Source organism: Erinaceus europaeus, chromosome 19, assembly GCF_950295315.1.
Source record: "Erinaceus europaeus chromosome 19, mEriEur2.1, whole genome shotgun sequence".
Classification (NCBI taxonomy): Eukaryota; Metazoa; Chordata; class Mammalia; order Eulipotyphla; family Erinaceidae; genus Erinaceus; species Erinaceus europaeus.
This window is the reverse complement of record NC_080180.1, coordinates 63368596-63440684: the sequence shown is the minus strand read 5'-3', so window position 1 is coordinate 63440684 and position 72089 is coordinate 63368596. Positions and strand designations below refer to the sequence as shown.

Here is a 72089-nt window from a genome sequence, read left to right as displayed (position 1 = left end):
GTGTGTGTGTGTGTGTTTTGCTTAGTCTGTTGAATTAAAAAAATTAAGTAAAGGAAATATAAAAGTGGGAAGTCTTCATACTCTTCTGTTGAAGTATTTAGAATTCATTTACAATTTAGGATTCACTTATAATTTACTTAGAATTCACTTATAATTTTCAAAATAAAGAATGACTGTATTGAATTGCTTTAAACTCATACACTATATTTTATATATTTACATCTGATCTGAATTATTGTTATATAAATTCAAACAGAATATGATAAGTCATTTAGAGCATCTTAGTAATTCAAATTGGGAAATGTAAGGGAAATGTTATGTGATAGATCAAGAATCATGATGTAGTAAAAGTGCTTTAATTAATTAGTTAATTAATTAAAGGAGACATTAACAAAACCGTAGGATATGAGGGGTACAACTCCACACAATTCCCACCACCCAGCAGAAGTAAAAGTGTTTTTTTTTTTACTTTAAGAAACTAGAAACTATAGTATGAGGAGAAGTCAGAATAATTCTTTGAGAAGAAGAGAATTAGGAAAATTAAAAAAAAACATTTTAGAAGTAAAATTGCTTCAGCTATGTACAATTAAAATCATGTGACTGCAGTCAATATAAGCTATAATTAGTCCTTCCTAGTAGATGTGTTTCATCACAGAAATCCTATGACCTACTTTTCGCAAATTAAAAATGTAAGCATGTCTAAGAGGACATATAATCAGCTATTAATGATTTTAATATTATAAAACATTTCTTAATGGCAGATGAAATTCCTGTGTTCATAAAGCTTACATATTACCCTGGGTAATGTATTCACTGTTATCAAGCTGTAGCTATTTCTACTAACACATGTATAATGTTTTCAAAGACCTGCATAAATCAATAGAATGCCTTCTGCCATCCTAAGCCTTTCACATTGCAGAACGGGAGAATGCAGTGTTTCTTATTTATTTATAGCATTAGAAATTGAAAGATCTAAAATGTTCATTTTATGTGCACACACACACACACACACACACACACACACACACACTTCACTATCTTCAGGGAAATTGAATAATATCACTTACAGTTTTTTTCTAACCCCCCCATATAAATTTCCTAAAGAAAAAGTACAAGGAAAATTCAGTAACAGAAAGCTGTGATTTAGCTATAGTAAGAGCTTCTTGTGTGTTAGAGAGGATGAATAAGTATCATATAAATTGTTAGATTTCAGACGGCTACTTAGTGGTCTGTATTAAAAGCAAATATTCCTGGGAGGAAAAAAGCTTTGGTACTGTTAATTTATTATGTACTTGGTACCACAGAAGATTTGCAAGGTGACTTTATTTTAAAAATTAAATGCAGAACTGAATTTTATGCTATATGTATCGGATATAAAATTCTGATCATTAAAGAAGTGTAAAAAAGACACCAAAGCTTCTTTAAAATCTATACCAGTGAAGCCAATGGTCAAAATTAATATCAACCTCTTCTGATTTTGCATTCTTATTTTCCATTTAGTCTTTATATAGATTAGTCATATTTTAGTCAGGGAATTAAATTGTTGATAGATACAAGGGCATACTTTGATTGCTTGGAAAGCTTCTAAACTTGAATGCCTTTATGTTTTGAACATTATTTTCTGCCACATAAGCTATAAAATGTGAATCAGTCTGCCACATTTGTGTAAACAATACAATGATCTGATCATCAGAGTGAGAAGTGAATTAATATAATTTGTAAAGTTAATTAATGCCATTTTTCCCCCACAAATACCATGCTGTTGTCAATATAGTTTCCTTTGCAATAAAGGCTCTTGTGTTCTATGAGCAATTTCAGGATACATTTTTAATAAGAAACCATCTTCAATTCATGTCTTGTTTACTCAGACAGGTTAGGGTAAAAACTATTGGCTTACTTTAGCCTACTTATATTGGCTAAACTCTTATTTTTTTCCAAATCCCATTACTGGAAGTGGGGAATGATAAAGTATTTTTACACTCAAAGAAATATATTTTTTGTAGTACACATTGATTAAACCAAATCTTTTACCTAACATTTAAAATGATAAATGAGACGCTAATAGAACCATTCTTTCTTTAATTGTTTATTGAGCTTCTAGTTGTAAAAGATGAGAATGAGAAATGTTGACTTATGATAGATGAAGCTAAATGTTTATAAACAAGAGAATCACAGATAAGGAAAGGAGAAGATTCATAAAATGTTACTAGAATGTTTGAAAAACGGGGACATGGAAAAAAGTTCTGAGCAGAGTGTGACTGTCTTTGTTTCTTCTGTGGGACTTGCTGAAAATAGTGGGAGGAGAAAAGTCAGGAAATCTGTAAGAGGACTCCAAGTGTTTAACTTTAAGCTGATTCTATTTATTTATTTATTTATTGCCTTTTGTTGCCCCCTTTTTTTACTGTTTTAGTAATTATTGTTGATGTCGTTGTTGTTGGTTGGATAGGACAGAGAGAAATGGAGAGAGGAGGGGAAGACAGAGAGGGGGAGAGAAAGACAGACACCTGCAGACCTGCTTCACCACCCGTGAAGTAACTCCCCTGCAGGTGGGGAGCCAGATGCTCAAACAGGGATCCTTATGCCGGTCCTTGTGCTTTGCGCCATGTGTGCTTAACCTACTGTGCTACCACCTGACCCCATTAAGCTGATTCTTAATATAAAAGTAAGAGTTTGTTCCACTATCAGTGTGTGTGTGTGTGTGTGTGTGTGTGGTGTAGATGACATAGCCTTTCTTTAAAAACAGGTAATATATTTTTGATGAAAAAATAAGTATGAGGGCCGGGTGGTGGTGCACTTGGTTGAGCGTACATAGTATAATGCACAAGGACCCAGGTTCGAGACCCTGTTCCCCACCTGCCAGGGAAAAGCTTTGCAAGTGGTGAAGCAGTGCTGCAGGTATCTTTCTGTCTCTCTTTCAATCTTCCCTTTCTCTCTTTATTTCTTCTTGGTATGCTTCTAATTTTGCTTCTAAAACCCCTTCTGTTTCATTGGTTTAATCCCCCTGCTTTTACATAAACCACTGTTAACTAAGCACTGCCCTGCCTCCAGGGCATTGGTTTAATCCTGCTGGTTCATACTCTCTTTTTGCTCCGCCCCCTCTCCTTGTCACACCCTGATTTTCACCAATCTCTTTTGGCTCCACCCTCTCTACATCACATCCTGTTTCCACCCTACTTGGTGAGTGTATATATATATATATGGACAGGATTGTGATTGTAATTAGAGATGGCTTAGATTGCGCTGCCTTCCACATGAATAAAGAGATACTGCGTACAGCTCAGCCATGAGTCCCTGGTCATCTGTCTCCAGCCCATGAAGCTAGCCCGGCAATTTCTGCCTCTATCCAATAAATAAAGATAATAAATTTTTAAAAAATACATATGAGTAATGTAGAGGTAATTATTGGGAACTGTGTTCAGAACAGGATGCTAGAATTTAGCCAACCTTAGACACAGTGAAATAATTTATAACCGACAAGTAGAATAAGACAGTGAATTACACATTGAATATCTTAAGTGTTCCTGAGTCCTGAACTTGGGTTGAAACTGTGGCTCAGGGTAAAATTGAGGCTGCACATGAAATTGAGTCTTTTGCTCTCCAGACTGCATGGACAGACAAGGAAATATTCAGACAGCTTTATATTCTAAATATCTGAGTAAACACTGCATTTGATTTAAGTTTTTTTTTTTTTTCATTGTCAGTACTTCCATGCTCCAGGCTGATTTTTTTTTTCCAGTTAGGAAAAGAATGGCATAAACAGAAAGAGGGAAAGACACCAGTGAATCCACCAATGCAGTGGGGGTCATGCTCTAATTTCAGCACCCCCCAAATAATTTTGGTCTGTACTTCCAGAGAGGGAGAAATGTTAGGGGAAAATGACCAGAGGGCTCTGAACTCCAATTCCATCAGGACCCAGACAGAGAAGTATAAAGGAAGGACATTCAGAAGTAGTTGTGACTTAGAAAGGAAGAGAAGGCAGCACAAGGGGGGGGATGGGCAAATATATATGAATATAGGTAGTTATAGAAATAATAGTTGGCCCCTATCTGTGACGTTGGGAGACCTACTGCAATTTCCAGTGGAGGGGATGGGGTCACAGGATCTGGTGGTGGGGACAGTGCAGAATTATACCCCTGTTATCTCATAATTTTCTAAATCAATATTAAATCACTGCAAAGCAAACAAAAAACCAGAGAAAGTACGCATACATCCTTAGGAATTCTAAGGACGATGGTGTATCACTGAGCCCATGTTTAGGAGGTGCTTTGGTAGCGACTATTGATAATCAAAAATATTACTTTCCAAGGTATTAAAGATTTTAATATAAATTCCATGACTGGTAGAAGAAAGAACAGGGAAGCTGTGGTCTATATCCACAATGGAATATTACCTAGCTGTAAGAAAAGGTAAGAACTTGTTCTTGGCTTCCCCATGGATAGAATTTAATGAGATCTTGCTAAATAAATAAGTCAGGAAGAGAAAGACAAACACTTTCAATATGGCAAATGATTTGTTTTATGTTTATAATTACTATTTATTTATCAAATGAGAATTTTGTATGTGTTGGTGTGTAGGGCAAAAACCCTGAATTTACACTGAAAAGATTTGTAGTTGATAAAGTGAAGCAAAGATCTATCCAAGATGTGGAAATCAGTAGTAACTCTCAGCAAAACATCCATCTGAGACATAGAACTATGAATAATTTTCATGTAAATCCTCTTTAAAACATGCTTTAGGCTGCAAATGATGGTTGAACGAACATAAAAGACAGTTTAGAGACAGATCTTGTTATGGACATATATTGTCATCAAACAAGACACTGGAGTCCGTATAGATTACAGATGCCAAATCATAACCTAAATTACACCTCTTCTTGTTAGAAACTACGCTCTCTCTTCCTGAAAGCATTGCTTCTACTGCTCTTTTACATGAAACCAATGTGAATAAAACACATTGTGCTTAACTGAGCAGCTAATTACATGAAAACGGCTGTCAGTCAAATGATAGCAAATGGTTATTTTCAAAATAAACAGTGGCTTAGTGAATTTGATTTTTTTCTTGCTACAGCTTGTGTGTAGACAATTCCATAATTGTTACTTTGATATATGTTCAAAATACAATCCCTGCATGCCATGAATGTTAAAAATAAAAGCCTACTTTCCCTGTTACTGAGATTATGTCAATGGATAGTAAATTACTTTACATATAACACATTTAGCTGAAAAAAAGAACAAGATTGCTTCTGTGCAAAATATTTAATACTGACATTTTACTTCTTTTGAGGGCTGCAGATTAATTAAAACTCCAGGCGACACCCATTTCACTTTAAGAATGAAAAAGTAAGGGATAAAGAATAGGAAAGCTATCAGGGGATGGGATGGGATATGGAGTTCTGGTGGTGGGAATTGTGTGGACTTGTACCCCTCTTATCCTATGGTTTTTGTCCGTGTTTTCTTTTTATAAATAAAAATAAAAAATAATAATTAAAAAGTAAAGGGACACATGTGTCTTGAATCTCAGAAAATAGTAAATTTAGAGATTATACACACGAGAATGTAGTAAATTGTATTTCTTCTCTTCCACCTAACACATCTTCTCTGTGGCTAAGAGCCTATTCTCTCCATTGCCTTCTGCCCAGGAATTAATTAATCATTTAATTATCTGTTTGTTTGTTTGTTATATTTCTGACACACCCCTACATTAGCTATCAAGCTCAAGCAAAGATTATTAAGACACAGGCTCCTAGGAACATTCCTAAAATAGATTTCCTAGCCTCCTTCTACCTTAAGGTCCCTATGCTCATCTGCTCTATTTCTACTTTATAGTTCCTGTTTATTAAGCATTTTTGTCCTGTTTTTTTTTTCAGTTTACTCCTTTACAGCCACCAATTTCCAGATGCTTCTATGATTCCATCCTGATTTCCCTGGGCAGATGATCTCACCAATGTGTCCTGGGACCTCACCTCTCCAGAGCCCTGCCCCATGAAGGGAAGATAGAAACAGTCTGGGGTATGGATCAACCTGTCAGTATCCATGTCCAGTGGAGAAGCAACTACAGAAGTTAGAAATCCTACCTTCTGCACCTCAAAGAATTCCGGTCCATACTCCCAAAGGGATAAACAATAAAACTCTGATAGTGGGAACTATATGGAACTGCACTCCTAGTGCAATTATGCCTCTTCTAATCTTGTAAACCAATATGAAATCACTAATAAAAAAAACAACATTAAAAAAATGTGCTCAGCCAGGTACTCCACCTCCTAGCCCCTTCTTCTCTATCCTCTGAGCTCACATTCATCTTCCTTTGATGTTGCCCCACAGAAATGTTTTAGTACAAAAGAATAAAACTATTTTTCTCGCATGCAATATTTAGTTGACGAAATAACATAATAGTTATGCAAAAAGACTTTCATGGAGATTGGAGAAACCTTGTTTCAACCCTGACAACATCAACTAAGCAGCACTTCAGAAAAAAAGGTCACAAGAAATAATAATCATATTATTTCTTTTATTAATGCTTTATACATGTATACTCAGTCACAAATATCTCCCTATGACACAGCCATTCAAATGACTGTATAGGCAGAATAATAGTCCATGTACTATGAGAAGAAATCTCATATACACCCCACAATTCTTAAATAAGTACACTAGACCACATGAGACATGACAAATAAAATATTGTATACATGGTCAGCCAAACAGCTTTTGTGGGGCAGGGAAATTCAATGATCAAGTTCTCATAATTCAACAGCATGTATCTAGCTACAACTGGTCTTCTTCCTAAATTTTAGTCTGTTACCATTTTCGAATTTCTTAGGTTATCTTGATGGCAGAACAAAAAGTGAGGGCCAGGCTACAGGTGAATTTAAATAGGTCGGTCTGACCTGAGTGTGAACAGTATTCCAACATCATTCAAGAAAAGATCAGAAAGTCTTCAGGGAAAGGAAATCCTACTGATAGACATGGCTCTGTAAGTTGCACCCAGCGGTCTCTTTTGTCTGAAAGGAAGATAGCTAGAGGTGCCGATGGGTCACTGATTCATGAGAAGTGGTCAAAAGTTTGTCCAGAGGTTGAGGAAAGAAATACAACTGTAAAATGTATACTAAAGAGGCCCAGGTTACAATAAAAAATATCCTTGGAGAATTTACTAAAAGAAGGAGAACAGCTATGGAAAGATGATGTTCATGTTACTGATTGATTGATTGATTGACTGAATGATTGATTTACTTTTACCTGAGCACTACTCAGCTATAGCTTATTGTGGTGCAAGGGACTGAACATGGGACTTTGGAGCCTTAGGCGTGAGAATCTGTTTGCATAACTATTATGCTATCTACCCCTGCCCTCACGTTCATGTTTTGACACCAAGGACAACCACAACAATGGGGATTGTCACAAGATTGTCACCATCAACAAGGCACCACACTTTGTAAATGTCACCATCCCCTCTATTACTTTTTACCTAGCTGTTACTCAGTACATCCAGTGGATGAAACTGGCCCATTGCACTCCAAAAAGCCTTTTACCCACCAAAAACAAAGATTTACACTAACCTCAGATATGGTTGTTTTCCCTGGGAACATGCCAGCCACGTGAGGACAACTCAATTCACTTGCCATCATGGAAGAGGTAGCAGCTGATTCTAACTGGACTTAACATTTTATCTGGATTTTCATTTCTGGCCCAAAGGATGCAACTACTAGCAACATCATCTACAATTTATAGGACAATTTAGGCAACTCCTAGCTTCTAAATGTATATATTCTTGTATATGTGTTGACATCTTAACATTATACAAACCTATGTCAACCTATGTAGACTAAGGGTATTTCTATCTACTTTATACACTTGATTATTATATAGAAAATATACAATAGTACTTTATTCCTATTGATACACTGTAGTTTATAATATATACATGTGCTTTAACAAGAAATCATCTGTATAAAAGTTCTTATAGTATCTGTACTTCCCAAGGCTGGTGTAGACCATAGCAGCTGATCAGTGGGAGACAAGGAGTAGTCTCTTATTTTGAATCATGAATAAATTCGTATATAAACATCAGATTTACACATAATAAATGAAAGAGGAGAGGTCATAACAGCTCATAAATCAAGAGCATCAAACATGGATTTTAGAAAAACTGATGTGCCATCAAATTAGAGAACTTGACAGAAATGAATGAGTTCCCAGAAGCATACAACCTCCTACAACTGAACCAGGAAGTCCTAGAAAACAAGAATAGACTAATTTGCAACCAAGAAGTTGAAACTGTTGTTAAAAACCCTTTTCAACATCAAAATTTCAGACTCAGATGGCTTCACAAATGAATTTTACAAAACTTTCAAGGAAGAGCTAACACCTTTACTTTTCAAACTCTGCCAAAATATTGAAGACACAGGAATATTCCCTTCCATCTTCTATGAAGTCAACATCATCCTGATAGCAAAAGCAAACACACAAATAAATAAGAAAACTATAGATCAATGCCCCTGATGAACATAGATTTTAACATACTGAACAAAATCCTAGCAGTATATTTGAAAAGTTGCACACTGTTTTATTGCTGTCATTGTTGTTGGATAGGACCGAGTGAAATGGAGAGAGGAGGGGGAAGACAGACCTTTACTAAACAGATGACTGGCATCTCCATACAAGCCCCTAGAATTTTACATACCACAAAAAAGAAAACAGGCTTTCTAGCCAAGCATCTTTTTGTTTTATTGACCCATTATTGCTGCCCCAGCAATAGGCATAATATCTACAGAAAACACCATCACCAGCTACTGTTGCTAGAACACATTTGTAAAGGAGGAACATGCAGACTGCATTAGTGGTATTGCTAAGCAATGATCTGAGAACAGAAAACACCAAAGCAAGTCCATTATGCAATCACCTCGCCATTCAGGGCTGAGATGTATTGAGAAGTGACATCAGATCCTCCATAAGGAAATGAAGAAAGGGAGGGAGTTGTGGATTGACAAATTATCATCGTGCTGCGGTGCAATTCTATTTAATAATAATGGGATCTCTCACTAACTCTCATTAAAAATTAAAACCGTTGGGCAAATGTTGAATAGCTTTGTCTGCGTGAATGATGGGGTTACCATAGAAGAAATTATCTGTTGGTTGCTGTTATAAATGAGAAAGGAAAAATTCTTCTGCTGTGTCATTGGAGATATTGCATACAGAAAGACTGGGAGATCATGTTTCTGAAAAGGGGAAAATGAAACGAAACAGAGCTGAGTCTCATATATCAAGGATGTCCTCAATGTGGGCAAAAGAGCTCAGGGCCAGTAAACACCCAGAGCCCAGCCCGCATTTGCTTGGACTCCCTTTTTGAAATATATATATAATTTATTTTTATTTATTAGATAGAAATGCAGAGAAATTGAGAGAGAGAGAGAGAGAGAGATAGAAACAGAGAGACAGGGAGAGAGAGAGACAGAGAGTCCTCTTGTGGACCTTTCCTCCTACAGGTGGGGAATGGTGGCTCGAACCAGGGTCCTTGGGCATTGTAACTTGTGCTCAACCAGATGAGCTACCACCTGGCCACTGAACAGCACATTTCAAAACAGATGCTAGGTGTACAGCTCTACCACTGGCTATGCAAAAATGTCTCTGTGCAATAAATGCATGTATTAACTTGATGAGAATGAATACATCAGGATAGGGATGAATTCGCTCTCATATATTTTTTTTATTTTATTGTATTTATTTATTTGATAAAGACAGCTAGAAATCTAGAAGGAAGTGGATGATAAAGAAAGAGAGAGTGACAGAGAGATGCCTGGAACACTGCTTTACCATTTGCAAAGCTTACCCCCTGCAGGTGGGGACCTGGAGCGGGAACCCTGGTCCTTGTGCACTGTGACATGTGCACTCAACCAGGTGCGCCACCACCTGGCTCCCGCTCTCTGGTATTAACTACACCAGTGTCTGTAATTTTTCAGAAATATCTTTTATGTCTTAAAAAGAAGTAGATGAAAGAAAACTAGTAGTTGGGAAAATGCCATTTGAGTTTAGCCAAAACTACCTTTGCATAGAATGACACGGATAAGCTTAGGGCTATCCTAATAGCAATGGCATTTACTGATTCTCCTGGGTTTTGAACTCGTTCACGTTTACTTTTTCTGGAACTTTTAAGTATATACCAAAAACTTGTCCACTTTTCAGTGAACTTGCACACTTCTTATCGGACAATATGTTTGCTGTTTACTTTTGCTCCTCCTTCCAGGGCTGGTCCTAGATTTACAGCAATTTGCACACTATGCCCCTCTGTGTTGTTTCAGTTCTACAACAGAAAAGGTTTTATATGAACACAGTGGATCCATCAAATGTAAGCTAGTAGTGAATTTCACCAAGCTGAAAGTAGATATAAAGAAAAAAAGTTCAGAAAGACCTAGCACTTGCTTCTTAAACATTCATTACCATTAACTATTCCTCTTTGCATTAAAAATAATTCAATAGAAAGCCAATATGATGTTTTCAATATTTTATTACTCTTTCCTTTTCTCTGATTTCTTCTCCCTTTGAAGATAAAAGAGGCATTTTAATTAGGATGCAATGGGAATAAATTCAGAATTAGCATACGTTGGTGTTCAATAAATGCAGTTTTAATTATAACCTTTTCCTGTTTGTTTCAAGGATTCAGAAAAAGAATACATCCGAGGCAAAACAAATATTTCTTAACATTTTATATTTAATGATATATTGCCTGGGACTTCATTTTGATGTGTCTCTTTCTTTCTTTCTTTCTTTCTTTCTTTTTAATTAAAAAAGATTGGATATTCTTCAGTGGGGAAGAAAAACCAAAGAATATATATACAAACACCCTCACTACTTTCCAAAGATTCAGGGGTTATTTTCTTTAAGTGACCATTGGCAAACAGCTCTGGAAAGTCTTTTTTTCATGGAAAAGATCTTGAATCAGGCAGTCAGAATCCTAGGCACACTCCCCGGAGGAGAAATTCAGTCTGAACTCAAAGTTCTACAAAATCCCAAAATAAGCACTGATCATATTTACCTAATGTCTTAGAGTTGTCTCTGAAGGATAGCTAACGTTATTAGGATTTAAAAAGCCCTTCTCTGGGGCACTACACGGAGGAAAAGAAAGTTCAAACATTTCTAGAAATTTTAGAATTGCTCAAAAAAAAAAAGAATTTGTTTTATAATCTTGAATGACAGAACTGAGATTTACAACTACAGAGACATGTCTGTTAGATTTCATTACTTCATATTCTATGAAATTAGGATTTCAGATCAATAATCTTTGCATATATATGGAGAAAGCTATGCAACATGGGATGCATTTTCTGTTTCAAGATATATGCAGATTTCTATCATTTTATCTTTCATTTTCAACTTAACTTAATGAGTTCACACAGTTAAGCCTTCAAATATCTTTATGATGGCTACATTTTATTGATTATGAATGGGAACTGCAGACCATCGAAGGAATTTTAGTAAATTAGCCATCACAGTTGAAACCAAAGTTTTGGTCTCAACAAAACAAGTTATATTGTTCTTGTAACCCCATTTCTCTATCTGTAGACATACAGGAAGTAAGATGGAGCCCCCCTGGAGATGGACTCAAATTCTCATCATATGAGTCAACTAATGTATCAATCATTTTTCACTGAGTGATTGTATCTTAGGATATTTTTTATAGAGAGACAACAATACACAGCTTTCCAGATTTCCCAGGTTGGCAATTTATCAACAAGCTGGTGACAATGTCATATATATATGCAAATCAAATTGGAGAAGAAAATAGATAACACTAATAAAAAGGGGGAAAAAGAGTGAACTGCCTGCAGGGGGCTCAGTGGGTATGTGTATAAGGCTTTGAGTTTGATTCTGGCATAGTACATGTGAGCAAGACACACTCTGACTCTGATCTCTCTCTTGTTCTTAAAAGTATAAATTAAAATAAGAATAAATTCATTTAAGAAGATAAATGTTTATTAGATGCAAGTAAACAAATGCTAGTTTGTAGAGAGTTGTTAAAAGGAAAACTGTTTCTTAAAACTTCAGAAATTTGGGAGTCGGGCTGTAGCGCAGCGGGTTAAGCACAGGTGGCGCAAAGCACAAGGACCCGCGTAAAGATCCCGGTTCGAACCACGGCTCCCCACCTGCAGAGGAGTCGCTTCACAGGCGGTGAAGCAGGTCTGCAGGTGTCTATCTCTCTCTCCTCCTCTCTGTCTTCCCCTCCTCTCTCCATTTCTCTCTGTCCTATCCAACAACGACAACAACAATAATAACAACAATAAAAAACAACAAGGGCAACAAAAGGGAATAAATAAATAAAATAAACAAAAAAAATTCAGAAATTTATTAGAAAATTAAATTGAAATTCAGATTTTCTAGTTTTTCTTTATATATATATATATATCTTTAGAACTACCCCACTAGGGTTATTGCTAACTCTCAGTGCCTTCATGAATCCACAGTTCCTGGTGGTCACATTTTCTTTGCCTCCATAAAGGGGGACAGACAGAGATAGAGAGAGCGAGTTAGAAAGTGAGAGAGACAGATGAAAGAGAAACATTTGCAATGCTGCTCAACCTCTTAGGAAGCTTCCCCTTGTAGGTGGGGACTGGAGACTTGAATCCAGGTCCTTGAATGTGGTGACCTGTAGAGGAAGAGAGACAGAGAGACAACGGCAGCCCTGCTTCACTGTTCTCAAAGCTTTTCCCTCCTACAGCTGGGGATCTAGGGCTTGAACCTGGGTCCTGTGTCACATGTCCGCTCAAACAGGTGTGCCACTACACAGCCCCATTTACAATTTACTGTCTTTGGTCATGTGAGCACTTTTGGTCTTCTGTTGTTCTTTCTGAAATCCTCTTGTCAATCCCACCTGGCTATTTTATCATCTTCTTTCACTGATCTTTATATTAGAAAAGTGTTTTAATTAAGTAGCCTGTATCATCCAGTGACACAGAATTACCTTCTTTAAGTCAAAATATGCTTCTCATTCTTTTTTATTTATATTCAGTAAAGGGATGTCACTTTCTTTGTAATGGACTGCACACACAACTACCAAGTTGTTTTCATCTGTTTCGGTTGAGCTCTTCCTTGAAGTGCCCAATAATGTCCCTTCAACTTATGGTTTAAAGATAACATATCCATTTTCTATCAGTGTTCTGTTGCCTAAGTAATGACAAAGCAGAAAAGAAGACTTGGGGGCAGAACTATCCTTTGTTTTTTAGTTCTGCTCTCTTCTGAGATTTTGTTGAAAACTTTGTATGAATCAATATTCACTTTAATTACTCCCTTGGGCGTAAAGTTATCACTCCGCTGTAGAACTCCAGAAGCATCTCCTTTCTTCACATTCTCCGTATTTTTCTTCACAATTTGCTCCCTGGAGGTTTCTGAACCATCCCAACATTAAAAGAAAAAAAAAATACATATAAACACTCAGACTTCAGATTTACCATTGTAGGGTTAGACCTGAGAATTCTGAGTTGTGCGTTACTTATTTAGTGTAGACTCCTATGTCTAGAAATGGACTAACGTTCTTCTCTTTGTTTCAGATGTATAATCTTGCAGTTTTGCATAATAAGCTGGAGTGAGTTTTGCTTTTCTTATAAAACCATTATTAACTAGTTATTGAGAAAAAGGAATTTTTGTAGGAATTTTAACTCAGTCTTTTATTCCAGAAACAACCTTCTGCATTTCAGTTGAACTGTAGGGACCCCTTATCATGCTAGTATTGCACTGGATAAGTCTAGTCTGTAGCTGGCCTACTTAGCACAGTCAAACCAACCAGATCCTCTTGTCCACCTGCCCTGCATGGCATTTCCTATGATTGTCTACATAGCTTCGGGAGGTAGGAGACTGTCTGTCTTTGCTTCCCACTGCCTTTGACAACACTGGAATTTTAATGTGTCAGTCTCTCTCAACATGTCTCTGTATCCAAGCATGCATGTATGGGTGCATGTGTGTTTGTGTCTATCCATTATCTACCTATCACTTGCCTGTCCTCATCACCATCATCATCATCCTCATCCATCTAGCATTAATCTCTCTCTGTGTCACTGGGGTAACCACAGGATGGCTGACAGCAAGTAATGTTCAATTCTGTCCCATTGCTCTGTCTCTGAGGTCTTTCCTTGAATTTAAATCATGGCCCATATATCATTTTCCGAACATGAGGATTCTCCATGGAACTGACAAGATTTCCTCACAGACAGAAAAGCCTCTGGCTAAACCTTCTGACCAATTTTTAGGTTTACAATAAAATATACAAACCCCCAAATGAATGCAAGTATTTTTTGTTCAAGCCAGAATTCAGTAATTTACTTATCCCCAAAGAGTAGACAAAGAATTTAAATCAAGGGGCTGGGGATAGTGTACAGCTGTAGTGCATCAGACTTTCCCATCTGAGTCCCCATAAGTCTCAGACTCAGTCCCCAGCATCACCGTATTCCAGACATAAGCAGTACTCAGGTCTTACTTTCTCTCATTAAAATGGACAAATTCTTTTAAAAAGAATTTAAACTAAGTACTGTCCTTAACATAAGCTTCAACACACTGCAAGGGATTATGATGGAAATCACCTCAGCCTTCCAGCAGATGAGTAGGTGGTAGCAGACAGAAAGAAAGTGGTAATAGGTAACAGCATCTCCTGTGTTCTTTATCAGATTCTAAACATTCCATCTGTGAACCAGCTCTGATATGAATCATGGCTCTGTTTGTCGGTTTTCACCTATCAGGAAAGACCTATTTTCAGCCTTTCTCACTCCACCCCCGGGTAGATCTTTCTTCTTAATCAGAAATTCAGCCTAGATTTTTCCCTCTTCCTTCCTATCACAGATCCATGGGCAGAAAACATCTAGTGTAGTAGCTACTGCTCTTTTCAGCCAGAATAGTTGCACATTTAGGAGAAGAGAGAGTGTTTTCAAATATGGAAATGCAGCCACTAAACTACTAATCTCTGCTCTGATGACTGGGAAAAAAAAAGACAAAAAGCTTTTTTTTTTTTTTTTTTTTTTCAATTTTAGAGCTCAGGCTATAATTACACGTGTAGAGTTGTCAGACAAAATAACCCTTGTAAGTAACAATAAATGAGTCTGAATATTTTATTAACCTTTTTTTTTTTCATTTGCCATTTATTGGGAAAGTGACCTTTCCAAAGCTGATTAATTCACTTAAGTTATTATAACTTTGAACAATACTTAGGGAAGAGGCATCTTATTACTATAAGATAATTCTGTTAGCAATCATTGCCATCTTCAGGGGAAATTGTGTCTGGGTAAATGTTATAGCTGAAAGTTGTCTTGTTTCCTTATCTGTTGTAACAGAAGGTGATGCTTAATGTTTTCTTTTTTTTAATATCATATTCTCAAAGTAATAAAATCAGAAGTGACTCTAGAGGTCATCTGATCTAAATGTATAATTTTATCACTAAAGGGACTCATAGCCAAATATGTTAACTAGATCAAGCTCTTTGACCTTACAAGATCATGAAACTGCTTCATAAAGTCTGAAGATGAAGGGACCAGGCAGTGATGGCAGGATCTTTATTTAGAAGTTTGGTGATGTTTTTGTGTCTAAAAATAGGCTGCGAGAACTTACTTCTCATATCAATGAGCCTGTGGACATGGTGGTTTCATTACAGGTATTTTGATTGATGTTGTAAAACTGCAGTTTCTTAATACTGACAAGGACTTGAAAAGGCCTAGCTAGGGACCTTGAAGGGGGAGTGAGATGGGATGACTGATCTCACGAGCATATGTTATCCCTTCTCCTCACACAGAGCTGCTTCCTGTCAGTGAAGGAGTCTGTCCACCACCTCTTTGATCAAGAGGCTACATCATCTTGACCATCCTTGAAGATGGCCTATGGAAGAGCTGTGCGTGCCTCTTTGTCTCTGTTTGAGGAATGCTCTGAAATGGAAAACATCAGGCCACATTTTGCAGAGAGAGCCCAGGGGCTCAGACAAGTGAATGCAGAGCCCTCAGATTTTGTTGGCAAGATCCCTGGGCAATGCCCTGAGGTTATGGAGCAGGGACTACAAGTCATTGCAGATTCATCTGTGCTCCTGACACACAGGAACAAAAGAAATGACAAGATGCCCCCCAAACCCACCCCTGCTTTAATCACTGTGCCTCGAAGTCGATAATGTAGTAACGGACTGTAGAGTAGTTTTCTTAGTCAAAATGCTCTTTAAAAATAAAAGCAGCAAGTGGACTTTTTCATGACCAAGGAAATAGCACTGAGTATTCCTGGCTGGGTCCAGGGTAGAAGAGCCCCAGGGTGTTCGGGCCCTGGACGGAGGGCTCAGAGTGGAGACACATTGGGTTCCCGGCTTTCAGAACATGACCCAGTATCAGAGGAACTGGGAACAGAGTCTACCACTTAGTCCGTTACCTGAGCAGATCAATAGAAGACTGTCTGAAGTGACGGCAGTGTGCCATGAGGCTTATACAGACTCACAAATGGTTAAGCTTCTACTTTGAATTTACCTGCAATACATCAAAGAAAGAAAAAAGAAAAAAAGACTGAAATGAGATGTGTCCCAACTCTAATAAAGATTCTCTAGGATGAGAAAATTGGGTAAGGTCTGCAGGCTGCTGAACTACTTCCTGTGGCTGGGCTGTGCTACTGCTGCTGAGGGCCCCCACACGGGCAGGAGGACACAGAGTGCCTCTGAGGTCTGGTGAGTGCCCAGAGCCCAGAGCCCTGGGGACTGGGGACAGGGGAAGCCCCCCCACCTGCACACACAGTCTCACTGGCCTGCTGTCTCCTATGCAGGTGGCAGGTGGGAGCAGAGTGATGGGCCTCTGAGGGACAGGTGAGTGCCCAGAGCCCAGACCCTTTGGGATAAAGGAAGGTCCAGACCTCTGGGGTTTGGGGTATCAGCCACCACTCCCCCCCCCACAGTCTCAATGGCCTGTTGTCTCCTCTGCAGGTGGTGGCTGACAGACCTCCTCCCAGCCAGGACACTGGACACAGAGCCTCATACATCTACGTCTACGTCTACGTCTATCTATGTGTATGTGTATGTGTATGTGTATGTCTATATATGTCTATGTCTGAAAAATGAGAAAAGGAATAAGAAGAAAGGCAATTTGATATGAATACTCTCATATGAATGTCTATGAATAAAAGCAGAAGCTTAACCATTTGTGAGTCTGTATAAGCCTCATGGCACACTGCCGTCACTTCAGACAGTCTTCTATTGACCTGCTCAGGTAACGGACTAAGTGGTAGACTCCATTCGCAGTTCCTCTGATACTGGTCACGTTCTGAAAGCCGGGAGCCCAATGTGTCTCCACTCTGAGTCCTCCGTCCAGGGCCCGAACACCCTGGGGCTCTTCTCCCCGGGACCCAGCCAGGGATACACACTGCTTTCCAAAATGCCTGAGTTCCTTTTTAACTTCTATTTTTAATTATATTTTATTTATTTATTGGATAGAAACAGTCAGAAATTGAGAGAAAGGGGAAGGCAAAGGGGGAGAGAGACAGAGAGACACCTGCAGCCCTGCTTCACCGCTTGTGAAGTTGTCCCCCTGCAGGTGGGACCAGGGGCTTGAACTCCACTCCTTGTGCCCTGTGACCCGTGCACTGACCCAGATGTGCCACCACCTGGCCTCACTCCTTGAGTCCTTTATCTAGCACAGTGCGTGTACCAGCCTGGAAATGCCTTTCCCAGTGCCGTCCTGCAGATGGCTGAGACTAGGGCCAGGTGTGTGAAGGATTTTTTTAAATTATCCTTATTTATTAGATAGAGACATTCAGAGAGGGAAGGGGGTGATAGACAGAGAGAGACAGACAGACACCTGCAGCCCTGCTTCACCTCTAATGAAGCTTTCCCCCTGCAGGTGGGTAACAGGGGCTAGAACCCAGATCCTTGCACACTATAATGTGTGAGTTTAATCAGGTGCGCCACCACCTGGCCCCAAGTCTAAGAAATTTTTTTTTTTAATTTAAGAAAGGATTAATGAACAAAACCATAGGGTAGGAGGGGTACAACTCCACACAATTCCCACCGCCCAATCTCCATATCCCACCCCCTCCCCCGATAGCTTTCCCATTCTCTATCCCTCTGGGAGCATGGACCCAGGGTCGTTGAGGGTTGCAGAAGGTAGAAGGTCTGGCTTCTGTAATTGCTTCCCCGCTGAACATGGACGTTGACTGGTCGGTCCATACTCCCAGTCTGCCTCTCTCTTTCCCTAGTAGGGTGGGGCTCTGGGGAAGCTGAGCTCCAGGACACATTGGTGGGGTTTTCAATCCAGGGAAGCCTGGCCGGCATCCTGATGACACCTGGAACCTGGTGACTGAAAAGAGAGTTAACATACAAAGCCAAACAAATTGTTGAGCAATCATGGACCCAAAGCTTGGAAAAGTGGAGAGGAAGTATTAGGGAGGTACTCACTGCAAACTCTAGTGTACTTCTGCTTTCTTACTTTGGTGCCATACTCCAAACTCAGTCAACTCCCTATTTCTTTTCTTTCATTTTCCTGGTTTTTGTTTGTGGTAACCCAGAGCACTGATCACCTCTGGCTTATGGTGGCGCGGGGCCCCTTTCGTGTGATTCAGCTTTGCCGTCAGGGTTATCGCTCAGGTTCTGTGTCTGCACAACCCCACAGCTGCTGGTCGCTCTTTTCTTTTCTGTTTTTGATGGAAGCTGAGACTCAGAGACAGAGAGAAGGAGGAGCGGGCGGGGAGAGACACCTGCAGCACGACTCTGCTGCTCAGGAAGCCTCCCCCAGAGATGGGACCAGCGGCTTGGACCCAGGTCACTGCTCGTGGTCAAGGGGCTCCTCTGGGTGCAGCACCACCGGCCCCGCTTCCCACTGTTTAGGCCGGGAGGGTGAGCCAGGTCAACCAGCCCTGCCCAGCCGGCACGGAGACATCACCTCCCAGCCCTGGATTGTCTCTGGGTCTCTAACCTGAGTCAGAGACTGCCAGCAGAGACACTACTTTGTAGGAGACACAGCAGTTCCATAGAAATCATGGAAAACTTTTCTCCAATTACTGAGTTCTTTTCTGAATTAAATCACGCTCCTGCAGCCATCACCAAAACACGGAATCAGATTTTTCACATTTTTATAGAGATTTCCCCTGATTACACCAGGAGAAACACAAGTTGGTTTTCATGTAATGTCACTAGAGGCAAACACGCAATTCTGGAAGTCTGTTTACTCAACATGAATGAGTGGGGTGAATGATTCGGTGAAGTGCTTGAGATGTTCCTTTCATATATTTTTATTGTGCCTTTCAGACACCAAGTTACAGATGCTACTCTGAGTTTATCCTGAATTTCATGGGCAGACAGCTTCATAAATTTTCCAGGAACCTCACCTCTCCAGAGCCCTACCACATTCGGGAAGGATAGAGACAGGCTTGGGGTATTGGTTGACCTTTCAACACCCATGTCCAGTGGAGAAGCAATCACAGAAGCCACACCTCTGACCTTCTGCAACCCATAAAAATCTTTGGTCTATACTCCCAGAGGGATAAAGACGAGGGACCCCTCAATGGAGGGGAGGGGAGGTTATGTGGAACCATGATGATGGGATTTGTATGGAATTGTAACCCCTCTTATCCCACAATCTTGTTGATCAAGCTCAAAGACTTCAGATTCTCTTAATAGCCCCAACTCTGGCTGACCCAGGCATTCTTAGTGTATTTCATACCCTTTTGGACTGTAACAGGGACATACAAAGCTATTTAACTTTGAGGTGGCTTCCAATGTCCTGTCTCCGACAACAGTTAGTGTTTATTGATTTTTCAAGGAGTGCTTATGACTTAACAGTGATACGGTTCAATGGTGACCCTTCTGAGGTCCTGTCCTGAGTCTTCTCACTGTGTTTCTATACACAAGGTAGACTTCCTCTCTGAACGCAGCCCTCTGCTATTCACCAAAAACTATCCATTCAAATAGTCTTTACTGATAACTATTTCTCATGAAAACACTACATTATATATTTTATCATAAAGAACAGTATCTTTGGGAATGTGTATAGTTCACACAGAATATTTTTTTATTTGTGATTTCACATTGATTTACAAAATTACAAGACATAGGTGTATAATTCCCCACCTTTTCTGCCACCAAAGTTCTACGTCCAGACTCCCTCCACTGGAAACTGCGGTAGTTCTCGTAAGATCACAGCTATGGTTGGCTATTATTTCTGTAACTCTATATATACTTGCACACTTTCCTATGGTCCAAATTTCCATTCCTTTCTAAGTCATACATACACCCATTATGACATCTGAGTGTCCTTTTTTCTTCTTCTCTCTCTGGGCCCTGATGACATTGGAGTTGAGAGCCCTCCGGTCATCTTCCCCTAACATTTCTCCATCTCTGGGACTATGGACCAAAATACTTTATGGGGTGCATATGGTGGAAGGTCTTGTTTCTGTAATTGTTTCTCTGCTGGACATGCATGCTGGAAGGTACATCCATATGCCCTTATGTCTTTTCTTAGTAGGGAGGGCTCTAGAGAGGTGAGACTCTGGGACTCAATGGGAAGGTCGTCTGCCCAGGAAAGTCAAGATAGAATGACAGTAGCATCTGCCGCTTGGTGGTTGAAAGATAAGATATACTTCATCCAAAAATGGCAGAGGATATGGAGAGAATATTCACCAAAGAAAAGATCCCAAAAGACAGTAGGCATATGATAATCTGTTCCCCAACTTACTAGGGAAAGATAGAAACAGGCTGGGGGCAAGGATCGACATACTATTGCCCGTATCTATACTCATATTCAGGGGAGAAACAATTACAGAAGCCAGAACTCCCAACTTCTGCATCCCACAAAGAATTGTGGTCCATACTCCAAGAAAGGAAAAAAATGTTAGGAAAAGATGACCAGAGGGCTCTAAACTCCAATTCCATATCGACTTGGAGAGAGGAGAGGTAAAAGGAAGGACACTCAGGTGTAGTAATAGGTGTAGGTGTGACTTAGCAAAGAAGAGAAGGCAGGACCATATAAAAATGGGCAAATATATATATAAATACAGACAGTTATGGAAGTAATACCCGACCCATATCTGTGACTTTAGGAGAACTACTACAATTTTCATTGAAGAAAAAGGGGATACAGAACTCTGGTGGTAGGAATGGTGTGGACAGTCCTATTATCCTGTAATTTTGTACATCAATATTAAATCACCAATAATAATAAAAACAGTCTGGTGTTGTGGATTGACATGCCAACACTCATGTCCAGCAGAGAAGCAATTGCAGAAGTCAGAATTCCCACCTTCTGCACCCCAGAAAGAATTTTGGTCCACAGTTCCAGAGGGGTAAATAATAGGGAAGTTTTCAGTGGAAGGGATGGGACACAGACCTCTGGTAGTGGGAAATGTATGGAATTGTACCCATATTATTTTACTACCTAGTAAATCACTAATAAAAATTAATAAAAAAGATACACTCCTGCTAGAATTGCAATAATGTTTCTATGTTTTGAAAAAAATGATTCAAGTCATTCTCAAAGAAATATAAATAAAGACGGGAGTCGGGCTGTAGCGCAGCGGGTTAAGCGCAGGTGGCGCTAAGCACAAGGACCTGGATAAGGATCCTGGTTCAAGCCCTGGCTCCCCACCTGCAGGGGAGTTGCTTCACAAGCGGTGAAACAGGTCTGCAGGTGTCTATCTTTCTCTCCCTCTCTCTGTCTTCCCCCTCCCCTCTCCATTCCTCTCTGTCCTATCCAACAACAATGACAACAATAATAACTACAACAATAAAACAACAAGGGCAGCAAAAGGGAATAAATAATAATAAATATAAAAAAAAGAAAAAAAGAAATATAAATAAAGACAATAATGAGATACCACCTCACCCCTGTGCGAAAGTTATACATTAGAAATTCCAGCAACAATAAATGTCGGAGAGGTTGTGGGTTCAAAGGAACGCTCCTGCACTGCTGGTGGAAATGTCATCTGGTCCAGCCTCTGTGGAGAGCAGTCGGGAGAACTCTCACAAGGCTAGAAAAGGGCCTATGACCCAGCAACTCTACTCCTGGGATATATCCTAAGGAACCCATTCTAAAAGCTGTGTGTTTACCTTTGTTCTTTTCAGCACAATTGGTAACAGAATATTTGTATTAATTGTATCCATATGAACAAGCAAACTGTCAACAATATCACTGATACTATGCAAAACATGATTTTATCCCTTTGAGTGAGCTAGTATTTGTACTTCTTTTTCTGTTCACTTAAAAGGCACTGGTCATTGTGTGTGTGTGCTTACGCCAAGCCCATGATTTGTGTACCTGAGGACTTGTGCTAATATTGATATTAACTGACAACAGAAACTATGGGGTAGAGAACTTTAATGACAGAAAAGGAAGCTCAGGGTGGCAACCATGATTTCCCTAAACCAGCAGCTCAGACTCATTTGGGAGAGAGAAGCAAAGTAATGTTACATTCACAGCGCTGAGATACAGGCTCTGGAAATAAAAGCCACCATGTTCAGTGTTAAGAGCTATGAGGAAAGAAACGTGATTTCCAATTAGATAACGCTCATGTACTTTTTTTTTGCACCCACATGCGTGCGCACACACACACATCACCACAACATATATATTTGTGTTACATTAAACATACTTTTGAGCTACGAAGATTGAGTACTCCTATGACTTAATGGTCTGGCTTTATAAAATGCATAAAGATATTTAGTATTGATATTGGTTCTTGGAACTTCGCCAATATCTGGTAGCATTGTTAAAAATACAGCAATTTCTAAGTGTATAATTAAGGGTGAATTGAGAAATAGATACTTCTCTTTAGTTTAAAACCCACTTATAGAGTAGTGGATAATAGATCAGTCCTGAAGGACTCGGGATTATATGTTTAAGAATTTATTAATCCATCTAAGATTCTCTTTCATTTTTGCTCAATAAAAATAAACCTCATTACTCCAAATAAAGTTCAAGCAAGGGAAATAACAAAGGTCTGAAGCTGGGAACATAGATACTCTTTATATTTGGTAGGATATAGCAAGTTCTCTCTCTCTCTCTCTCTCTCTCTCTCTCTCTCGATTAGAATATACTACCCTTAGTCCACAACCTGTATTACTATTATCTGAGAAATACTGTGTAGCAGCACATTACAACCAGACACATGATGATTTCAGACTTGATGCATACTTAATATTTAACGTGATATCTGAAGAACTTTGTGCTTAGTCAAGTTATTGCCAACTCCTGTCAGAATATATGTATATATCTACATTCATAGCAGCACAGTTTGTAACTGCCAGAACCTGGAAGCAACCCAGATGTCCAACACCAGGTGAGTAGCTAAAAAAGAAATATATATATATATATATATATATATATATATATATATATATACACATATATGGAATGGAGTCGGGTGGTAGTGCAACGGGTTAAGTGCAAGTGGTGCAAGGACTGCCATAACGATCCCAGTTCGTTCGAGCCTCAGACTCCTCACCTGCAGGGGAGTCACTTCACAAGTGGTGAAGCACGTCTGTAGGTGTCTGTCTTTCTCCCCACCCCCTCTGTCTTCCCCTTCTCATTCTGTTTCTCTCTGTCCTATCTAACAATGACAGCAATAACAATAACAATAATACAACAAGGATAGCACGAGGAAATAAATGAATACCTTTTTAACTTGCTGTTAAAAATGATGAGGTTGTCTCCTTTGGGTCCTCTTGATTGAAACTTGAGGACATCATGTTGAGTGAGATAAGCCAGTAAGAAAAGGATGAATATCAAATGATCTCACTAGTGGGACATTGTAAAGTAGGGAACAGGGAGGGAGGGCATCAAATGAAACATAGATTGGGCATGGTGTATTATTACACCAAAGCAAAGGACTCTGGGGAGGAGGAGGGAGAGAGGCTAAAAAGAAAATGTTGGGGGCTATTGCATAATTAAATTGTTTGCGTATGTCAGTGATCACACTGTAGAGCTTAATCCCATCAATAAAAAAGAGAAAAAAATGACTTGCTATAATGTGACCCTGGGCCCTGTTACTCCTACCCCCTCTTGTGGCAGTGCACATTCAACAGAGGGTCTCAGTCAGACACATAACATAGGTCTCTCGGAGTTAATCTTTTGGGATCCTGCATCACCTGCCCTGTAGGTGGGAAACAGGACAATGCTAGTCAACCTCTGTATGCAGCAGTATTCTCCACTGTGAAGAGCAGCCCAGGAGATTCATGACAACTGTGTACTTTCCTTTTTTTTGTAATTTATTTATTGGGAGATTAATGGTATACAGTTGACAGTGAAACACAATGGCTTGTACTTGCATAACATCTCCCAGTTTTCCACATAACAATTCAACTCCCCCACTAGGTCCTCCTCTGTCATCATGTTCCAAGACCAGAATCCTCTCCTCCACTCCAGAGTCTATGACTTTGGTGCAGGACACCTAACGTTGTGCAGTTTTATTATGCTTCTCATACACTGAGAGTCAGTTTCCTTGTAACTCTGAGATCTGAATGCAAACTCTACCTTTGCTGCTATAATGCCATCTGCTGTTAAGTCAATTCTCTTGATTTTTTTTTAGCTGCTATTTTTTCCTTCCTATTAAAATAAATAGGATTCTCACAATTTATCCCTAATAACTTCAAACTAGAATATTTTTCATTAATCTTCTGAGACTCAGTGAAACAAAGGAAGATTATTCATGTCACTTGAAATCTTTTCCAACTTCATTGCAGCTCCAAAAACCATAATCAACATCACCAGCTCTGCTCCAATGATAAGTGTTGCCAAGACATTTGCAATAAGATGTAAGAACTATTTCTTTCAATTTGTTCACGAGTGAATATAGTTGAATAATCAGTGGTTGTTCAGGGTCTAGCTCAGCTCTCCTTATGCTACCCTTCAAAACCATTATTCTCCCTGACAGGATCTCTACGGTAGCACAGGATTCTATCAATATTACAGATTCTGGTAAGACAGGCAAGAGAAAAAAATATTTCATCTAAAGTAGAAAACTTAGGTCCAAAGAGACATCAGCTCTTTGCTTTTGGTTATTTTCAATCTTGCTGGATCTTCTTTTCCCCATCTCTAAGGTTATATTGAAATTCATATTTATAATAATTGTGAGAGATATGCAAAAGAATGTATTTTAAAATATGGAGTGAAGTATCTTAACATTATATATTCATCCATTCTCATACACATCATATTTAGGCTCTGCATTTATAATATGTGAGGCATGAAATCGGGTGACATTTTCTACCCAGTAATAAATGTAGTGCATTCCAGTATTTAATGGAGGGGATTGGATATGGAGTTCTGGTGGTGGGAATTCTGTGAAGTTGTAACCCTTTTATCCTATATTTTTTTCTTTTTTGCAGTGTTTCCTTTTTGTAAATAAAAATTAAAAAAAAAAAAGAAAAAGAAATTGGGAGTCAGGCGGTAGCACAGCAGGTTAAGTACACGTGGCACAAAGCACAAGGACCGGCGTAAGGATCCCGGTTTGAGCCCCCGGCTCCCCAACTGCCGGGGAGTTGCTTCACAGGTGGTGAAGCAGGTCTGCAGGTGTCTGTCTTTCTCTCCCCCCTCTGTCTTCCCTCCTCTCTCCATTTCTGTCTGCTCACTCAAATAACAACAGCAATAATAACTACAACAATAAAACAAGAGCAACAAAATGGAATAAATAAAATAAATATTAAAAATATATATTTAAAAACAAAATTAGTTAATGAGGGGCAGGCAGGTAGTGGTGCACATTGTATAATGTTTAGAGACCAGGGTTCTAGCTCCTAGTCTCCACCTGCAGTGGGGAAAGCTTCAAAAGGTGAAACAGTGTTACAGGTGTCTCTTTTTCTCTCCCTCTCCCTCTCCCTCTCCCTCTCCCTCTCCCTCTCCCTCTCCCTCTCCCTCTCCCTCTCCCTCTCCCTCTCCCTCTCCCTCTCCCTCTCCCTCTCCCTCTCCCTCTCCCTCTCCCTCTCCTCTCCCTCTCCTCTCCCTCTCCTCTCCCTCTCCCTCTCCCTCTCCCCTCTCCTCTCTCCCTCTCCCTCTCCCTCTCCTTCTCCCTCTCTCTCTCCCCTCTCCATCTCCTTCTCCCTCTCCCTCTCCATCTTCTTCTTCCTCTCAATTTCTCCGTCCCCTTTAAATTTATCTATCTTTATCGAATAATAAATAAAATTTTAAAAATAAATAATTTAATTGCAAAGTAGCTATACTATTTTAATAAAATACTCTACATTAAAATGACTTTTAAAAAATAACCAATTGTTCTGGATACAGAATTGTGTATAATTAAAAAGGTAAGTTAAATATTTACATTCCACACTTTTTATATTTTAGTACCACTTATAATGAAGTAAAGTCTGAGTTTTCTTATTTTTCAGTATCAAAATTATTTAATTTTCTTCCATTTTTAGGTAATTGATTTCCAAGCTTCTTAATTTCATGACAAAGGAAAATGACTTGCTATAAAGTGACCCTGGCCCTAATGGAGGATGTTAAAATCTGTGCCCAGTGTCTTTGGTCTTCTATAGTAAGAACACATTTTAATTCTCTTATTTTAAGATAGATACAACTATACCTTTACTGAAATTCCTACTAAAAAAGGATGTCTCATCAAGAATCTCTGCTCATAGATATATTTTTCCCCTCTGAATCACTCTCTGCTCCATCTTTTTCTGCCCTCTAAATAGAATGCATTAACAAATAACAACTTTTGCCTCCTAAATATCTTTTCAATCCATTCATTTATTTCCATTTTCAGTACCAGTGATCTAATCCCCAAATTTCCAGTACGTTCTTTGTAGATGACTGCAATAGCCTCCTAACAGGGTTATCAATATTCCCTCTGGCCACCTTCCTAATCCATTTTCCACAGTGAAGTCAGATTAATCATTCAAATAAATCAAATCTGATGTTGGCACAGTTCCCTGCTGAAAATGGCATTTTGGGGCTCTTGCTTATTTCTCTAACCTCCTCCTGTCCACACTCTTCTTTTGTTCTCTCCCTGAAAGCAAGTCCCATCCTTCATCCTCCGCCCTCTCGGCACAGGAACTTTGCTGACGCTTCATTCTTTCTGAAATGGTTATGCTTTTGCTCTTCATCAGATAAGACTCTCAGGGCAGTCATATTTTTCTCATATAAATATTTTTGGAATTCAAATGATTCTCTCTTGTCTCAAAACAAACAAATCCATCCATATCATTGTGGTCTCTATTTAGTATGTTTCTACTCTAAAATTTTGCATGAGTATGTGCACGTATACTGCTAGTCTCTGTGATGATGTCAGGCTGTGTGTCTCATGACTTTGAACACAAACTGCAGAACTCTTGCTTCCAGGAGCCTGCTGAGAACCCCAATGTCATGTTTTTCTCACTGGTGGACAGCAAGGAAACACAGGCCCTTCTTCTCAGGATAATCATATGCCAGGAGGAGATAAGTGCAAGCTTCTACTACAGACACAACCCAAAATGGAATATTAAGTCATCCAGCCAGCATGCAACTCAAGCTGAACACTATCACATATGATATCAAGATCTGAGGAAAACCTATTTGGTGGTTTTTGCTTTTTCGTTTGTTTGTTTTTATATGTGTGTCCAGTGCAGGTCAACAGAAAGAATGTGATTGTGAATGTAAGAATATAATTCATATGCACTAAGTTCAATGTTATGCTGCTTCTGTATGAAAGTTAAAAACTAAGTAAATACCATACAAGCATTACATCCAGATGATTGGCAAAGAAGTCAGAGGGTGTTTTCTCAGCATCCCATTGGCATAAAAAAACAAAACAAAACAAAAACAACAACAACAACAAAAAAAAACCCTTGACTTGATGCTATGTGAAATAAGCCAAAAGGTGAAGGATACATGTCATCAGATGATCTCACTCACAGGTGGAATTAATGGGAAGAAGACAGAAAGGAAACACACAAAGTTAAACTTTAACTGTATTCTGTGTATTCCACCAAAGCAAAGGAATCTGAGAAAGGATGGGGAGGGAGAAGACAGAGGACAGGTCTCTATTTAGTGCATAAGAGTGGAAAGGGGATGGGAGTCGGGCGGTAGCTCAGCAGGTTAAGCGCAAGGGCCGGCATAAGAATCCCAGTTCGAGCCCCCAGCTCCCCACTGCAGGGGAGTCGCTTCACAGGTGGTGAAGCAGGTCTGCAGGTGTCTGTCTTTCCCCCATCTGTCTTCCCTTCTCCCTCCATTTCTCTCTGTCCTATCTAACAATGACGATGACATCAAAAACAGCAATAACTACATCAACAATAAAAAACCAAGGGCAACAAAAGGGAAAATAAATATTAAAAGAATTAAACATGTAACAGTTAAAAAAAAGAGAGTGCAAAGGGGCTTAAATTGGGGGTGAGAGGGTTTCACAGACTCTTATCCCAGGGAGATGAGACTTTGGCAACTAGACTGTGATACATAAACCCCTGCCCTAACAAAGAAAAAAATAAAAGGAAAGACAAAAAAAAAGGAATAAAACTTCATTTCAAAATTTGAACTTGATAATTTGTTTCTTGACTAACAGAAGTTAAGTCAAGCTTCATTCTGTCCACTACAATCATAGCATTCTTCTTCACAGGGAGCTCACTAACTTCGTAATAAGCACCTTGGCGCTATGTTTTAAAATATAAACAAACATGTATTTTGCCACTTTGTTATTTTCTTAAGGGAAATCAAAAAGAGTGCACTGTTCAAGTTTAGAAGTGGTGAAAATAACTAGTTTGTGAAAAGATTTCAGAATCATAAGTTAGCCCGCTGACTACTGGAAAGAAGGATTGCTTTCCTTATTCTGTCAAATCATAGAGTGGCAAGAGTTCTCACCTGGAAACCCCAGAGTAATTTATGACAACTGTAGCATGGATGTGATTGATTGGATGTTGCACAGGTAGACATGATGGCCATGGTGATCGAGAAAAATGAATCTAAAATTATTAGCAGCAACTGATCATGAGGAAGCCTGAAGCTACATTAGGGACCATCTACCTTTTCCTACATTTTAACTGACAAGAAGATGCTTTGGAGAAAAGCAGCAAATTCATCTTGTTATTTTGTAATAAAAATAATACCAGAAAAGAGTGTGAAAATAGGTAGGGGTGGGGTTTTCCAACAGAAGTTGGAAGGCTGTTCAGGTAAACCACAAGCAAGATCACAGGATCCCAAGGTTGCTGGGTTACGGCAGATGAAAACTGTCAGGGCACTTCCCTGAGTTCTCCCAACCAACAGATGCATCCCTAGGAAATACAAACTCTGGGACTTCTGAAGTCTCCATGGAAACAGGGAAGGTCTCTTGGTACTTCTAGTTGCCAACCATGGACTGTGTGATTGAGGCAAGTTCTTTCCAGCAAGTCTTCCCTATGCCTCTGGGCTGGCTCCAGGTCACAGTAAGAAGGAATGGCTGTCAGGATTCCATTTCTCATATGCAGCTAATTCACCACCCATGTTCCTAAGAGACCCCTTTGCTAGGTCTGTCTCTGCTCGACCCTGAGGGATCTCCTTGAATGTTTTGGGTAAATGGTGACCTTCCTACATGAAACATTTATGTCTTAGACTTTCAGCCAATGTTGCTCCAATATGCTGGCATGGGTCCAGCTAAGGAACTGTCCTGTTACCAACATTTATTCATGTACACATCGTGTACCAGAATGATTATTTGGAACACTGAGGAAACACTAATCTTCCTTACTAAGGTCTACTCAGACATCATTACTGATATAGCAATATTTTCTTTTAGTCAAAGAACAAAATGGAACTTCTATTGACTTGTAGGGGTAAGAAGGCTCATTAGAGAGAAACCCAAATTGGAAGTTTAAAAGGGAAAAAAATGCTTAGTTCTCACTGGAATTCTAAATAACTTCAGAAAATTACTGAGTTTGGCAACAGCTGGTGACTTGTAAAGAGCATGTTTTGATCCCTCAAGTTGTATAATTATGACTGGAATTGAAGATGATAAGTGCTCAGCCAAGGTTATAACAGGATAAAGTCAGGAAAAGAAGGCAGGGAGTCAGGCGGTAGTGCAGCAGGTTAAGCACACGTGATGCAAAGCACGAGGACCGGCGTAAGGATCCCAGTTCGAGCCCCGGAGTAAGGATCCCAGTTCGAGCCCCCAGCTCCCCACCTGCAGGGGAGCCGCTTCACAGGCAGCGAAGCAGGTCTGCAGGTGTCTGTCTTTCTCTCCCCCTCTCTGTCTTCCCCTCCTCTCTCCATATCTCTCTGCCCTATCTAACAATGACAACATCAATAACAATAACAACTACAAAAACAATTAAAAAAGCACAAGGTCAACAAAAGGGAAAATAAAAAAAAAATTAAAAAAGGAAAAGAAGGCAGAATTCCCAACACCCACTTCTTTTCAGTTTTTAGCAATCTTTTTTCAGAGTTCTTCCCTGCATCACACTCTCACAGTTAAAGTCTGGGGTGTAAGATGCCTGTGGTATTTTCAGCTACAGGATCTCAGAAGAGACTTTAAGTGATTGCACACATCCCACTACTCATTTGAGTGTGAAAGAAGTTACGGAGGCACACATTTGATTATTGCTTTCACTGAAATTTCAACGCATTTATCAACTCATGAAATTTCCATGAACACATTCATGCTACCCTAAGTTAAGTTTTTTCCACCTTCCAGTTGAATGCAGCCTGCTAATGTTCTCACATGTATTTTCATATGAGAATAATCCAAATCGATACTTGTAAAGTGGTTTTGTGGATATATGTTTGCCTGCCTTTCCAACTGTATTTTAATTGTTTTTTTGAAATAATAACACAGGATAAACCGGATATACCCACTAGCTCACTAAGTGTGTAATGTTCACCCTTGCTTTGATGTTTGTGTGTATTTTTATGTATTAAATTCATCATTTTACTTTCTACTGTCAATGCCTGGGTAATAAGGATTTACCATCTCAAGAGAGCTTGATATTAATTGACATTTACTCCTCCTTACTTCTGGTAAAAGTTGTTTTAAGTTTTGTTTTTGTTTCTTTTTTTAATTATAATGGAGCCTAGTAGCTATCTACAGAACAGAAACCCTCCCACCCCCAACTCTTCATCTTCACTAGTCCAGCCTTTAAGTTCGTGATTAGTCAACAACTTGTTTGGCTTTGTATGGTAACTCTCTTTTCAGCCACCAGGTTCCAGATGCCAGCACGATGCCAACCAGACTTCCCTGGACAGACGACCCCACCAATGTGTTCTGGAGCTCCAATTCCCCAGAACCCCAGCCCACTAGGGAAAGAGAGAGACAGGCTGGGAGTATGGATCCACCTGTCAGCGCCCATGTTCAGCGGGGACGCAATTACAGAAGCCAGACCTCCCACCTTCTGCATCCCACAGTGACCTTGGGTCCATACTCCCAGAGGGATAAAGAATAGGAAAGCTATCAGGGGAGGGGATGGGATACGGAGTTCTGGTGGTGGGAACTGTGTGAAGTTGTACCCTTCTTATCCTACAGTTTTGTCAATGTTTCCTTTTTTATAAATAATAAAAATCTAAAAAAAAGTATAATGTAGAGCAAGTGAGAACTAGCAAAGCAGTTTGCACAAAAGACTTTTCAGAGGTCTCAGATTTAGTCCCCACCATTACCCTAAGTCACAGATGAGCTGTGCTTATGATAAAGTAATAAAAGACAGAACCATAGAACCAAGAATGACATTAATATCATTTCCATAACACTTCTTTCCTTCACACAAGAAACGGTTAACTAGCTATGGGAATCTTGCTGTTGAAACATTTTTATTATTTCTTGTTTTGTAATGATGCATTTATTTATAGTGAATTCTTAAATTCATTTCTTTCTTCTTTTTATTATATTTTGTTGTATATCTTTCATATATTTATTTTTATTAGTGATTAAAAAATTATAAAATAGCAGCGGGACAATTCCACATCATTCCCACCACCAGAGTTCTCTGTCTGCATTCACTCCATTAGAAACTGAACTGAAACTACAACAAGGGCAACAAAAGGGAATAAATAAATAAATATTAAAAAAAAAGAAACTGAATTGGTTCTCCCAAGGTCACAGATATGGGTTGACTCTTATTTCTATAATGTTCTGTCATCTATCTATCTATCTGTCTATCTATCTATAAAATTGTGCCCAATTTTTTTTATGGTCCTGACTTCTCTTCCTTTCTAAGTCATACCTACACCTACTACTACTTCCAAATGTCTTTCTTTTTATCCTCTTCTCTCTCTGGGTCCTGATGGAATTAGTTTCAGTGTCCTTTGTTCACCTTCCCCTAACATCTTCCCCATGGGAGTATGGAATATAATTATTTTGGGGGATGCAGAAGGTAGGAGTTTTGGCTTCTGTAATTGCTTCCCCACTGGGCATGGGCGCTGTCGGATCTATCCACACCCCCAGCCTGTTTCTATCTTTCCCTAGTGGGGCAGGGCTATGGAGAGGTGACATTCCTAATGGAAGTGACCAGTGATGGTACAGAGAGGGGTCTGTTGGAGGTCTAGTCCCATCATACCTACGGGGGAATCCTAAGGAAGCCCAAGAGGCAGTTTTCTAAGAATAGTTGTCTATTAATTCCTTCTAAATATATTTTTTAACACCCACACCCTGTTACCTTATTTAAGCATCTGTATATAAAGGTGACAAAAACAGAATCTAATTCTCATCCTGAATTAAAAAAAAGAGAGTTCTGAAGAGACTTTATCTGTCAGGAGGTGGAGGCTTCCAGCAAAGACTCCCAGGCTTCCATGTAGATTTCTGAACTCAGAAGATTCTTACCAACACCAGGGCTTTGACAGGTATCCTTATTCACCATCAAACTCAGCCTCTAAAAGACAGATTTCTGAACTCAGAAGATTCTTACCAACACCAGGGCTTTGACAGGTATCCTTATTCACCATCAAACTCAGCCTCTAAAAGACGTCTGTCTCTCTTCACTACCATGGTGAAATCAGTGCTTTTACTTATCGACCCCCCTTGGAGGGTGACTTCCAAGTTTCTCTACACCCTGTGACTCCTCCCAATCATTGCTTCATCCCTTTAAAAAATGGAAAACTGAAGTTCAAAGGAAATGCACAAACTGGGAGAGTGTAGGACTTGCAAAATATAAAACTGTTTTCCACACAACACTCTCACCCCCCTGTCTATGTCTTTCTCCACCATCATGTTCCAAGACCTGAATACAAGATTCATCCTTCTTTTGTTTTGCACTGTTTTCAGGATAAAGGGAACACTCATTTACCAAGAACCATGGCAACCTCAAGCTCTGGTCCTGCTAACCTTGCAAATTTTTCTGATACTGTAGTGGACTGCAGCTTCTCTCAGGTCCTGGATTTATTTGTTTCTTTGTCCTTTCACATAACCTAATGTTTGCTTTGGCCTTGGACTTTGTACCAGCATCTCTCTCTCTCTCTCTGTCTATAATAATTCTTCCCCTTTCCTCTTTAGTTACCACTTACCTTTCAAAAACAAACAAAACCCCTTTAGACCTCCCTGCATTCAGAGGGTCTTTTGTTTTATAGCCTCCATCTGCTCTGGCTCTTCTATCATTTTAAAATTATTCAGGCAATTTGTCATTTATTTCATTAATGTTCTTCTTTCCAAGTAGACAGTATGTTCCAAGATAAAGTGTGCTTACTGTGTCATCCTGACATAGCACACTACTCAACCCAATGAGGGAGCTAGAATAATAACACAGAGCAAAAAGAAGGGTGGGTGTGTTTTGTGGTCTTACTGTTTTATATTTGTGAATCTGCCAGTTGTTTAAAGGGACACATTAAAATCAGTTGGCTTTTTTCATTTTACCTGTGTCCTGTAGGCTTTCATTCTAAAGTTGATATTACTTTTATAAATATTTCATATATATACACAGAGAGGGAGAGCAGAAAAAAACAGTTACATTCAGGTGGTTCATTGCTGCGCTAACGTGGAGGTACCTCTTCCTGGGTGCGTGCTCTCTGGTTTGGAGAGAACTCGACCGGAGCCCGCCTGGGCTGCTACTCACTCAGCGACATGGGACAGATGACTTGGACTCATGGTGGAGTGACAATGCAATGTCTTTATTGATGAGAGAGGCAATGCTTTTATAGCATAGACCCGGAAGTGGCAAGTCGGAAACGGAAATGGCTAGGAAAGGGGCAGAGAAAGGCTGGAAAGGTAAGAACTTCCTTAGCAACTATTGTGAAGGTTTTAACTGGTGGGATTAATACTGCCCTGGAGGCAGGGAGGGTAGAAAGAAGATAGATCAAAGAAATGGAATGGGTGGGGATCTTTCAGGCAAAACAATAATTATGTAGATAGGCCATAGTATCAGGAATGCAGGGTGGAGCGGGGGGGGGAGCTGGTTTAACAATTTCCCGACATCTCCCTTTTTCTTTTTATCAAATGGCCACAGTATCAGGAACACAGAGTGCTTTGTGAGGCAAGGAATCTGATAGGAGGAGGCACACCTTTGGGGTTACTCCTGTCCCTTCTTGCTCAACCTCTCGGTAGAGAGAGAGACTGAACGGGAAAGACACACTCCTCAGGTCAAGCCCTGCCAAGCTCTACCACAGCCTCACAATTTCCTGACAGTTCATGTTTTCTCTCACAATATAATCACCTATGTTCTGATAAACACACTTTTCTTTAAATTCAAATGTATCATATTTTTCAAACTTGACTTGGGTTTCCATCTCAAGGATAACCATTTTCCACTGTTTAGCCTTTTCTTCTTTTAAAAATTTTATTTATTTTTCTTATTTTTTATTTTTTAATTAATTAATTAATTAATTACTTTTTAAATTTTTTTAACCAGAGCAGTGTTCAGCTCTGGCTTGTGGTGGTGTGGGGAATTGAACCTGGGACTTTGGAGCCTCAGGCAAGAGAGTCTGTTTGCATAACCATTACACTATCTACCCTCTGCCCTATTCTATTTTCAAAGATTTTATTTTTTAAAAAAAAATATTATCTTTATGTATTTATTGGATAGAGACAGAAATCAAGAGGGAAGGGAAGGATACAGAGGATGAGAGACAGAAAGACACACCTGCAACACTGCTTCACCACTTGTGAAGCTTTACCCCTGCAGGTGGGGACTGGGGGCTGGAACCCAGATCTTTGTGCATTGTAACATGTGCACTCAACCACGTGCACCACCACCTGGCCCCCTATTTTGTTTTTAATCATTTTTCTCCTTTATTGGGAGGGATTATTGGTTTACAGTCAACAGTAAAATATGGTAGATGGTAAATGTGTAACATTTCTCCACTTTCCACATAACACTCTTAAAGCCCCACCAACGTCTTGTTCTGCCATGGTGTTTCAGGAACTGAATATCCCTGCCTCCAACCCAGAGTCCTTTACTTTGGTGCAGTACACCAACACTGTGGGGCTTTGCATAAGCCAAGGTCCAGCGTGGTGCGGACCATCCAAGGGGTGGACCCCTGGATGCCTGGGAGGCACAGGCCTTCTATCAGTCTCCCCAGGGGCTTTTCGCCTCTGTGGGTTGAGCAGGAAGGAACCTGCCTAACAGGTCCTAGTCCCCTATCAGTCTCTCTCGCCTACACAAAGACCCACCTCCCTGTCTCTGTGCTAGCTAGTGGGTTTTGCTTCCTCATTCTCCAAACTAGCTTGACCACTTACCCAACAGTTATTGGAAAGACCCTGTTTCCTGCTCTCCTGACCATATCTGGTGTAAACAGGTAGCTGTCTCTGAAGGCCCCCAGTGGCCCCCTCCTCCCTAAACATTCCTGACCATATAAGGCTCAGGACATAGCTGCCCTGTTCTTCCCGGACCCTAACCTATAAAAACCCTTGCTTGCCATACAATAAACATGCTTTTCACAGTCAAATAGTGCCCTGGGGTCATCCTTGGCTTCATCTCTTGCTGCTATCTGCAGGGAAAGACCCCTAGCTCATACTCACCCTGCTGCCCTTGATTTGACCGTTTTGGCCCCCTCCTCTGGTGCTCAACAGAGTGGGGTCAGCTGACTTGGTCAGACTGAGAAGCGGGGTCCTCAGGACCCAGACACAACATCAGTCCAAGTTCTGTGAAAGCAGCTGCTTTTTATTCTGTTTTGCAAACTTTAAAAATGGCCCAGGGATTCTGCAGGTTCTGAGTTTGGGCCTTGCGTTTTGAGGCACTTTGTTTAATTCTTTGTATTTATTTTACTAGCAACTGAAAATGTCCAATAGGCCTATCTAGAGGGGTGTGATCTGATTTACTTAACTTTTTACCTAGCAACATTCTTCCACCTCCTGTATCAATAATTGTTATAGACATTTGTAATATGTTACATTAGATATACACTGTTTATTGTTTTTAAACTTCTATCTCCATTACTAGGTGCACTGTTTGCAAGGATCCTTTAAGTGCTCATGTTTTTAACATTAGATAGTATGCTACAACCTATGTTTATCATTTACAAACGTCAAAAGCTCAAAATCTACTGACTCCACACAACAGATACATAAAAATGTAATTCAACAAACTGTGCTTTCTCTACTTTTCACAAGATGAGCCATGCTTATAGACATTTTTCTGGAGTTTTTTTTTATCATTTTTAAGGTAATATTATACCAGGTACCAGTATATTTAATTAACCTGGGCAATTTTATTACTTGACAATTGTATATCAATTTCATTAAATAAATGTAATCCTACATTCAGGCCAAACCAGTGCCCAATACCAGTCTTTTTCTTTCTTACTTCTTGTCTCCCATTTTGTGAATTCTATATTTTAATTCATCTCTAATTAGCCTGTGTCTTCAAATGGATTGTTGCCAAGAGAGTAAATCAAAAGAATTGGAGTCTTTGAAAATATGTCTTTCTCTCCAATTCAGTTTCAATTTAATGTAAAATTCCTGTGTCAAGTTCTGTTACAAGAGAAATTACAGACATTGTTTTGCTCATTGTTCCCTTAAAGCAGAACATAGAAGACCAACCTCTTCACACACCACCTTCTGAATTACTTACTGAATCCTGTACAGTGTTTGTATTTTTATTAATTTTTTTGTCACTGAAGTTTAGGGTGTCAATGAAGACAAGCGCTGGCAGGTGTTTTTTTTTTTTGTTGTTTGTTTTGTTTTTGTTTTTTTACCTTTTCCTGGTCCATTTCTAAATTGTGATTCCTAATCCTCTTGTAATATGACTGGGAAAGCATGACTGGTTTATGTCAAGTAGAACAGATTATACACCACACTGGGAAACAAAGTTCTTGTGATTCTCTAGTCCTTACTTTCATTTAGAAATGATTTTACAGGCCCTGCTGACCTTGTAGGGGAATCAAGGACACACTGAATCTGGGTTCTCAGTTCCTGTGTGGATGCTGAAGGATCTAGTAAATGTACAACATGTGATGTTTTGAAAGGTACTTGGCAATTCTAGAGAACTGATAAGTCTCCAATTCTAGAGATAGTGCAAAGGATTGAGAAAAGGATAAGAATAGCATAAAGTCTAAATCCTTGATCCAAAGGCTATACCCTGCGACCTGGCAATTCCTCTCCTGGGGATATATCATGAAGAAATAAACACACTCACCCTAAGAGGTCTGTGTATCCATATTCTCATAGCAGCACAATTTGTTATAACTTAAACTTGGAAGAAATCTAGGTGTCCAACAACAGATAAGTGAGTAAGAAAGATGTGGTACATAGTTGAATATTCCTCAGCTATTAAGAAGGATGAGGAAATCATGTTAAGTGAGATGTGCCAAAAAGAGTAAGACAAATATGGGATGATCTCACTCATGGGCAGCACTTAAGAAACAGGAACAGAAAGAGGAACACAAAGTCAAATTGAACTGGTGGTATATTGCATGAAAACAGAGAAGTCTGGGGAAGGGGGGCAGAAAGGGGTCCAGGTGGATGGGGGACTCAAGTAAGTCCTAATACATAATTGTAGACTTCATTTGGAAGTGAGATTGTTCTCTTGCAGACCTCTATCTTGGTGAGACGAGAAATTGTATCCATGTGCAATAACTGGGTCTATAAACAATTAACCTCTAAGAGGAAAGATAAAAGAATATATATATATGTGTGTATAATATAAAGAATGATGGATGTTTGGCTATCCTGAGAGAATGTCTCTAGCTTGTATTGAAGTTTTATTTTATTTTTTACAAATAAGGGAGTTGGGTGGTGGCAAAACTGGTTGTGTGCACACATTACCATGCACAAGGACCTGAGTTCAAGCCTCCTGCTCTCCACTTGCAGGGGGGAAATCTTTATGAATGATGAAGCATCTTTCTCTCTCTCTCTCTTTTGCTATTTCCCCTTCTCTTCTCAATTTACCTCTGCCTTATCAAATAAAAACAAATGGATAGAATATATAGAAGACTAACACACACATGTAACAATTAGCTGCCATATAAGCAAACACCTACAGGAAAGAAAATGCAATTATTGGGAGTCGGGCAGTAGCGCAGCAGGTTAAGCGCACATGGCACAAAGCACAAGGATCGGCGTAAGGATCCCAGTTCGAGCCCCCAGCTCCCCACCTGCAGGGGAGTCTCTTCACTGGCGGTGAAGCAGGTCTGCAGGTGTCTATCTTTCTCTCCCCCTCTCTGTCTTCCCCTCTCTTTCCATTTCTCTCTGTCCTATCCAACAACGATGACATCAATAGCAACAACAATAATGACTACAAAAATAAAACAATAATGGCAACAAAAGGGAATAAATAAATGAAAGTAAATAAATAAAAATAAAAGAAAATGCAATTATTTCTCACTCTGGTTCACTATCAGAAACTAATTAGTTTTGATCACAAATGCAGTGAATAGTTATTTGACTGCATATTGAGTTGTATGAACAATGAATGATTGTTGAGGGAACTATATGTGCATAGAGAGAGTAGAGGTGTGAGGAATATAGAAAGGGCTCAATGTGCATAACCAAAGTTTACTGAAAAGAACGTTTCTCCATAATTTCAAAGAGAACTTAGAAACATGAGATGCTTGTGAGAAGGGGTTCTATGTGCAAATTTATTTGGGAAGACACTGCACTGTCCTTCTGTAGAGTCAGAACTCACTTCTTGTACATAGATAAAGGGTTATGTGTTGATAGAGAATATTTTACTTTTGTTTGATTTATTTAAAACAAATATTCAAAATTAGACCTTGCCTTATCTAAAAATACTGTGTGGGATGATTTATTGGAAACTCTGATATTTGTGTGTTTTTCAACATGCTATAAACTACACCCCAAGTGATGCTACATAAGAAAATATTGCAGAGAAGGTCTGATTTCTTCCTAAGTGTTTTCACATGTCAAGTGTTTAGTCCAGTATTGTTGACAGTGTTCACCTGGTTAAAGGTTTGAGTCTGAGGTGCAAAGTCTGTTGATTCTTTAAGTCCGTATATCCATTTGGATCACACCCTCACATGATTTAGTTGTTCTCCAGATTTCTAAAATGCTTTAGTTCCTTTGCCAGAATTTCCATCAATTGTGAATAAGAGAAAATCTTTATTAGATAGTGTCTCCTTCGGTAATTTTGGAAGTCAGTGTCTTCATTTTGCTCTTTAAATGAAACATTTGTATGATTTTCCTCTTTGTTCATCAGCTGTCTTTAAATTATTATTATTATTTTATTTTTTTGCCTCCAGAGTTATTGCTGGGGCTCAGTGAATCCACTGAATCCACTGTTCCTGGAGGCTGTTTTTTCCCCTTTTGTTGCCCTTGTTCTTGTAGCCTTGTTGTGGTTATTATTGTTATTGTTGATGTCCTTTGTTGTTGGATAGAACAGTGAGAAATAGAGAGAGGACACCTGCAGACCTGCTTCACCACCTGTGAAGCGACTCCCCTGCAGCTGGGGAGCCGGGGGCTACAACCAGGATCCTTACTCTGGTCCTTGCACTTTGCACCAGTTGCGCTTAACTTGCTGCAATACCCCCTGACCCCCATATTTAAATTATTTTAATATAGATTATTAATTTTCTTTCTCTTTCTTTTTCTTTATCCTTCCAATTACATCAAAATAATAGTGCAATCACAGAAAAGTAGCAAGTATGGGTCATAAAAAAAATCGATCTCAACAAAGTAGTATGTATTCCTGTTACATAATGCTGCTAAAAATGCTTGCAGTTTTACTTACAAATTGTTTGCAGAAGAAAACCACCACACTCCTATTATAAAATGAGCAGTATTTCGGACAGGTTCCCCACGGTTTTCTCTTAACGCTCTGGGATTGTTTAAAGGTCAACACCAACTGCTTTGTCATGTGATACGTAGGTGACTTGAAATAAATCAAAACAAGGCATGGAAAATATTTTAAATGAGAATTCTATAGTGGGTATCCAACAGAGAACCCTTTGTAGACTTCAGAGCCCTGGAAATATAAGGGGAGGTAAGTTTTTTGAAAAGTATCTGCAGGGTGCTCAAAGATAATAAAGCACAGAAATATAATTTGTAAAATATTACACAAAAGATTTATGTAGTATTCATAATGTAGATTTTTATCTTATGAGCAATTATCCAATGCCTAGGGCATGGCTGTAAAAGGACTAAGTCCATATAATGGGCCCTCCTGTTGTTATTCGAGAAGAGAATGCTGCAAAGGCCTTGAAATAAAAGAACAAAGCTACTTTCACTAGGAACCTTGAAACAACTAATTTACTTCTGAGATTAGACTGAACATTTTTTCTTGGTTATAGAATCAGGGAGTGGAGATTTGAATGGACCTTTTTCCACTGTTTTAGGAACAAGTAACTTCATCAAAATTAGGGTCAAAGGTATGCCTGCAATGCAGGTATTCAAAAAATATCTATTGAAATCATAGCATTATACCAGATGCATGAAAAGACAAAATGAAATGTACATGTACTTCAGAAGGCCTTGTTCATAGGGAACAAACAGGATAATTTTTGTGAAAGAATGTTTTAAAAATACAGTTAGAGGAAATAATACATTCTAATGCTGATTCTGAAATATAGATATTTATTGCAGTTCCAGAAGAGATAGTAATCTAAGTTCAAATGATTTGAGGGGAATGAGAGGTAGCCTACAGGTAGGGTATGTGTCTTCCTATGACTGCAACCCCTGTTTGAGCCCTGGACCCACATAGGAGTGCTGGGGACATCTCCAGTGCAGTGACATCTTTCCCCCAAAGGAATAAAACATTTAGCTCAGAAGCAGTAAAATCATGCACAAGGCCATGTGCACAGATACACACACATTTGATTAGATATAAGCTATTCATTTGTTTACACATTTATTAGTATTTAATATTGCTATATGATGATATATGCAGGGCTCATTTTTCTGCAGTGAAAGATGAAGCTCATCTAATAATATCCTCTAGTATATAAGATGTATGAATATGATTAATATTGGTTATACTGGAAGTTGAAGTGGTGCTCCTTGAGATATCAATTACTTAGCAAAAATTGCCTAAAATGCAAATCTGTCTGAATAAACACATCTAGAGATTCTCTTTATGAAGTTGTGGAAGGAGACTACCAGGAAGTTGGGGTGGGGACTGACTGGGGAAATGTTTGGCTCCTGGCTAGATTCTGGACAGTGCCAGGATCAGAGCAGGTGTCATGGTTATTTGTGGAACAGAGAAACGAGTGAAGAATCAAGCTAATATATAATTGTGAATCTGAATGGAACTTTGTAAATACTATCTAAAATTCATAAATTGGGGGGAGGGCGGCGGCAGATAAGACAAGTGCTGAAGTAAATTAATCAACTGATCATTCATTAGTATTTACAAAAGGACCAGGCAGGCACAGATGGTATAAAAATGCTGGTATTTCACTCACTATACAAATACGTATTTTAAAAATATCTTATTTATATGTTTACTTCTTGGACAAAGAGAATTATAGAGGGAAGGGAGAGATGCAGTGGGAGAGATAAAGACAGACACCTGCAGCCCTGCTTCACTACTCTTAAAACTTCCCTCCTGCAGGTGGGGACTGGGGGCTTGAACCTGGGTCCTTGAGTATTATAACATGTGCACTCTCCCAGGTCACTGCCACCTAACACCACAACTACACGATTTTAATACTGTTTTTAATTGCCTTTCATGTTTTATCTGATGCTTTGAAAATCCTGGAAGGATCTAATGATAATTAGAGGACCAGCCGATGTCTTGCCCAAGAGAGCATACTTTGCCAGGAATGAGCGTCTGTGTCTGTGTGCTTGACTGACCTGACACCCTACGGGAGCCCTGTGTGAAGGTGAAGCTTCATCAGCAGTGGATCAGGGTTCTGATGTCTCTTTCTTTCTCTCCTTTTCTCTTTCTCACCTTCTATGTGAAAAATAAGTTAAATTTAAACAATAGAGTTCATTGGGGGCGGTACTTCATGGAGGTGCAAATCCCCAGAGAAACCCTGCTATTTAAAAAGAAGTAAATTGGGAGTTGGGCAGTAGCACAGGGGGTTAAGCTTACGTGGCATGAAGTGCAAGGACCTGCTAAGAATCCCGGTTTGAGCCCCCTGGCTCCCCACCTGCAGGGGGGTTGGTTCACAGGCGGTGAAGCAGGTCTGCAGGTGTCTGTCTTTCTCTTCCCCTCTCTGTCTTCCCCTCCTTTCTCCATTTCTCTCTGTCCTATCCAACAATGACGACTACAACAACAATAAAACAACAAGGGAAAATAAATAATAATACAAATAAACAAACAAACAAACAAACAAATAAATAAATAAAAGAGGGCCCAGGTGGTGGCACACTTGGTTTAGTGCACATATTACGAAACTTAAGGGCCTGGGTTCGAGTCACTGCTCCCAGTCTGCTAGGGCTTCCGCTTTACTAGTAATGATTCAGGTATGCAAGTGTCTCTCTTTCTCTCCCTGTCTATTTTCCCCTCCTCTCTCAATTTCTATCTGTTCTATCAAATAAAAACTAGAAAGAAAAAAAGGGAGGGAAAAATGACTTGCATGAAGCGGTGGTGCCAGCCCCAAGCCCCAGCAATAACCCTGCTGGCAATAAATGAATAAATGAAAGAAAGAAAGAAAGAAAGAAAGAAAGAAAGAAAGAAAGAAAGAAAGAAAGGAGGATGTATTTTAAGTCTGAATCTGAGAAATCTAGGAGACCTTGCAAGACTTCTTTTACTATGTGGATAAATATCTCAGAATAACTGAGAGAAGAGAGAACTTATTTCCTTTCCCATTGGGTTTTCTTGACATCTCTGTTGACAATCAGCTGACATAATTACAAAAGACGTACGACTTTAATTTTATGCCTTGACCATACTTATTTTTTTTCCTTCTTTCACTTTTTATTCAGTAGGACAAAGAGAAATTGAGAGGGGTGGACATGTAGAGAGAGGGAGAGAGAAAGAGAAACACCTGTAGATCTACTTCACTACTTCCCTGCAGGTGGGGAGCAGAAGCTGAACTCGGATCCTTGAGGGGGCCCTTTCCTTAGCACAATATGTGCTTAACCGTGTGTGCTACTGCCTGGCAACCCTGGCCATAGTGTTTTCTTTAACACAGCATTGCGGTAAGTGATGAAATTGAATATTCCAGTTATGCTTTCTTTTTCTGAACTGACTTAGCTCTTCTGGGACTGCTACATTTTGAGTAAGGCATATGTAACCTAGATAGGCCCAACACTACCCCTCAGTCACTAACACAGAGTAGCATGGTCCTTACCAAGTTAGGGCTTATCTCTAGACTGTTGTATCTTAATGATTCCAAAGAGGAGCCTTGGCTTTGGTTCTCCAAGATGGCTAGATAAAAATTCATAGCTACCATTCACCACTGTTGCATCAGGCCGGATTGGAAGAAAAAGGCCATAAATGCACAAAGCCATTTAGTAAATGTAGAGAAGTATTCCAGCTACTCAAATCCTCTCAGTTGACTGAAGCTGACTCTTACCTGACTCTTCATGGTTCAGTTTTGCTGACTTCCTCCCTTCTCCGTTAATTTGCTCAACTGACTTCAAGATGCATTATTGCCAGATGGAATGGTTTCTGTTTTCTTTCTTTCATTCTTTTATTGTTTTGATAGGACAGAAATTGAGAGAGGGAAAGAGAATGAGAGAGAAAGACAACTGCAGACCTGCTCATGAAGCATGACTTCTGAAGTTAGGGAGAAGGGCTTAAACCTGGGTCCTTGTGCCTGGTTACGTGTGTGCTAAATCTGGTGTGTCACCTCCTGACCCCCCCTTCCCAAGTAGAAATAAATTCAAATGCGTATTTAATTATTTCCAAGTTTTTCTAGCTCATTGTTTAGTTTAATTGACATCTGGGAATTATGAAGAAAGGCATCTTTACTTAGTGCTATGTAACACTCAAATCCAAAAGACTTAAAATATAAATATGATATGACAATTACATCGCTATCAGACACTCCATTCCATTTACTACACTGTATTATAATAAGCTAAAAGTTATTAGTCATTTGTTCTTTGAAGATAGTATCTTGATAGTATCTGTACTTCCTACAAATAATATAAGTTCCAGATACTCTCAGTCATATAAGAACTACTTGAGGACATCAACATTCTGTAGAAATAAATTTAATATTCCTAAACAATATTGTTTTTATTCATGAATCTTGACACTCAGATCAAAACAACTGAGTAAGGGGCAAACCTGGAAAGAATTTGTCATAAACAAATACCATTATAAATCACTGTATAGCATTTCTTCTTGTCAAGATGATTCATTAGTTATTATTTCATTTTTACCTTTGAGCCATTGATATATAATCAAGAGGCAGACTGAGATTTTGGTAGTTCGTAAGGCTATGAATCTATCAACTGCCAGTCTTCCTAGTGCAGAGACAGTTTTAGAAAGATAATACTTCCTTGTAAGTGAGCATTCTTTGGAAACCAAGGGCTGGAGAGTTCAACTGATAAACACCCAGTTAATCACTGACATGATTCACCATCTGCCTGAAGTTTATGCCCTAACAGGACTTCACCAAATGTGTAAACTCCAATACAACAAGAAATGTTTACCAGTTTCCTTCTTTATAAATTCCTTCTGTGTGATTCTTTCACAATCCACATAGAAGTTCTATATCTGGTAACTTTTTTTTTTTTTTGAAAATCCTTGTTCCAAGCCTGTGGTTGGCTTTACCTTCTCAATGTGTGTTTATTTATTTATTTTTCTTTTGAAGCAAATAAACAATTCCATTATAGTTAAAGTTTGATTTATATAATTTTTGTAAGTTTTGACTTTGGTCCTTCTAGAAATTATTTCCATATATACTGTGTAGGCTCTTAGATTTCATAGAGCCTATTGATGTTAGTCTACCTGGACTTTGGTCCATTTCATTTTAATGTCAAGTTCCTGACCATGATTATGGCTTCCCTTGGCTGAAAAATCCCTTTTTTCATCTGACATACAGGCAAAGGACAACTTTCCTGCTTGCTTTACAAATAATTCCTCTAGTTCCTTCTTTTTATTCAGTAAATACAGGAATCAGTAGTTTGTTTGAAGAATGATGGAATATATATATTTGAGAAAATGCGCTCCTTTTAGTGCTGGGTGGCGGTGCACGTGATTCAGTGCATGTAGCCATGTGCAAGTTTCAGGGCTCAGGTTCCCGTGTCTTCTCCTGCATGGTGAAGTTTCTCAAGCAGTGAAGTATTGCTCTAGCTGCCTCTTCCCTTCCCTCTCTGCCTCCTCCTGCACTTTCAGTTTAATCTCTATCAAATACGATAAAAAACAAAATAAAGCAGTAGTCTGGCAGTCTTATTGTATCTGTATTTTTATAAACATCTTCCTTATGGAGAATTAACTGAATGACATTCTTCCTTCTATGTGTGAGGTGGCTATAATACATTTCAGTAAAGTGAAACAGAACCATTAATACTTGTTGACAGTAACCACAGGCAACATTCTGCAAGTACCCCTACCACTGCCCATAACCTTCCATGTCACATGAATAGCTATGGAGTCATTCAGGAAATACCTAACTGATCAACTAGAAACTGATTACTAGGAGGACCCTGTTTATCAGAGAGAGTAATAGCCCATTTTTAATTTTCCTTAGATGTTTACAGTTTACAAAGCAATTTCACCAACTGTCACTCTGGATCTTGTCTCTGATTTTGTGAGATGCTTGTTAAATACTTCAATTTCTGGGACAACCTAAGAGCTGTTTATTATAATAAATTGCACAGGCATCTAAATAAATATATGTAAAACAGAATTACATCTTGAGTTTCTCATCAAATATGAAGTGTGATTTTTATCCAATATTAAATAAATCAGATGGTCATAAAGATGATAATTAGGTAGCTTCAAGAATATTATCTGCCTAATTACCAAAAAGGAACTATTATCTGGAAAGAACATCATGCCTATAAATAATTCAAATGCCTGTTTTTGTGTGTAATAGAAAAATATTTTCCATTCCCTAAACATGAAAAAATCTCCTAACTTAACTAAACTCAGCTAGAGAATTTGAACTTCAAGAAGTTTCCTCTGTCCTCAGTGCTGAAATCTCTTCTGGCTGAGTCCTTGACCCTGACAGAGATTTGCTTGATGTCTTATGGCTCTTTCTCCCTCTTGATCTGCTCAGTCTCTGCATTTCATTACTTCCTATTTTGACAATGCACTCTCCACATCATTTTATCTAATCGCTCATCTTCTGAACGATTTTACAAGGTGCTATTCTTTTTATTTTCCTTTTTATAGATGTTGAGGCATAGTCTAAACTGTTGTATGCTTTACATTGGGTTGTTCTAGTTCTCCCCCGCCAAGAGAATTGGATCAGTCCAGTTAGTTTCGCGGCCCGCTTGGCCCCGCCCCAAGGAACCCCGAGAGAGGGTTCCAAAGTTCGAGAGTTCCACAGTTGGAGAGTTGAAGAGTTGCAGAGTAAGGGAGAGTGCTTGCGCCGCCGCAAAGAGACAGCAGAGTTCTGTTTGGTGATTAGTTTGGTTTAGTTTATGAATCGTTGTTCCTGAATAAAGAAATACAGCTTCCCTGCCCAGCCATTGTCTCCACGTCTCTGTTACCCACCCATGAAGCCAACCCGGCTGGCAAGAGCCTACAAATTTTAACAACACTAAACAACTCTTTTTTTTCCACTAAAAAAAAAATATATATATATATTTTTTTAATTTTTATTTTATTTATTTATTCCCTTTTGTTGCCCTTGTTGTTTTATTGTTGTAGTTATTATTGTTGTTGTCGTCGTTGTTGGATAGGACAGAGAGAAATGGAGAGAGGAGGGGAAGACAGAGAGGAGGAGAGAAAGATAGACACCTGCAGACCTGCTTTACTGTCTGTGAAGCGACTCCCCTGCAGGTGGGGAGCCGGGGTTCGAACCGGGATCCTTATGTCGGTCCTTGTGCTTTGCGCCACCTGCGCTTAACACGCTGCACTACAGCCCGACTCCCTAAAATATATTTTTGACAATTACAAAAACTACTTCACTTTAACTAATCTACTACCCTGCTAGTACTCTACCTTCAACAAATAGAATATGTTGACGTTTCTGGTTTCACGGGGCAAAGGAACGAGGAGTCATTTCCGCTGCGTCATGTGCTCTGGGTACAACAGTATGGCTTTAAAAAAGATGTGAAGTAACACTTTAATAGGAGTGTACATAAACACCATTCCCACCACCAAAAGACTGTCAATGCCCATATTCAGCGGAGAAGCAATTACAGAAGCCAGACCTTCCACCTTCTGCAACCCACAATGACCCTGGGTCCATGCTCCCAGAGGGGTAGAGAATGGGAAAGCTATCAGGGGAGAGGATGGTATATGGAGACCAGGTGGTGGGAATTGTGTGGAGTTGTACCCCTCCTATCCTACAGTTTTGTTAATGTCTCCTTTCTTAAATAAATAAATTTTTTTAAAAAAGAGAAAAAAAAAGATGTGAGATTGGGGTGGTAATGAGAGAGCAGAGTAGCATAGGCTTAGTAAAGATAAAAGATCATACATATTCACCTAAAGCAATATCAGAATTGTACACAGCAAGTGAATGCAGGCTACCGCTAATGCTCTAGTCCGCAAGTCCTTAGGTAGAGCTTGCTTGCATTCTCAAAGTCCATGATGATGGCTAGAGTTGCAGTCATTGCATCTGCCTTATAATCTGAGGTTGGGAATGAGCATGAAAGAGCATTACCTCTTCTCCTTCTTGGGGCTTCCAAAAACACTTCCATTTACATGGAGCAGGTTGGCGTTAACCATGTACTACAGATCACTACAAGAGAACCTGGGAGTGTACAATTCCACTTGAGTGACATTTTTTTAAACCTAAAAAGGTAATGGTCTACTTATGTAAAGGATCTGAAGAAGGAATGTGCGAGATTGGGTATGTTCAACCAACACCCGTGTTCAGCGGGGAAGCAATTACAGAAGTCGGAGCCTCCACCTTCTGCATCCCATAATGACCTTGGGTCCATAATCCCATAGGAATAAAGAATAGGAAAACTATCAGGGGAGGGGATGAGATATGGGATTTTGGTGGTAGGAATTGTGTGGAGTTGTACCCCTCTTATTCTATGGTTTTTGTTAGTGTTACCTTTTTATAAATAAAAATAAAAAAAGAAGAATGGCCATTTGAAAAGTTGGCACCCCTGCTTCAGTTCTGTCTGTAGTTCAGTAGTATTTATTCAGGAAGGGAAACCAAGGCTTAAAGATGTGAAATTGGTTGTGGTTTTTATGCATTAGCTGGTATAAAATCAACTTTGGAACTATCTGACAACATGGCCTTACTATTTCTGTAGTATGAACTCATTTATTTCAGCATAATTTTTTGGTGGGTAAATTCTGACTTTTACCCACATCTTATTCTTTTCCTTTTTTTTTTTTTTGACCTCCAGGGTTATTGCTGAGGCTCAGTGCCTGTACCAGGAATCCACTGCTCCTGGAGGCCATTTTTCCTCTTTTGTTACCCTGTTTTTTTTTTTTAATCCTTGTTGTGGTTATTATTATTGTTGCTATTTATGTCGTTGTTGTTGATAGGACAGAGAGAAATGGAGAGAGGAGGGGAAGACAGAGAGGGGGAGAGAAAGACAGACACCTGCAGACCTGCTTCACCGCCTGTGAAGCTACTCCCTTGCAGGTGGAGAGCCGGGGGCTCAAACTAGGATCCTTAAGGCAGGTCCTTGCGCTTTGTGCCACGTGCGCTTAACCTGCTGCGCTACCGCCTGACCCCCCTCTTTTCCTATTTTTTAATTATATTTGTATTTATGTTTATAGTAGTATAGCACATTTTGAAAGAAGTAATATATTTTTAAATGGTCATGTTTATTTGATTTTCTTCATTATTGAATAGAGAGAAATTGAGAGGGGAGGGAGAGATAGGAAGATACAGAGAGACACCTGCAGCTCTACTTCACCACTCATGAAGCTTTCCCCCTGCAGGTGGGATTCTTACAGTACTTTTTAAATCAAAGAGACTGTATGGACTCATGCCAACATTCAAATCGTTTTAGCCCTCAGCTTGTTTGCTGGTCCCTGTTCAGGGTGAAGCTAGCTTCATGGGCGGGAGAGAGATGACCAGGGACTCGTGGCTGAGCTGGGAATGCAGTTCAATCTTTACTGATGAGCGGGGATGCAGTTCAACAATCTAATCTCTCTTCATTAGAAAATCCTGTCCTTTATGTCTCCTGAGGTGGAAGTGTCAGGAAGAGGAAGTACGTAGGATAGGGGGTGGGGAGAAGGAAAAAGCCCTCAAACCAGTGGGGATTAAACAGTGGGAAACAGGATGTGACTAGGAGAGGGGGCGGAGTGGAAAAAGAGGGGGAACCAGTGGGGATTAAAGCAGTGTGAACAAAACAATGCTTATGTAAATAGACCACATCATCAAGCAATGCAACAGAAGGGGTCTTAGGAGCAGACCAATGTTTGTTCTTCTGTGAATTCCACATACAGGATACATTTCCAGTTCAGTGTACCTGTGCTCAGTCATCCCAGGGAATGTCTTGCTTAAATTCAACCAAGGAAAATAATTATTTCTTCTATGTGACCGACCCTTCCAGTGCATTTAACACTGTTTCATCATCATTATGTTATAGAGTGATTCCTGTTCTTTGTGTCTCTAGGGAATGACATTTTTGCCATGTGGAAGTGGTTACAAGTCTAATTATGTAGCCTTCTCCAAGCCATATGTTGAATTCCAGGGCCTTCATCACATGCGTGAACCTGAAAATAGAAACTTTAAAGATGTACTAAGTTCTGAGTTATTAGAGTCAGCTCAGATGTCTTTTGATTGGTGACAGAAAGAAACAGATTCCCTCTCACGTCCAGAAAGGGACTTGTGGGACCTCTGCAAGAAAATGACCAGGAGAGGGATCTTGGGAGGAACCACATCTGACAACACCTTGACCTGGGCTTTCGAGTCTCCAAATGTATGAGGAAATAAATGTCTGCTATTTAAAGTACTCAGTCTATGGTGTTTTGTTCAGACAATCCTAGCAAATTAATAAAAAAAAAATTAAAAAAAAATCTGTCAGATCTTGAGATAATGAAATACTTACTAAATACTCTTTTTATATACATTATTTTATTTTTTATATTTATTTGTTTATTCCCTTTTTGTTGCCCTTGTTGTTTTATTGTTGTAATTATTGTTGTTTTTATTTATGTCATTGTTGTTGGATAGGATAGAGAGAAATGGAGAGAGGAGGGGAAGACAGAGAGGGGGAGAGAAAGACAGACACCTGCAGACCTGCTTCACCACCTGTGAAGCGACTCCCCTGCAGGTGGGGAGCTAAGAGCTCAAACCTGGATCCTGCTGTCGGTCCTTAAGCTTTGAACCACGTGTGCTTAATCCCCTGTGCTATAGCTGACTCCCATAAATATCCTTTCATGTAAGTGTATTTAGTGGGAGTTGGGCCTTAGCGCAGCAGGCTAGGTGCATGTGGCACAAAGTGCAAGGACCGGCGTGAGGATCCCGGTGAAGCAGGTCTGCAGGTGTCTTTCTCTCCCCCTCTGTCTTCCCCTCCTCTTTCCATTTCTCTCTGTCCTATCCAACAAGGACGATATCAATAACAACAACAACAACCACAACAATAAAACAAGGGCAATGAATGGGAATAAATAAATATTTTTTAAAAGAATCGGGGGCCGGGTGGTGGTGCACCTGGTTGAGCACACATGTTACAATGTGCAAGGACCTGGGTTCGAGCCCCTAGTCCCTACCTGCAGGGGGAAAGCTTCACAAGGGGTGAAGCAGTGCTGCAGGTGTCTCTCTGTCTCTCACCCTCTCTAGTCCTTCCTTTCCTCTCGATTTCTGACTGTTTCTATCCAATTAATAAATAAAGATAATAAAAAATTAAAATGAAGAGAATCAGTGGAACAGTTCTATACTCTGCGGACAGACTAGGATCTTGGTGTGTGATGTCCCTTGAATGGACACTTTCCGAGAACCGTTATCCTCTCAAATCTATTTCCAAGTAAAATGGAACAACTGTTCTTTCATGAAGAACTACATCTCTCTTTTTTTTTTCCATGGTGTTCAAGGATGGCTCAGATTTTCACTCCCATAGGTCATAGGAACTGTGGCACCTCAAACACCAACGTCACCGACCGTCATCTGCTCCACAGAGAGAAAGCAAGTGAGTTGGCCTTAGGAAAACCTAGACAGAATTGAATTCTGTGCTTTCTTTCTAGGAGTCAAACTCTGCTTCCCATTTCTTTGTTCCATCACTCGTCAACAGCTTGTTAAATTAATGTTTGAGTTTTAAGTACAAAGATCTATCATGTTAGTTTCCATTTTTATGTTGGGACATTTCTTGAAGTCTGGCACCCATCCCTGCCCGGTGCGAGGCATTATGGTCTCAGAGTCACGGGCTCCACAAGATGCAGTGCCAGTCACTCATAAGCTCCTACAAAACTGGAAATCCTAACAAAGAGCTCCATCAACAAAATCCTCAATGCCCTGATTACACAGTAGGAACACCTTTAACATCTTTGATTACAAAAAACTTAGGGAAAAAAAAAAAAGAAAGAAAGAAAGAAAGAAAGAAAGAAAGAAAGGAGAAAGAGACATTGCCCACTATTTTCAGAAATAAATTATCTGGTGGTGCTACTCAGTTCATCTGAAAGCTCCTGTCTCCTGGTTATTAGATTTTCTGCTAGTACAGTGAAAACCAGAGGTTCTCAAGCATGAGGGCAGGGGCTAAGCAAAAAGTGTGGAAAATGCAGGGGCTATGTTCTTTTTAAATTATGGCATATGACAATGGACCAGCAAAGCCTTGGTGTTGGTCTTTCTCTTGTCACTCAACACGATTCCTAGTGAAAAGGAGAGAATCACATCGTTGATGTGTTAGATTATACAGGAAACCAAAGTGTACTTACTAATGCTTTTGCATGAGTTGCTTCAATATAGAGATTTATATACAATAAAAAACGCTTTCGGGCCAAGCAGTGGCACATCTGGTTAAGTGCAATAGCAGTGTATGCAAGGATCCCCCATAAGGACCCAGGTTCAAGCATCTGGGAGACTGCAGGAGTGGCGAAGCAAGTTTGCAGGTGTCTATCTTTCTCTCCCCCTCTCTATCTCCTGCTCCCCTCTCCATTTCCTGTCCTATCCAATAAAATGGTGGGGGGGGGGGAAGACAAGGTGCCAGGGTGTGGTAGATTCGTAGGCTGACACTGAGCCCTTTGAAGAGTCAAAAGGAGAATATGTGTAATTAAATCAACCACTTAGGCATAAGACTCTACCAGCCAAGGGGTGGAAGGATGCTGGGGAGGCCGGCCCCCACCTAATGGTGCTCTGACTGATATCAGGGAGAGCCACAAGACTGATATCTGGACCACACAGCACATGGGCTGCCTCTGTATGGGGAGTGGTTTTTTTTTTTTTTTTTCTGTTCCTTATTTCCTGTTTGGAAATTCCAATTGGGAGATTTCCATCCAATTTCCTACAATTCCCAGACACAACCATAATTTTCAATCAACCTTGCTGAAGTCTTACATTGTATGGCCATGATTGTTGTTATTTACTATTATATTTGGAAATATGGACATTTCCTACATACTCCCTAGGAGAAAGTTAATTAGGTATTATTGGAAAACAAAGGCACCATTCACCATCTGAGCTATTCAAAGTTAAACAGACACACTAGAAAAACTTGCAATTCACAAGTTGCAGGATGTTGGAAGCTCAAATGATAATTGAATTTCATGGGTTTTAACTTTATCTTGGATAATGAATATTCAGAACTCAGATATAATAATTATAAAGTACATGAAATAATTACCTAAACTAAGCACAAATTGATTTAATTCCCCAGTGGACTAAATGAACACTCCAGTCTACATATAATCCTTCATAAAGTAACTGTTCTGTGAAAAGAAAAGATTAAAAAATGAAATAATAAGTAAATTCCCAAACTCATTTTGAGAACAGATAGACATAATGTTTGTGAGGTTTAGCCTGTTGTTTATGTTAAATAAGAGTTTCAGATAGAAATCATACAAAGTGTTTGAAAAACATGACTGATATTCTTAGAAAAAAATTAAGATAAGAGATAGACTAAGATACTAAAAGTTTTAAGAGAGAGGGCTTGAAAAATAACTCACTTGGACAGTGTGCTGCTTTGGTTAAGTGCATGACCCAAGTTCAAGTCTGGCCCCTGCCACAGGGAAAGAAGCTTTGGTGCTTTGGTCTCTCTCTCCCTCTCCCTCTCCCTCTCCCTCTCCCTCTCCCTCTCCCTCTCCCTCTCCCTCTCCCTCTCCCTCTCCCTCTCCCTCTCCCTCTCCCTCTCCCTCTCCCTCTCCCTCTCCCTCTCCCTCTCCCTCTCCATCCCTCCCTCTCCCTCTCCCTCTCTTCCCTTCCCCCTCCCCCTGCCTCTCTCTCTCTCCCCCATACAAAAACAAAATTCAGCCAAAATGTTTACCTTTAAAGGACTCTGACATAGTGTTCAATTTCTTGTTATAACACCCTGAACTTTTAAATACCACCGGACCATATTCACACTAATTTATTACCATCCTTAAAAAAAAAATAATCTGGAGTCCTGTGGTAGCACAGCGGGTTAAGCATATGTGGCACAAAACACAAGGACCGGTTTGAGCCCCCAGCTCCCCACCTGCAGGGGAGTCACTTCACAGGCAGTGAAGCAGGTCTTTAGGTGTCTGTCTTTCTCTCCCTCTCTCTGTCTTCCTCTCCTCTCTCCATTTCTCTCTGTCCTATCCGAGGACAATGACATCAGTAACAACAACAATAATAACTACAACAAAAAATAAGGGCAACAAAAGGGAATAAATAAATAAATAATGTTTAAATAGAAATAAAATAAATATTTTTAAATTCCTTTAAAAAAACAAGAAAAAAATAATGAAGTAAGATTATAAATTTTCTGGAGGGGGGTCAGGTCGTAGCATAGTGGGTTAAGCACAGGTGGTATGGCAAAGCACAAGGACCAGCATAAAGGATCCCTGTTAGAGCCCCCGGCTCCCCACCTGCAGGGCAGTCACTTCACAGGCGGTGAAGCTGGTCTGCAGGTGTCTGTCTTTCTCTCCCCCTCTCTGTCTTCCCCTCCTCTCTCCATTTCTCTCTGTCCTATCCAACAACGATGACATCAACAACAACAATAGTAACCACAACCGCAATGAAAAACAACAAGGGCAACAAAAGGGAATAAACAAATATTAAAAAAAAAAAATCTAAGCCTGCACCTGTTTCTCCAGCCCAGCACCCCACTGCGTTCTACTCCTTAATGCTAACACCTCCTCCACAGCTGAATAATTAGTATTGTTTCAAGTATGTTAAATGGTTGTCACTGATTTTTATGGCTGTGATGGAAAAGACTACTCTTTTAAGGAAAATTCTTTTAAAGAAATTTAAAGATAGTAAGGAGACTTTTTCATAGACAAAAGAAAAAAAAATGATGTATTTGGAATTCTCTGCAGCCTGGATTTATATAATTTCCAGAAAAAGCTAAAACTTGGGACATTTGCAGACCCAAATTGTGGAAGTGATTCTTTGATACTTTAATTTGGTCTATTTAAATTTGTATCACCCTAATATTTTAGATTCTTGTCTCTTGAGCTTTTGACATTCAGATCCTCTCAGAAATAGTGGTCAGTAGTCCTGGTAGGTGTTTTCTCAAAATAAACATCTATCACTGGTATAAGTTCGGAAAATTCTGGGTTAAACAAATTTTTACTATAAAATATCTCCTTGCTTTTGACATGCCGGTATGCTCTGTGAATTTTCAGTGAGGCCTCCTGCTTATAGCACCGCTGACTTTATTTAACCACAGAGTCTTATTTATGTGATGTCTTAGTCTGTGGAGTCTGCCTGGGAAACAACTCTACTCGACATAAAAAAATTTATAAGAGAAGTAAAAGCCTTTGAGAGTTCAGCAAGTCTTTTTTTTATTTTCCATTAAAAAAGAAATTGCATATTGATATTAGTGAAATCCAAAGATGAGCATGAATATCCTTGTAGCTTTGGTTATTCCAATTTTAAAGAACATCTGATTTGGTTACATTTTCATTTGCTGTGACTTTATAATCCTATGAATAATGTGTCTGATAATTTAATATACCTAAACATATTAATGTGACATAAGAGAATCTTCCCTGTGAAGAGAATTCACTTAAAAATACTGCCTACCAAATTTTGATTTATACTGAATCACATGAGTTGCTATTTAAGTTCTCCAGGATTTATTCTAGCCAAGGTTGTACACAACAGGATGGATCCATTATTTAAATGTTTAACCATGAGTCTGCCAGTAGTCTTGAGTAGAGGAACATTAGACTTTTGCCATTCAGTTATGAGTCCAAAAACGTCCTTTATGCTATGTTCTCTCATAAAAAAGAAAGAAAAAGAAGTCTAACTTCCACCATATTCACACATCCCTTCCCTTTCTATGCAGTTACTCTGTTTGGCAGGAAATGAGCTCACATTTTTCTCTGCTGAAGAAAACCATCTGTGAATCATACACAGAGTAAGAGAAGCATCACCTTATTCAAAAGATAAATCATACCACATTGTCATGCTGAATGAATAAGAAGGCATGGATTGAGAATAGATTGGATGATTGCATTTTAAAGACTTCAAAGTAAACTGATCAGGGTACACTGTGAGTGGACTGGAATTCATTGCATTCCTACCCCCGGCTAGAGACTCTAATGAACAAATGTTGATTTTTCTATTATGAGACACTGAAGGCTGAGAAGCAAAATATTCCACAGAATGATTTTGACAAGACAAGTAAGGTTTGTTTTAAAAACTTCCCAACTCACCCATTCATTGATGACATTGAGAGTGTGGCCCTTCCAATACTTACTTACTGTTTTATGTTCCCATGGCTGGAGTAATAAGGCACTAGAAATTGGGGATTATTGTCTCACAGCTCTGTAATGTGAAGACTAGAAGCAAGGTGTCACCAGGTTCATGTTTCTGGGAAGACACTAGGTGAGGTCTTTCTCTTGGCTCTCTCTACTGACATCTGATTGCTCATTGACTTGTGGAAATAAATATATCCTGTGATATTGAATATCTCTCTACAAGGACACAAAAACAAAAAATATGAATTTATCTGCAAGTAAGGTATTTACAGAACTAATCATATTAACAGGGGGTTGTTAGGGTAAACCCAAAGTCAAAACTACTGGTGACCTTCCTTATGTAAAAGGTGAATGTAATGATATTTGAAGGTTGGGCCTTCGGGACTTAATTAGAATCTGAGACTATGAATGGGGTGAGTATCCTTATAAAACTGATCCCAGAGAGAAACTTTACCTGCTTCAACTACACAAGACACAACAAAACGACAGCTGTATATAAACAAACAAGTGGGCACAGAGATGGCTGGCACTGTGAACCTCGATTTAACAGTCCCAAAACTGTAAGAGATGGACATGCGTGTGTATGTGTGTGAGTGTGTGTGAGTGTTTCTTTGTTATCGCCACCGGGCTTACCACTAGGATGTGCTGCCAGCACTTTGAATCCTCCACTCTTGGTCGCCATTTTTTCCTTTTTTCCTTTTTCCCTTCTATTTTTATTTGATAAAACAGAAATAATTTGAGATGTGAGGGGGAGAGGTAGAAAGAGATTCCTGCAGACCTGCATCGCCAGCTTATGAAACAGGGCCCCTGCAGGTAAGGAGGAAGAACTTGAACCTGGATCCTTGCACATGGTCCTGAAACAGGTACACCATCATCCAGCCCACCTCAGTGTTGTTTCTAAGTTATTCAGTCTATGCTATTGGAGTCAGGCCACCTGAAGAGACTACAACAGAATTTTAACCATACTTCTGGTGAACACATCTCAACCCAAACTACACAATCTTTTGCTTTCTAGTAAATTTTTTGTAGTTGCCGTAAAATTTCATGGCAGCTGTGGTGACATCTGATTTTTTTTTTTTACTTGAAATTTCAATCGAGGCACCAAGGACCCTGACTCTGAACATTCAGTGCCTTTTTGTATTCTCAGTTCATCCCACAGCGTCTGTAAGTACAAGGAAAATGTCTGCTGTAATGAAGTGGAAAGAACATCTATTTCTTTAATTGATAAAGTCAAATCCACCACAGACCTCCCCAACATAATTTCTCTCATGTCTAAGTGCCAAGATGTAGCATAAGAACCAAAGACAATTTAGAGTGACTAGAAATCAGGACTCACTTCCTGCTTTTGAGCACATAAATTCCTTACAGAAATCACAGTTCTGCTAACAAGAAAGAAAGTTTATCTGTTGAGTAAACAGCTCAGACTACCTACAACACATGCAGTAAATTGTCCATAACAGTAAGAATCTGATAGCATCTAAAGAAACTGCTTCCCTTGGGGCTGGGCAGCAGTTTACCCAGTAGATCACATACATTAGTATGTGCAAGGACTGGGGTTCAAGCCCCTAGCCCCTACCAGCAGGAAGTCAACTTCAGAAGCAATGAAGCAGTTCTGCAAATCCCTCTCTTTTTCTCTGCCTGTCTACCTGCCCCCCTTCCATCTCAATTTATTTCTGTCTCTATCAACAGATTAAAGAGAGAAATGGCCAGAGACAACAATGGCTTCACTATACAGCCACTGAGCCATGATAATAACTGTAATGGGAATTTAAAAAAAAAAAGGAAAATAAAGTAATACAAAGAAATTGGATTTCTTATGTTTCCAGTACCTACAAGTCAATAACAAATGAGATGGAAGAACAAAAATAAAGTAATGGATCTTAAGGAGCCTAAACCTGTCCTTCTGATGTTTTAATAGTTTTTTTTTTTCTTCTTTTTTCTCTTGCCTCCAGGGTTATTGCTGGGGCTCGGTGACTGCACCACAAGTCCACTGCTCCTAGAGGCCATTTTTTTCCCTTTTGTTGCCTTTGTTGTTTTTATCATTGTTATTGTTATTGATGCTGTTGTTGTTGGATAGGACAGAGAGAAGTGGAGAGAGCAGGGGTGTTGGTCTGCTTCTAATTCTGCTTCTAAGAGCCCTTCTGTTGCATTGCTTGATGCTGTGGTCTATATACATAATCACTGCTTTACCTGAGACCCACCCTGCCTACAGGGCATTGGTTTAATCCCCACTGGTTAGATGCAAGCTTGATACACACACTTTTTCCTTCTACCCACCCCCTATCCTATGTACTTCCTCTTCTGATCTGACACTTCCACCTCAGGAGATATAAAGGACAGGATTTTCTAATGAAGAGAGATTAGATTGATTGCGCTGCATCCCTGCTCATCAATAAAGACTGAACTGCGTTCCCGGCTCAGCCATGAGTCCCTGGTCGTCTCTCTTCTGCCCGCGAAGCTAGCCTAGCATCTGGCGCCTGAACAGGGACCGGCACAGGGGATGGCAGAGAGGGGGAGAGAAAGATAGACACCTGCAGACCTGCCCCACTGCTTTACAAGCGACTCCCCTGCAGGTGTCTATCTTTATCTCCCCTGCTCGAACCTGGATCCTTATGAGGGTCTTTGCGCCGCATACACTTAACCTGCTGAGCTACTGCCCGACCCCCTTAATAGTTGATTTTGTCATAGCAATCAGCCTATGGTTGTGATATGTACACTCAAGCAGGCACACCAACACCTTGCTCCCATCAGTTATAATCTGTGAGCTTTTGTCAGTTTGTACAGGTTTGTTTACTTAGAAACAACAAACTTAGCCCTCACTAGTGGGTGCTAGCATGACTCATTTCATATATATATTTAATTTTTTCATGACAGGCAGAGGGAAGAGTACCCTTTGGCTCTGTCATATGTGGTGACAGGAACTGAACTGGGGACGTCGTGCATTGAAGGCCTGAGATCTATCACTGAGTTACTTCCAGAGCTAAGAGATACAATTGTTTATATAACACACAGAAATATAGGAGACTCCAGGCCAAAAAGAAAAAAAAAATGGATTTATCATTCAGTAAAGATTTTTAACCTTTTCATCAGTCTACTTCAGTACTCTGCATTATGAATTAACAATTCAATGTTTTTGTACTGAGGATTTTTCTGTAATCCCATATGGGATGATATGTTCATTGTCATTCCTGTGAACTAGAACATCTTTTTTCCCCAGAATATTTTTATACAATGTTCTGGGTAATAAAATATATTTATGTTTATTTTTTATAAGCTGTATCTGAAAGGAAAGAGAAAAAAAAAACTTTATATTTTGTAAGGTTAAAAAAAAAGACCAAAAACTTTTTGATGACTATATGCCAGGTACCAACTAGAATTGGATCACCTCAGAGTAGACAGAAGTAAAAATAAATGACATTAAAGTTAAACACTATTGTTGAGAAGAGAACTTAATGAAAACAGTGAATCAAAAATAAGATGTCTTGAGGGTAGTGAGATGTCTAAGATAAGTTAAGGCTTGTAACATTGGCTTATATTATTTCATATACATCATAGGAATGGTACTTCTGGTTCTTGGGGAAGCAGTAAGTAATACTTACAAAAATAATATTTTTCAACAGAGACAATGTCTAGCTACAATCAAACATAGCAAATCTGGATGGTGCAGCAATTCAACACAGCTGATTGCAAATAATTTGAGAAAAATTGTATCAGATAGAATAATTCACAGACAGAAATAATCCTCACAAAACAGTGCTCCAAACATAAATTTGGCAAAATATAATATCCACTTAAAATTTTCACAGTAAAAAAATCCACAAAGTTGAATTAAATTATCTTATGAGATGGGAGGGGTCATAAATCTTCCTATTTTTCTATGTACAAAAAGTGTAACAGTCAGTTCAAACAGCTTAAATCCGCAGCACAATTTAAGTTAAAAACAAGTAGTTGCAAAACATTATCATTTTAACTCCACTTTAGGAGATTTAACGATCATATTTTCTTTTTGAGGACAGACATTCAGGGTGTTTCAGGGGAAAAAACACAACTAAAACTAAAACACGGACATAGAGTTATCCATATAAGAATTCTGAAGTGTCAAATATACATTCTGGGATTGTCGATAATTTATTGGATAGTTTCTAGTCAGTGAGGAATCATGAGAATGATACTTTCCATAAACTGTATCTCTTTTGAGTGACTGAGATCCCTTGTTGCCAAAGTGGTTCTCTTATATTTTTCTGTTTATTATTATTATTTTTTTGTCTATTGAAACTTCGCCCAGCCTAGTTTAAAGCAGGACTCTCACATCCACTACTGCGACAAAACGCATAGCTTAGCATCTCATGCATTTAGTTAGTTAACTTGGATGCATGTGTCCATCCCCAGTTTTCATCCATGCAAAGCACATGCTCTACCACTGGGTTGTATTCCCAAACCTCAGTTTTCCATTTTAAAGAACTAGAAAAATAATGGTTTTCATAAATTAAGGGAACAAGAAGAAACCACATAGTATTATGTAAGCTTCAAATGTAACTTCCATCTGAATCGTGCTATTAGAAGTTGCTATTTGGGGCCGGGTGGTGGCGCACCTGGTTGAGCACACATATTACAATGCGCAAGGATCCAGGTTGGAGTCTCCAGTCCTCACCTGCAGGGGGAAAGCTTTGAGAGTGGTGAAGCAGTGCTGCAGGCGTCTCTCTGTCTCTCTCACCCCCTTCCCTCTTGATTGCTGGCTGTCTCTATCAAAATAAATAAAGATAGTACAAATTTTTTTTTAAGTTGCTATTTAAGTGCATGTAGGAACACTTAATCAATATATTTAGGGGTTATTTCTGGGGTTACTTAGAAATAATTTTGTGTATATTAATAATACAATTCTCTGATTCAAATAAAGAATTTAGGAAATATTTTAGAGTTAAAAAATGATAATGCACAAATCAGAGCAAGAAATTACTCAGTGTTTTGGGTGGTGGTTTCTTTTGTTGTGCAGAATAATTTCATTTAATGTAGTCTCATTGGTATATTTTTGTTTTTGTCTGGCAGTTGGGCTTGAATCATTTAAGAAGTCTTATAGAACAGACAGAAAAGAGTTCCTCCAATATTTTACTCTAAGTATTTAGTAGTTTCTGGTCGAATATCCAAGTCCTTGATCCATTTGGAATTTACTTGTGTGTGTAGTGAAATGTAGTGGTTCATTTTCATTCTTTGACTCAATTTCCCAAAAAACATTTGTTGAAGAGACTCTCCTTTTTCCATTTAACTACTTAGATTCCCTTGTCAAAGATTAGTTTTTCATAAGTATGGGAGCTTATTTCTGAATTCTCAAATTGATACCACTTATCACTGTGTTTATTTTTGACCCTGTATTAGGCAGTTTGATTACAAAGGCCTAATAATATAGCTTAAGATCTGGGAGCGTGGTGCCTCCAGTTCTGTTATTTTTCCTTAAGTTTGCTTTGGTAATTCTAGGTATCTTATGTTTCCAGATATAATATGCTTTTGCTGCTCTTGTTCTATTATCTTAAAAAATAAGTTAGGCCTTCATGGAGATTGCATAACATTTACATATGGTACAGGGTGGAATATTCATTTGAAGATGCTAATTCTTCTAATCATTATTCTTCTTGAATAATGATTCATAATTTTTAGTATGCGAGTCTTTCAATTCTTACAGATTGTGGGATCTTTACATACTATACATCAGACAAAAGGCTAACAGCCAATATTTATAAAGAGCTCAACAAACTCAGCAACTAAAAGTCAAAATACCATCCAAAAGTGGATAGAAGATATGAACAGAATACTAACCAAAGAAGAGATCCAAAAGGCCAACAGACACCTGTGTTCACACACACACACACACACACACACACACACACAATAGCACACTTTGTAATAGTCAACACCTGGAAGCAACCTAGCTGTCCACCAACAGAGTGGTGGCTGAGAAATTTGTATTCTATATACACAATGGACTACTACATTGCTACATAGCTAAGTAACAATGAGAAAGTCACCTTTTTTTTTACCTCATCTTGGATAGAGCTTGACAGAACCAAGTGAAATAAGCCAGAAAGAGGACGATGAATATAAAATTATCTCACTCATGAAAAGAAGTTGAGAAATAAGAATAGAAAGGTGAACTATAAAGTTGAACTTGGCCTAGGTTTGTTGTATTTCACCAAAGCAAAGGACTCTGGGGGTTGAGAGACTTTCAGGTCCTGATGGGGGGGGGGGTGGTGGAGGAGGTTCTAGGCTGGGTCTAGGCTTTTTTTATCTTTTCTTTTTTGCTTTTTTGAAAAACAAACACCTTATTTTATTACCTGCTTTACATTCACTTCTGAATCTGGGTCTTTCTTAATCTCCATTGTATTACAATCAGATTTCAGGCTGAAACATTAAAAAAGAAATCATTGCTAAATCTTCCAATCCAAATGCCAACATAACCAGCAGTATTGTCTAGGAAAAAGAAAACATATTGAAATAAAATGTTCCCCAATTCCACGGAGGACAGGCCAGCGGGTGCGCTGCCCCTGCCTTGGAGTAAGTAAGCCTAGGGGACTAGAGATGTAACCAATCAGGACGAAGCTTTCCCCTAATTGAAAACACTTTTATTTTGTCAGTCCACATTGGGTGTGGAGTGTAGCAAATCCACCCCATGCTTTGTGTTGCCTGATGGGTGTGTCTTGTACAAACCAACCACCCTGTGACTAAGGAAGTATGCCCCCCCCCCCATCTTGAAGGGTATATAAGGGGCTTTCTAAGTCAGAGGACTCATTTGCCCTGGCAGGAGGCCACTAGTGTAGGCTGGTGTACTCCCTGCCCTCCATACGGTTTTGGACTCAGACTCATTCTTTGGATCTGCTACACCCTGAACCCCGTGCCCGAGCACTTCTTTGGGGTGTGTGTGTGTGTGTGTGTGTGTGTGTGTGTGTGTGTGGCCTCGGAGGCGAAGATGTCAGAACGGAAGGTTTTGAACAAATACTACTCCCCTGACATTGACCCGTCCAACATGCCCAAGCTCAGGCTCCCCAAGGACAGACAGTATGTGGTCCGGCTGATGGCTCCCTTCAACATGACGTGCAAGACATGTGCGGAGTCCATCTACAAAGGGAAGAAGTTTAGCGCGCACAAGGAGACGGTGCAGAAGGAGGTCTACCTGGGCCTGCCCATCTTCCGCTTCTACATCAAGTGCACGTGCTGCCTGGCCGACATCACCTTCAAGACAGACCCCGAGAACAGGGCCTACATGGTGGAGCACAGAGCCACACACAACTTCCAGGAGGAGAAGCGAGTCTGGAAGCAGAGAGAGGATGAGGACCTCGACAACCCCGTGAAGGTGCTGGAGAAGCGCACCAAGGACTCCAAGCTGCAGATGGAGGTTCTGGAGAATTTGCAGGAGTTCAAGGACCTGAACCAGCACCAGGCCCACATGGACTTGGAGGCCATGCTGTGTCTACACTGCCTGTCGCAGGAGAAGCTGCAGGAGCAGGAGGAGGACAAGCGTGAGGCGGTGGCCTTGGTGGGAGAATCTCGGAAAAGACGGAGGCTTCTGGAAGATTCTGACTCAGAGGAAGGTGCTGCAGCTCCCGCCAACCCAACCGCACTGTCATCCTGGATGAGGCCCCCAAGGCCAAGAGGAAGGCGCAGACCTGGGAGCGAGTGTGGGCATCCTGGGTGGCCGATCCCAGCTGTCAGGCCTGGTTGTGGTGAAGAAAGCATACCTGGCCAAAATCCCCACTCAGTCCTGGGAGGCAGCCACGACTCGTTCTGTGAAGAATGGGCAGGCCTCAGTGGTTGTGCCGTGGACTCCTGGCACCTCCTCCTTGGGCCAGCTGGGTGCATATTCTGACAGCTAAGAAGACTGTGACAGCTACTGAGTGAATCATGCAGAAACAGGGGACCACAGCTGCGCTCTGGACCAGCACAAGTGGCCGCCAAGAACTTGGGGTCCCCAGCCCCCTCCACCCCGCAGCAGAGATCCAGGATTCAGGCCTCCAGCAGCCCCAGCACTGCCCTGTGGAGGACTTTCAGGTCCTGGTGGTGGATGGTGGAGGAGGGTCTAGGCTGGGGGTGAGAGTGTTTCATAGAAAATTGAGAAAATGTACACACGTATCAGCAACTATACTTACTGTAAACCACTAATACCCCCAACTAAAAGTATTTCTAGAAATAGCTCAATGTTTTATCAAAAAAGCAGTTCAGACTGGCAATGTACTAGTGATATAGTCATGCCAAGAAATAATCATTCTAAACATCATATATTATATATGTCAAAAGATAATAACATGCTTATAGTACCCAACAAAGTGAGGAACAGAATACTTACCTAAATTATTTGATTAGAAGACATAAATGGAATATAATTAAGTAAATATGTCAAATTAGCTTTAATGAATTATGAAGTTTTAAAATACATTTATAAAATAAATATATTAATTTATAAAAATCTGCAACCAAATTAATCTGTATCCAAAAGTATTTGCCTGTGGTTTTAAGACTTGTTATTATTCTCTTTAATTAATATACTCATTGCTTTATGTCAAAAACATTTATTAATATCTAGGACACAATTCAAAAGTTTTTGCTGTATATTTGTAATATTATTGGGAAAGTTTAAGCTTGGATTAGATAAAAGAACTCAAATTAAAAAATTCCAAATGTTGACACTTGCTATAAAATAATCTTGTATTCCATTTACCCATTTAATTTTTAGATCTATCAGTAATATCAATGTATGTCTAGCTACAAATCTTCTAAAAATAGACAATGTAATAAAATGTATTTTTATTGACTTTGCCCATCTGATTTCATTACTCTATAAATCTGTAAATAAAAATGCATTGAGAATCATAGACCCTTCCTTTATGACAGTTGTTGTTTCATGACTTTTATTAAGTTTCACCAAGCACTTAATGTGCCTATGTGTTTGTGAATTTTGTTGATGCTTTTTAGAGATTCTTGCAATAAATTATAGATATACTTCTCATGACATTCATTCTATAGTATTTAATACAGCTATCTAATCTACAGTATGCTGATTGTAGAACAATTGTGTCAGAAAAGTGTCACTAAATGAATGAAGTAAATTGTGATGTGTTTCTGAACTCTAAGATAGGTGATATTTCACACAAGATGGCCCTAAGAAGAACAAAGCACAAAAGCGTGTATTAAGAAGAGAATACTCAGAATATATCACCGACACCGTGTTTTTCATAAATTCTTAATTCTAGGAGAAGGGAGAAGAAAAATCTGAACTTAACTGGGATTTCAATTTGAAATGACACTGTCTGCTTTGGAAACAAAGGAAGCCTGGTATTTTATAAAAAAGAACAGTGGTGTTAGGAACCAAAGCAATGGATATAAAAGATTTATTTATTTAATTTTATTTCTCAATGTTATTTATTTATTTATTATTGGCTAGAGACAGAGAGAAATTGAGAAGAGAGGAGACAGAGGAGAGAGAGACAGACAACTGCAGCCTTGCTTCACCGCTTATGAAGCTTTTCCATTGCAGGTAGGGACTGGGGCTTGAACCTGCAACCTTGAACACTGCATATTCTACACTTAACCCTATGCACCACAGCCTGGATTGACATGCAAGCTTTATACATAGCAAATAAGCATTTCTTTGAGTGATGTGATAGGTAAAAGAAGAGTGTCTGGAAAAGCCTGTTAGAAAAACAAGGCAAATATTGGACTGAGCAGTGCCTACAGCACCAAAGCAAAAGACTATAGAGAGGGAAGGTTTTGGAGGGAGTGAATAGGGCCTTGGGCTATTGGTGTGCTCACTTGTCTGCAACCATATTCTAAGCTACTCCCCCCAACCCCCAGAAAAAAAAAGTAATGAAGATGTCTGACTGAAAGTTTTCTTTGAGCAATTGCCAGTGCAGAGATAGAATGTTTTTCATCTTCACAGTAAAAGCCCTGTTTCTCACTTAAGAAATTTTGTGTTTGAATTTCTTATATGGAAAGAAATATAGAAAGCATAGGAAAAAATCAGCATACTTGATGAGACAAAAGAATGGAGAATTTTGGTCAAACTAGAACAGAAACTATCTCTCAGTTCTAACCAAGTTTTTGCCCCTTGTAAGAAATGATGTTAATGGATTTATTTTAATTTTCCAGGACTCTGCTCAGCTCTGGCTTATGGTAATGTGGGATTGAACCTAGGATTTTGGAGCCTCATGCATGAGAGTCTCTTTGTATAACCATTATGCTATCTACCCACCATCCTGGATTTATCTGTTCTATTATATGCAATTGGCCTCACATAATCATGCTAATGTTCTTTATATAGACGACAATACCCACAACTTCCTTTTAACAAGAAAACAAAATCAAACACATGCTAGGTATGAGGTGTGGTAAGGAAGATACTTAGAAGATTTCCAGGGCAGCTGACACATAAAAAAACCTAGCCTGCAAGAGACAAAGAGGGGCAATGAGGCTTATACATTTACGAGGAGGGGAGTAGGTGGTGGAGGAAGGTGGGGGAGATAAGGCAGGGGTGTGTCAGGAAAGTGTGAGGAGCCTCACAAAGCAACCAGCATTGCTGATATTATGGCCCATCTACATAATCACTGTTTGGCCTGAAAGATCCCCACCCATTCCATTCCTTTGATCTATCTATCTCAAGACCCTCCCTGCCTGCAGGGTAATATTAATCCTAACAGTTAAAACCCTTGCAACAGTTGCTAAGGGAGTTTCTGCCTTTCTCTTTGGGTCTGCCTTTTAAAAGCCTTGGCTCTCTGATCAATAAAGATTTGCATTGCCTCCTGCCACGTGTTTGGTTACTGAGTCATTTCCCTCGTGTCACTGTCTCCATGTCAAGTGGTCTCCAACCCAGAGAGTACGCTCCCGCGAAGAGGCACCCCCACGCTAGCTCGGCAGTGGTGAGGTCATCCATGATTAGGAAGAACCCAGCTGTGTGACACTCATTTCAATGCCAGGCTCCCCTCATGCCCATCAAGGAAGAACTCCAACTTCCATGAGATCATGTAAGGTGCTCTGGGTCAGCATCTATGGAAGAAAAGAGCTTGAGCTGGGCGGCGGATCAGCGGGTTAAGTGGCACATGTGACGCAAAGCACAAGGACCAGAATCAGGATCCTGGTTCGAGCCCCCGGGTCCCCACCTGCAGGGGGTAACTTCACAGGTGGTGAAGCAGGTCTGCTGGTGTCTGTCCTTCTCTCCCCTTCTGTCTTCCCCTCCTCTCTCCATTTCTCTTTGTCCAATCCATCAACTGTTGGGAACATGTGTGAGCCTGATAGAGCTTAGGGAGAACCACCCCCATCTTTGGATGGAGGTCTGAGAAGATAACCTCTTGGTAAGTCTCTCTCAACCGAGGTGAGCATAAGGGGGGAAACTCAGACTTGGTTCTTTCCTTCTTGACTCTCAGGCCCACAGATACCCCAGTACTTCCCTCCATTAACTGCAGGCCACATGGCCACAGATTCACTCATTCAAAGTCACCTTCTGATCACAGAAGAACACACCTTATCACACACTCCATCACACACCTCAGACCCCAGACAAGAGAAATGCCAAACTATATGGCTTTTTGATATCCATCTTCTCTCTGTCTCACCCTACGGGTTTAACCCCTATGCTTCTCTCAAATACCTTTGGATAATTAAGTTGCTTGTGTTATGGAAAATAACTGTCTTGTATCTCATCAATTCCTGTCATACCAGCCCCCTACCTTAGGGGCATGCTGACCGTTAAGAAACCTGTAATTTCTGTAATTATTTCAACAATAATTACCTCCATTGCTTTTCTATTTAACTCATGTCCACTTTGCTAATAAGTGACTCTAGGATTCTGGGACTCTAAGGACTCAGATTCTAGATTCACGCTAAGAGTCCCCGGGTGTCTTTTACTTCGTGTCACCCCTGTCGTGAGCGAGAAAGGACCAGCCCGTTACCTTTCCCCTGGAGGACACCCTGCCAGAGAAGGAGAGAGACACCCCGAAAATCAACAACAACCACAATAACAACAATGATGATCAACAAGGGCAACAAAAGGGAAAAATGAATAAAGAGCAAGGCCAGAATGGCAATTAAGAGAAGGGGCTGCAAAGAAGAAGGCCATACTGGTCATGCCCACACAGTTGGCTCAGGAGCAGAGAAGGCACTCAGAGAAGAACCACAGCAGCAACACCTTTCTGAGTGTCCCTTATGTGTTCCCTTCAAGAAAGTAAAACTCTAAACTTGGGAAACAAGGCCAAATTCTAATGACACACTTGTAGTTAAGAAACCTGTGGTCTGGGAGTTGGGTGGTAGCACAGCGGGTTAAGTGCACATGACGTGAAGCGCAAGGACCGGCGTAAGGATCCTGTTTCGAGCCCCCAGATCCCCACCTGCAGGGGAGTCACTTCACAGGCAGTGAAGCAGGTCTGCAGGTGTCTGTCTTTCTCTCCCCCTCTCTGTCTTCCCCTCCTCTCTCCGTTTCTCTCTGTCCTATCCAATGAAGACGACATCAATAACAACAACAATGATAACTACAACAAGGGCAACTAAAGGGAAAATAAATAAATATAAAAAATTAAAAAAAAGAAATTTGCAGTCTACATACACAGTAGATTAGTACTTTGCTCTATGAAATGCTTAATTTTCTCTTTAGCTACAATGTGGGTGGAGCTTGAAGTAGCAGTGCTAAGAGAATTTAGAAAGAGATTAAAATAATATGAATAATTGGGTGATCTCACTCACAGGTTGGACTGAAGAAATGAAGACATAATATAGGGCACAATTTTCACCAGATGACTGAGGAGAAATCATAACTGTTATGCAAAATAATCCATGCTTGAGACTCCAAGGTCCCAGATTTAATCCAATGCAGCACAATAATCCAGAACTTTGCAGTGCTTTGATAGAACCAACCAACCAATAAAGACACAAACAGGGTGGGGTTAGTTAGCATAATGGCTCTGCAAACAGACTCATGCCTGAGGTTCTGTCAAATCCCAGGTTCAATCCCCCACACCATCATAAGCCAGAGCTGAACAGTGCTCTGGTATTAAGAGAGAGAGAAAGAGAGAGAAAGAGAGAGAGGGGGGGGAGAGGGAGAGGGAGAAAAAGAGAGAGAGAGGGAGAGAGAGAGAGAGAGAAAGAGAGAGAGAGGGAGAGAGAGAGAGAGAGAGAGAGAGAGGGAGAGAGAGGGAGAGAGAGAGAGGAACAATAGCTTTAATTAGTTATAATCTATTACAACAGATCCAAGAAGTCTAAAGCAGGGAAAGAGAAGTCCGAAGGGGGATATAGACTCAGTAGTCCATGGTGGAAGGTGTGCTCTGTGATCTCTACTGCGGGGAGCTTCAAAACTCTACACTTGTGACAGCAGCAGCCTGTAAATCAGTATTTCCCGAGTCTTTAAAAAGAGAGTTTACAGAGAAAAGTGTGCTTCGTTTATAATAGCTTATTGGTATGATACATGTATGAAACAAACTAAAAGATATCCCTGCAAATCAGAGGAAGCAGTAAATTTACACATAGAATGTACTCCCAAAGTTCCCCAATAATTAAAAGCATTTTTTAAAAAATTAGATACCATTCTGTGAGAAAATGTAGTTTTGTACTTTATTTTTTTTGTCTATTTACTTTGGTGCCTAAAGTCAGCCCCCAAATCTGACATCTGTAGAGCTTGTGTTTTTCCCTAAACCTGAGTTTTTTTATTTTAAAGGGCTATAGGAATGATGTTTTTCAAAGACTAAAAGAAATTATGAGACTATATTTATATAACTACATTTAAGTAACCAAATATCAGTAGGACATAATTTCTCTTGAAAATATATGTTATATAGACAAATGACCATTTACATGTGCATGACAGATAATAAAGACTGTACACATAAGTTCTCTTAATTACAAACTAGTAAGCTGGACTTGCATGCCTGAGGCTGTAGGTTCAGTCTTGAGCATAAGAGCTGAGTAGTCCTCCAGACTCTCTCATTCTCTATATTATAAAAATTAATCAAAAATGGTAAAAGAAAAAAAGTGAATTTCAGAGGTGTGGCTACTGTGTGGAACTTCTTTCAGATTGCTCCCCTGATACGTAGAAAAAGTAACAAAGAATCATCTGAAAACCCAACAAAATACAAATGAGGATTTCTTCATAAAATTGGTAAGCCACATGTGAGTGACTTGGGAAATGAAGACAAGGGTAAATAAATGGAATTACTTGAAACTAAAAAGCAACCAACACACAGCAAGCAACTCCACAAGGATATCTAGGCAACCCAGTAAATGGGAGAAGACACTTGCACATCACACAATCTATGTCAAACTTCTATACTGAATTGCTACATATATACAAAAAACCAAAAATAACCCAGTAAAAAGTGGGTGAATGAACTAAAGTTTTCCACAGGCACATGAAAACATACTCCAGTTATCATTAGTGAATCACAAATTAAACTACACTAAGACATTGCCTCACACCTAAGTGAATGGGTTAAATCAACAAACCAGGATGTGACAGGTGTTGGAGAGGATGTGGAGAAAATCAGAACTTTGTTACACTGCTGTTGGAATGCAACCTTGTACAGCCCCTTTGGAAGACCATATAGCGAGTCCTTAAAGAAATGAAAGTGGAATAACCTTATGATTCACTAATTCCATTCTTAGGCATTTATCCAATGGACACTCAAAGACAAATTTGAAGGGACAAATGTACCGCTATATTCATAGCTGCATTATTCACAACAGCCAAAGATTGGAAGCAGTCGAAATGCCCATCATAGATGACTGACTCCATAAGGTCTCTGACATATAGTCCATGGAATAATACTCAGCAATAAAAAAGTGACATGTATCCCTTGGGACAAAATGGGTAGAACTAGAGGTAACTATGTTTAGTGAACTAAGTAATGAGAGAAAGACTACTGGATGATTTCACTCAGATGTGGGGCTTAGAGATTAACTACTCATAAACTTGAAAAAAGAAAATAAAGAAAAACAGAAGCAAGCAAATTGTTTCTAAGATGTGAGAACTACGGTGGTTATGTCTGGGAGGTGGGAAGGTAGGAACGCAGAACCTTGGTAGTGGGTGTGGTAGGGAACTCTGTCCTAGAATCTTACATCTTGTAACATTAATCACAAAGTAAAATAAAGTTTAACATGTATCCCCCCAAAAAATAAGTAAAAGCAGGAACTATGTCCTAGCTGGCCAGGAAATAATAGATGCTTCCTGTGGGTGAGTCTATTTCTATCCAGCACATCCTTTGGTTTTCTAAGGATTTTACATGTATTAAAACAGCAACCTGTGAGTCATCAGGCAGTAGTGCAGCAGGTTAAGCACATGCAGTGCAAAGCACAGGAACCAGAGTAAGGATCCTGGTTTGAGCCCCTGGCGGATCTCCACCTGCAGGGCAGTCACTTCACAGGCGGTGAAGCAGGTCTGCAGGTGTCTGTCTTTCTCTCCCCCTCTCTGTCTTCCCCTCCTCTCTCCATTTCTCTCTGTCCTATCCAACAAAGACGACATCAATAACAACAGTAATAACTATAACAATACAACAACAAGGGTAACAAAAGGGAAAATAAATAAATATTTCTAAAAAACAGCAACCTCTGTAACATCCCTATAAAGTACTGGCTCTTATTGTTTCATGGTAACAGCTGTCAGACTGAGACACAGAGAGCTCAGAGAACTTGGCTAAGATCACATGGGAAATAAGACATGAAATTAATTACGCAGAAACAAAGGACTCTGGGGAAGGAAGGGAGGAGGGGTTGGAGAAGGCCTCGGGGCCCTGATGCATGCTGGGAAAGGACTTAAATGAGGGGTGAGAGTGTTTTGCAGTCACATATCACACAGAGATGAGAAATTGTGCCTATATGTCAACAACTCCACTGTAAACCATTAACCTCTCCACCCAATTAAAAAACAATAATAAAATGTATGGGGTTATTGCGACATTAAATGTGTTGAAAGAAGTCACAATTGATTTCAAATAAAATTTTCCAAATCACCTTGATTATATATGGCACAGTATTTTTGTATACCTTCAAAGGAAAAGAGAAGCAGTCTTATGCACACACGTGCACATACACGCACATGC

At 39.7% G+C, this 72089-nt stretch overlaps 1 pseudogene; it reads left to right on the top strand.

The window, feature by feature from the left end:
* Window positions 1–62989: 62989 nt before the first annotated feature.
* LOC103114132 (splicing factor YJU2-like) lies at window positions 62990–63914 on the top strand (annotated as a pseudogene).
* Window positions 63915–72089: the final 8175 nt, after the last annotated feature.